This window comes from Magnolia sinica, chromosome 9 (genome assembly GCF_029962835.1).
Source record: "Magnolia sinica isolate HGM2019 chromosome 9, MsV1, whole genome shotgun sequence".
NCBI lineage: Eukaryota > Viridiplantae > Streptophyta > Magnoliopsida > Magnoliales > Magnoliaceae > Magnolia > Magnolia sinica.
The window spans coordinates 70,639,067-70,711,155 of record NC_080581.1 but is presented as its reverse complement, the minus strand read 5'-3'; the positions used below and the strand labels follow the sequence as shown (position 1 = coordinate 70,711,155).

Genomic DNA, 72,089 nt, shown 5'->3' with positions numbered 1-72,089 from the left:
GTAGCGCTCACTAATCTACACGTTTAGAGCCATGCAGATACAATTTAAAGTGATTGATGCGGATTTCACAAGCAATCGAGTAAAGCGCTAATTACCCCAAAACAACTACTTAAGGAAAGATTAGCACAAAAATTCCAAGGTCGTTACAGTCGTGATAGCTGCACGTATACCTATATCGGTTGTCGGAAGGTAGTGTCCCATGCTACCAGCTAATGCTGGGTTACCATCCTTTTTCTAATCATTTTCTAGTTATATAAGCACACTAGGCAAAAAGAATGTTAGAAAAGTAGGTAATACCATCTCAAATATTTTTATACATTTTTAATTAAAAGTTAAAATAGTAAATAAAGAAATCATTGATATTTTTGTAATTCATAAAATTATTATTATATTTAATGTACTAAATACTTGCACTAAATCTATACTAGAATGTATGGTGCATGTATTTTAAAATATATACTTATAATTTAAAAATAATTAATTTTTTAAATAAATAAATGAGTGTGACTGGTGTTAATATCATCATACACTCATAAATACATAAATATTAGCCATAAATAACATCTGGCCAATCTTTTTTTAGAAAAATATTATTTATTTATTTATTATATTTTTAATTAGAAATAATATTTTTTCAAATCCCAAAAATTTTCACACTTTAATTGTGAGTTAAATGTAAAGTCGATTTTTTTTTTTTTTGAATTTTCTCCAAATTTAAAATTTAGAGGTCAAAATTTATGTTCGAATACTCACAGCACGGACAATTGTGGATTACTAATTTCATTTCATTGAAAAATTTAAACAAACAAAAACAATTCAAATTAGCAAGAACTTAATGATTGGGTTTCCGTCTCTTATTTAAATTCCAGCACCCAAATCTCCTTTCCTCTCTAAACAAACCAAAACAAGTGGTTTGCATTTCCTTAAGATTGTAATCATAACAAAAAAATAAAATTGGATCGTTACTCTTGCTCTAATGGTATATTCTCAAGAGTTTCAACACCCGGTCAAGGGTTGAAGTATCCATAGATGGTGAAATCTCACTAAGGTGTGTGTTAAAAAAATTTTTTAGAAAAAAACATTTTTAAATTCTTTTCACAAGTGGTCTAACATGAGTGTAACATTACCAATACATACCACACATAGCAATATTATTACTTATTAGGTAGCTTATAAATGCCATATTTTCAAAATATCACAATATCTCGCTATATGGCCAATAAATGCGATATATCACAATATCACAGGATATATTGTGAAACATGCGGATAAAAATGGTTGGTGGCACAGTTATACATGTGCATATATTTTTAGTTACTCTAGCTGCTTGTTGCAATACAACTTTGCCCAAATCCATACAGCCCCCTTGGATGATGATTTCAGCCGTTCGTATTTGGATTTTTATGCTACTGAGGCCATCCTATGAAAGATTTGTTGAATGGTCCAACTGAGTTTTGGATCTAGCTGAATATTTTTTGGGTATCACATTTGGATGATGGGGTACCTCCAATCCACGGTTTGGATGTTTGACACAGATCATGGTGGCCCCCACACAGCCATTGTAATGTTTCCATGAGATCTTCTCATGACACAAAAAGCAAAAAGCAAAAAGAAAAAGGTGCCCTTATCCATGGGAATGTGATAAGCTTTGACGGTCCACTAGGTGAGAGAGAATCTTTGGTGGTTCTTTTTGGTCCGGTGGTCTTCTAGAATGATAGAGAAAGAACATGAAATGGGGGCTAATAACATAAAATTTTGTAAAGTCTAGCATGTAGGTGCCTCATCATGATGATCCACACCGTTCATCCAGTGTGAACTATGCCTGATGGGGTGCCATTTAAAAATATCATCGATTGGACGGTTAGGTGACCATCGCCATGGCCTGCAAGCGTATAGTTAAAACTTAAAACCAAGCCTGACCGTTCACATCTAATAAAGCAGAAGCCTGTTAATTAGATGGTAAAGATTGTACTGATGAGACGATTTATGACATGATCATCCATGGTGCGGCCTACTAGGTGAACGGTTCGGATCACTGCCCAGGCAGGTGGTCTTTTGTTATTTTCTTACTATGTCCACCAATGTCCTTTTACCAGTCCATATTTTGTTTTCCAGGTCTACGTGACCATATGAACAAGTTAGATGCAGATAAGTATTGTAGTGGGCATTACAAAAGTTTCAACTATCAGCATCATTGTTGCCAGCATTATATGGTGTGGACCACTTGAGCTTTGGATCTGTCTCATTTTTAAGCCCACACTTTGAAATGATCTCACAAAATGAAAGAATAGTATGAATACAGTGCATACATCATGGTGGGGCCATAAAACTTAATGACATCATCATACTACTTAGGTATGTGGACACAATTTTTTTATACTTATATTGAATTTTGAGGGATTTTGGTCCGAGTAACCCTATATTTTGAGGTGGTCGTTGTAGGAGTTTATATAAACTAAAGTAAAGTTTTAAAATTCTAAAATCACTTTTTTTTTTTTTAAGGACGAAAATGTCACTATGATATAACTATTGTGTCTTGTACCGGTGGGCTTGCATTTCGAAATGAGAAATGTCATTTAAAAAAATGGAGTTGACTCATAGTAAAAACTGAAATTCGGCCTATTCCTTGGCTGATTTAATTCATTTATTTTAATGAGACATCCCTAAACTCAATGGAGAGTTTTTCCATTTTTATGTTTGAAGTTGGGCCACAATTAGACTAATGTTGTGTGATAATTGTGAATAATTTTTTTATTGATATAGTCCATGTAACGCCCTGAAAATCGGGGGTCAAGCAAAAGCTTAGCTCCCGAGTTCCAACGCATCACTTATGCAACATAGGTAATGATGATTGAATGTTGTTCATATTAGTGCATTAAACATGAGTGAGATTATACCAAAACAGCATATCATACTCCAAAGACAGTTAACTTTCGCAAGTGGAAGACTGTGATAAATATATAAAATATATAAACTGTTGTAAGTCTTTAGAGTGTGAACATGATTCCAGGTTAAATATATACATATATAGTTAAAAAATGAACAAAATGAAGATACATAGGTGTTCTAAAGGTGCAAAATAACAATGACATCTAATTAGCATCCTTGTAACCCCGTCGATCAGAACATGGTCTACATAAACCGCCCGATAGTTACATATAGGAGAATGCCTCCTCGTCATCATAAAAGCCCGGCTCTACCTTATACGCATCGCCATCATCTGAAACTAAAATAGGGTCTGGTGGGTGTTTAAAACACCGTCCCGTAACGTGGGAATGAATGATCAACTCAGTGAAACAATAAAGCAAAGGTTAACATGTTATCAATTCAGTCAAGCAGTAATGATAACACAATACAACAATCAGTTCCTAAGTATTCTTGTTAATGCAAGAATGATATGAAATAATGATGCATGCCCTCGCCTGCGCTCCCTTAGCGACTTCATCTCACGATCGCGGCATGAAACACTTCCTCAGTGCTTAACCTGCTACGCCAAAGGCACACGTAATGCGATGCATATACTTGATTAGCCAGGTTTCTTACTTAGGTTTATTCATACAGCGGGATTGGGAAGCTAAGGTACCTCCCTTATATCAATTCCCAAACAATGATCCATTCTAGGGTCGTCAGTCCTAACAAATCTCATATGATGTTGCGGTTCTAAGTCACTACAAAGGGCTCGTCACCTGATCAGTGTAGGCCTAGTTTATACTCTAGTTGCTACGGAAAGACTCGTTGCCTCAACGCAGTTTCAGAGTATGCTCGAGGTCACTACAAAGGGCTCGTCACCTGATCAGTGTAGGCTGACAGCTCGAATACAGTATCCCATATTACTGTATTCGACTCACGAGGCGGTGTTGCTTACTGGTCACTACGGGTGGGCTCGTCACTCAGGCGTATGTAGACAGCTCGATCACGGTGTCCCATACCATCATGCCCGGCTCATGAGTCTTAGCGGATCGAGGTACCATAATTTAACGGGTTTTCATTGGTGAGTTTGGTATCTTAGATTCAAGCAGTAGCGTCCATATATAGTGAACATACATTATGTCAATCGGGTTAATTGACGAGCTCGACTGGTACGAGCGCACATCGAGTTGATCGACATGAAGTGCGTAAGCACTCCGTGTGGCCTAACCACTGTCGACAATCGAAGTACAGCTCGGATTCATCGAACACGTCCTGTGTGGCGAAACAACCTCAGCCACTTAGTCAGGACCTATTACCGATTGCCTGGACTATACCATAGTCTCAAACATATTACGATGTAAGAAATATGTACATGTGGTAATCATACGACACTTAACAACCGTTGCAACCATGGATAGCATTTGAAAATACAACAAAACACATATAACATGCCATTTTACATATACCTATTCTACATAAATACACCATATAGATTTATAGCTACTTGAAGGAATTTATGTACATAGCTAAGGTGGTTGAGAATCCTATCTCAACAACCTTATTAACTACAGTTTATCTAGCAACAACTCATTCAGGCATTTTGTCAAACACTTAGACTACACATAACTGACATATATGACGTATGTTGATTTCAACATATAATAGGGCAAATCCTTTCACCAAGGAGTTGTCTAATACACATCAATCATGTTCTTACATTCCATACACATGGCAAGCACAAATCATGAATCCATATTCATTCAGTCATTTCAACAAACACTTAGACTACACACTATAACATACATGACGTATGTTGGCCATAACATGAATTAGGGCAAGTCCTTTCGCCAAGGAGTTGTCGCACATACAACAACCCCATATCCACGACGGATAATCATGTCAAACACGAATCCAAATTCCATACGCATTCAATCATTTCAACTAACACATGGGATACACTATACACGACATAGTTCATATATATCCGTAAAGCGAAGGAATCTTCGCATTTAGCATGTGAAATGGCACCCAAATCAGTTATGAATCATTAACCGACATTGAAAGCCTTGAAAACCATAACTTAAACATTTATAGTCCGCACCTTACGCCGGTAAACGCGTAACGAACTCAGTTTAACCACTAAGTCTTTGTTTACGGCACCACAACAGCCTATATTAGGGAATAGGTTAGCTATTTCATCTATTACACTAGTTGGAAACCTTAAAACAGGTTAGGGTTAGGATTCTTTACCCAAGTACGTTGTCGGAAACGCCGGTATAGCGATACAGATGGGGTGGTTGAGTGCATGGAGTAGTGGGATCGAATCCCAGGAAGAATCGTCAACTCACTCTCTCACTTTCTCTCTCTTTCCTTCTCTTTTCTCTCCTCTCTCTCTTAGGGTTTTCTAAATTTGTATGGAATGAGAGAGAGAGGGTTTAAGACCCTTATATAGGTCCCGGATTGATGGAAATGGCCCTAGGGCCAAGTTATACTTAGGTTGTAGCCAAATAGGGACTGTTTCGATCCAACGGAGCACTTCTGGAGGCCCCTTCTGTGCGTGCGGTCGGACTTAAGCTTCCAGACATTGGATTTAGGTCAAGTTAAGTTTTCGGTCCGATCAGATTTACAGATCAACCGTGGCAGACCAGTTTCAGTTCAACGGTCACCGATACTCAATCAGGGCCACAAGTATATTGACATGTATTGAAAATTTTCCCTGATCCGAGGGTGTAATTAGATCAGATTCTAACAGTCTGAATCCTTAGATTTGGCCTGCAAGTGAACGACTCAATTCACTTAAGTTTCAGTTCGTTTTATAAAGATATTTGAGTTTCTCACCCACTTCGCTCCGGGCTCAAGTTGTACGTTTCTGGTTACTATTAGGACTTGATTTTCGAGATGGTAGTCAAGTCCAATGAGGCGGTCATAACCATATAGTTTCGCGTTAATCGGACTTTTGACGCGTGGTCCAGGTTCGATACGGAGTTTCATGATGCTCCTAAGAGCAACTGGGTTTAGAGATTGATTTTAGGTTTCTAGGTAACGTAGCGTTAGTGGTTCTACTCGTTTTGGGTCTTGTAGTTTATATTTAAAGTGGTTCAAGCTAATTCTATTGAGTATTCAGTTTAGTACTTAACTAAATTATGCCCTAGTTATGACAGAATATGGTCCTAGGGTAGTTTTACGACCCTTTCTGGCACTTTTAATTAGTATACTATTTTAATTATTTTTTTAGTAGTTCATCATCAAGTTTAATTCATATCTACCAAATTTCATTAGATTTTGTATTGTAAAAAAATTCTAAAAATTCTAGAAGCAGCAGCTGTCCAAACTAATGATTTTCAGACAGTTGTCACAATGACCTATATTTAACTATATTAAAATTTTTATTATATTTTTCACTTATTTTTATATGAAATTAGACTTATCAAGCTTCAAGCTAGCTTTTGAATCACCTAAATCGGAGTTATAACGAGGGAGATATGACTTTTTGAAGTCGGACGAAATAAAAGCAAGAAAACGGCAGGAAATGGGCCGCCCGACCTGCTGGACGGCGAGGCCTCGCGGTTGCGGCGAGGCCATCACTGCTCATTGTCCTATCTGGGGTGGTTTCGCCACCTGATATTTAAAATGGGTGTATTTTAGAAACCGAAATGAGTTATTTGACGTGCAATATATGTTTTTGGGGTAGGAGAAGCTTATCTATCCAAATAGCCTACTTATTTCATGAGATTCCAAAAGGTTAATAGTTAAAAACCCATTTTATATATTTAATTACTATTCATAGTAATTTTTAGTTTAAGTATTCTTCTTTATTACCTAAACTTTAAGATTTGCGTCTAATATGAAAGTACTTAGAAAATTTTGAAGAATAAGTGGTGAAAGGTGAGATTTTTGAAGGAAATGGAAGATTTTGAAGGAAATGGGTTGAAAGGGGATTTGAGACTTTGGAATTGAGTTTTTGAGAAGTAATTAAGGTGTTAGGATTGACCCATTGCCTAAGTACGTCTAACTCCAAGTTAGCAAAAAATTCAGGGTGTTATAGTCTATCTGTAATGAGTTTTTTCCTCAAACTTAAATCGATGATATGAAATTAAAACCCCTTATATGTTGACGGGTTGGATTTGCTTTACGACAACCCAGCGGGCCTCACGTAAGATGTGGATAGATTCAAAGTGTAGGGCCCTTCTGCACTAGGGCCATTTGGCCGTTTCATTCTTCCTTGCTCTTTTTTTTTTTTCCCATAGGAAAAGTGTGTGAAATGGAAGATTGTATTTTTGATTCCCTTACTTCTTTATTCTTCCTCCTTTCTTCATTTTTTTCCTTACTTGTTTATTGGTTTCTTCATAATTAATTAAATTTTTTTTTTATTGGATATGAATGGTAGGAGTTTGTAAATAGGAAGAAAGTGTAAAAGAATATTGTAATGGATGATTTTTTTATAATAAAATGATGTTATAATTAATAAATTTCATAATGAGAAAATATTGTAATAAATGAATGTGATGAATGTTAGAATCAATGACTGTTATGATAGATGAATTTTTGTAATGGAAAAATGTTAAGATGTAAATACTTTGTAATGGATGAATATGGTATGGTGGATCATTGATATTTATTATGAATCGCCCATATTCATTGTGGATCGCCGATATATATATTGTAAATCACCGATATTCAGTGTAGATCATGGTGGGCCCCACACAGCCATTGTAATGTCTCTACGGGATCTTCTCATGACACAAAAAGCAAAAACAAAAAGGTGCCCTTATTCATGGGAATGTGATAAGCTTGGACGGTCCACTAGGTGAGAGAGAATCTTTGGTGGTTCATTTAAGTACGGTGGTCTTCTAGAATGATAGAGAAAGAACATGAAATGGGGGCTAATAACATAGAATTTTGTGAAGTCTAGCATGTACGTGCCTCATCATGATGATCCACACCGTTCATCCAGTGTGAACTACATCGGATGGGTTGCCATTTAAAAATATCACTGATTGGACGGTTAGGTGACCATCGCCATGGCCTGCAAGCGTATAGTTAAAACTTAAAACTAAGCCTGACCGTTCACATCTAATAAAGCAGAAGCCTGTTAATTAGATGGTAAAGATTGTACTGATGAGACGATTTATGACATGATCATCCATGGTGCGGCCTACTAGGTGAACGGTTCGGATCACTAAGCAAGCAGGTGGTCTTTTGTTATTTTCTTACTATGTCCACCAATGTCCTTTTACCAGTCCATATTCTGTTTTCCAGGTCTGCGTGACCGTATGAACAGGTTAGATGCAGATAAGTATTGTAGTGGGCATTACAAAAGTTTCAGCTATCGGCATCATTGTTGCCACTGCTTTATATGGTGTGGACCACTTGAGCTTTGGATCTGCCTCATTCTTAAGCCCATACTCTGAAATGATCTCACAAAATGAATGAATAGTATGAATACAATGCATACATCATGGTGGGGCCATAAAACTTAATGACATCATCATACTACTTAGGTAGGTGGACACAATCGGCTTCCCTCATTTTTTTTATACTCATATTGAATTTTGAGGGATTTTGGTCTGGGTAACCTTGTATTTTGAGGTGGTCATTGTAGGAGCTTGTATAAACTAAAGTAAAGTTTTATAATTCTAAAATCACTATGCTATAACTATTGTGTCTTGTAACAGTGGGCTTGCATCTTGAAATGAGAAATGCATTTAAGAAAAAGGAAGGTTACTCCTAGTAAAAACCAAAATTCGGCCTATCCCTTGGTTGATTTAATTCATTTATTTTAATGAGACATCCCTAAACTCAATGGAGAGTTTTTCCATTTTTCTGTTTGAAGTTGGGCCACAATTACACTAATGTTGTGCGATAATTATAAATAATTTCTTTTGATATAGTCCATCTGTAATGAGTTTTGCCCTCAAACTTAAATCGACAATATGAAATTAAAACCCCTTATATGTTGACAAGTTCGATTTGCTTTACAACAACTCAGCGGGCCTCACGTAAGATGTGGATAGATTCAAAGCGTAGGGCCCTTCTGCACTAGGGCGATTTGGCCGTTTCATTCTTTCTTGCTTTTTTTCTTTTTTTCTTTTTCCATAGGAAAAGTGTGTGAAATGGAAGATAGTGTTTTTTTGTTCCCTTCTTCATTCTTCCTCCTTTCTTCATTTTTTCCTTATTCGTTTCTTGGTTTCTTCATAGTTAATTTTTAAAATTTTTTATTGGATATGAATGGTAGGAGTTTGTAAATAGGAAGAAAGTGTGAAAAAATATTGTAATGGATGATTTTTTATAATAAAATGGTGTTATAATTAATAAATTTCATAATGGGAAAATATTGTAATAAATGAATGTGATGAATGTTAGAATGGATGACTGTTATGATAGATGAATTTTTGTAATAGAAGAATGTTAAGATGTAAATATTTTGTAATGGATGAATGTGATATGGTGGGTCATTGATATTTATTATGAATCACCCATATTCATTGTGGATCGCCGATATATATATTGTAAATCGCCGATATTCAGTGTAGATCACTAATATTCACTATGGATCATTGATATTCAGTGTGGATAATCGATATTTATTGAGGATCACCAATATTCACTTTCGATCACCAATATTCAGTGTGGATCGCCATTATTTATTGAGTATTGCTGATATTCACTGTAAATCGCTAATATTTTCACTATGGATCGCTAATATTCATTACGGGATACCGATATGACAAAAATAACCATAACTCTCTTATTACATGTCCAATTTGGGTGATCTTATGTTCGTTGGAAATATAATTTGATAAAATCTCAAATGAAATTGGAATCATCTCATGCGGACACCATTGTATTTCCCAAAAGTGGGCCCAAATTTTATCATTCATTATGGGCCACCGATTTGACGAAAATGACTATAACTCTCTCGTTACATGTTTGATTTGGGTGATCTTATGCTTGTTGGAAAGATAATTTAATAAAATTTCAAATGGATTTGAAATTATTTTATTTGAACATCATTTGATTGCCTCAATGTGGGCCCAAAATTCATCATTCATTGTATATCATTGATATTCATTATTGCTTACTCTTGGGCAATCAAATAATGTTCAAATGAAATGATTCTAAATTTATTTGAAATTTTATTAAATTATATTTCCAACGAGTATAAGATTAACCGAATTAGATATGTATGTAACGAGGGAGTTCTGACAGTTTTTGTTGGATCGGTGGCTTAAAGTGAATAATAAATTTTGGGCCAGCTTTTTGGTAATAAAATGATGTCCAAATGAGATGATTATAAAGTCATTTGAAAGTTAATCAAATTATCTTTCTAACAAGTATAAGATCACTAAAATCAGATATATAAGGAGATATAACCATTTTTGTCGGATTGGTAGCCTATGGTGAATATCAACGATTTATAGTGAAAATATCAGTGTTCCACAGTAAATATTGGTAATCCAAACTAAATATTGGCGATTCACAATAAATATCAATAATTTACATTAAATATCGGCAATGTACAATGTAAATATCAGTAATTTACAATGAATATGGGTGATTCATAGTAAATATCGATGATCCATCATACAACATTCATCCATTACAGCATACTTTTATCTCAAAATTATTCTTTTACAAAAATCATCCATTACAACATTCATCCATTCATCTATTAAAATATTCTTTCAATATGAAATTGATTCATTCAAACATTTATCACATCATTCCATTACAACATTATTCGATTACAAAATTAATCAATTACAATATTCTTTCATTATGAAATTAATTCATTACAACATTCTTCTCTTATAAAAATTCATCAATTAAATTATTCTTTCACATCCTCTCCATTTCACGAACTCTCATCATTCATACTTTAAAAAAAAAAAAAAAAAACAACTATAAAGAAAACCAATAAAGGAAAAATTAAGGATGAAGGGAAAAGGAATGAAACTAAAAAAACACAATCATTCTTTTCACACCCCCAACCCCCTCAAATTAAAAAAAAAAAAAAACTAATGAAGGAAGAATGAAACAACCAAATGACTCCATGAGGTAAATGCCCCACGTTTTGAACCTATCAATATCTTATGTGGGGGCCTACTGGGTTGTCGTGAAGCAAACAAATACATCCATACTTAATGGGTTTTAATTTCATGTTGCTGACCCAAGTTTGTGGGCAAAACTTATCACAAATAAACTACATCGAAAAAAATAATTCAAAATTACCACACAACATTATTATAGTTGTGGGATACAAACATTTTTTTTTTCAAAAAGAAAAAACTAGAAGATTCATTCTGCAATTTCATGACTATCTGATTAAAACGTACGGATCAAATTGGCCAAGGGGTGGAATGAATTTCAGTTTTTAGTGGAACCCACGTCTCTTCCTCAAAAAATCTTTTTACTTCTGAGATGAGAACATGCGACACGAGAAGCAACTGTGTTAGAGAGATATTTTCATCTTCCAAAAAAATTGAAAAAGTAATTTTAAGACTATAAAACCTTAAATTTAGTCCATACAAACTCCTGCTACAACCATGTCCCAGCACATGCTATCTAAACCAAAAACCCTGAATTCAATGGACAACATACTTCTCAATCTATCGCCTCTCGCATGTTATGATCACAATGTCATGATATATCTATATAAGAGTTTTTATGTTTTGCATGTCCTTCATCCAAGGTGTGGCCCATCATACACGTGGTTTGGATCATTCTAAATACCACCAAGAATCCAAATGGCTAAAGTTCGGACATGCGTGTTGACACTCAGTCTCTGAAGAATGAAAACCAACCATATAGCATTTATATGGATAATTCAAGTATTGTGTACGTCATTAGTATGAACTTTTATAAGATCTACCCATAAATATTTATAATAATAAAAAAATATTATTCCTAACTTTACCTTAATTGTTATTTAAATAAAAAGATCAAAATCCACTTTTGGTAAAAGTGATATTTTGATCCGAACCAAAAGAGGATTTTGATCCGAACAAAGATAACATTTCTCTTATGCATGTTCACGGAGTTATAAAAACTCCAGACATCTTGCAGATAGATATAAAGGTATAGGATTCAAGAATCATCGCCGAAAGTATGGTTACCCATCGCACGTGTGAGCCAGGCCATCCACACGCAACCACATTTGGAAATACGCAACACATGTTGAAATATCTGAACATTCTATATTGTTTGCAACAACGGTTAGATCATCTGCCTCGAGCTCGTTTCACTCCTCAGCTTGTACACAATTTACAAATTGACAGTTAAGTACAAAATTTGTAGACTGTCCATTCATTTCGTACCCTAAGATTCAACGTGATATGGCCTGGATTTTAGGAAAGAATATTTTAACATCACGGTCCACCTGATGGAAAGGTCAGATCTCAAATTCGTGTTAGATATTCGCATGCATGAAGCTGCGTGTGTATGGGAAGGGCAGCCGCACGCGTGTGAATAACCAACTTCCAAAAATCCTTCTCCCTCCCGGATGCGTGTCCAACCCCTGCCTGTCTCCAGCTGGGAACGGGCAGGTGCTTTGAGTGGCCACCGTGATGTATGTGTCTTATCCACACCGTCCATCTATTTTTTTGTATCATTTTAGGTATAAGCTCAAGAATGAGGTAGATATAATGCTCAAGTGGACTACAAAAATGGGGATTAAACTCTTATGGTTGAAAACTTCTTGGGGCCATAGAAGTTTTTGAATCTTTGATGGAGCTGATATTTGAGTTTTCCCCTTCATCCGGGTCTATCTAACTTTACGAAACTTTATGAATAGGTTGGATGGAAAATAAACATCGCGGTAGGCCCTAGAAAAGTTTCAACGGTGAGAATCATTATCACCGTACTTCCTGTGGTGTGGTCCACTTGAGAATTGGATCTGCCTTATTATTTGACACACATCATGGTGGGCCCCACACAACCAGGGTAATTTCTCTACGGGATCTTCTCATGATACAAAAAGCAAAAAGAATTAGGTACCCTTATCCATGGGAATGTGATAAGCTTGGACGGTCCACCAGGTGAGAGAGCATCTTTGGTAGTTCATTTCGGTACGATGGTCTTCTTGAATGATAGAGAGAACATGAAATGGGAGCTAATAACATAGAATTTTGTGAAATCTAGCATGTACGTGCCTCATCATGATGATCCACACCGTTCATCCAGTATGAACTAGGTTGGATGGGGTGCCATGGAAAATATCACTGATTGGATGGTTAGGTGACCATCGCCATGGCCTGCAAGTTTACGGTTAAAACTTAAAACTAAGCCTGACCGTTCACATCTAATAAAGCAGAAGCCTGTTAATTAGATGGTAAAGATTGTACTGATGAGATGATTTATGACATGATCATCCATGGTGGGGTCCACTAGGTGAACGGTTCGGATCACCGAGCAGGCAGGTCGTCTTTTGTTATTTTCTTACTACATCTACCAACGTCCTTATACAACTCCATATTCTGTTTTCCAAGTCTGCGAGACCGTATGAACAGATTAGATGCAGATAAGATAAGTACTGTGGTGGGCATTACAAAAGTCTCAGCTATGGGCATCATTGTTGCCACTGCTTTATATGGTGTGGTCCACTTGAGCTTTAGATGTGCTTCATTCTTAAGCCCATGCTCTGAAATGATCTCACAGAATGAATGAATAGTATGAATATAGTGCAAACATCATGGTGGGGCCATAAAAACTTAACGACATCATCATACTACTTAGGTATGTGGACACAATTGGCTTCCCTCATTTTTTTTATACCCATATTAAATTTTAAGGGATTTTGGTCCGGGGTAACCCTGTATTTTGAGGTGGTCATTGTAGGAGCTTATGTAAACTAAAGTAAAGTTTTTTAACTTTTAAATCACTTTTTTTTTTTTTTTAAAAGGATGAAAATGCCACTATGCTATAACTATTGTGTCATGTAATGTTGGGCTCATATCGAAATCAGAAATGTCATTTAAAAAAATTGAGGTGACTCCTAGTAAAAATTGAAATTCGGCCTATTCTTTAGTTGATTTAATTCATTTATTTTAATGACACATTCCAGAACTCATTAGAGAGTTTTTCTAGTTTTCTGTTTGAAGTTCTCTGTGAGCCACAGCTACATTAACGTTGTGCGATAATTCTAAATTATTTCTTTTAATATGGTCCATTTGTAATGAGTTTTGCCCTCAAGCTTAGATCGATGATATGAAATTAAAACCCTTTATATGTTGACGGGTTGGATTTGCTTTACGACAACCCAGCGGGCTTCACATAAGATGTGGATGTGTTCAAAGTGTAGGGCCCTTCTGCACTTGGGCCATTTGACCATTTCATTCTTCCTGTTTTTTGGTTCCCTTACTTCTTCATTCTTCTTCATTTCTTCATTTTTTCCTTATTTGTTTCTTGGTTTCTTCATAGTTAAATTTTGGAATTTTTTATTGGGCATGAATGGTAAGAGTTTGTGAATAAGAAGAAAGTATGAAAGAATATTGTAATCGATAAAATTTTTAATAATAAAATAATATTATAATTAATAAATTTCATAATGAGAGAATATTGTAATGGATAAATGTGATGAATGTTGGAATGGATGACTGTTATGATATATGAATTTTTGTAATGGGATAATGTTAAGATGTAAGTATTTTGTAATGGATGAAAGTTGTATGATGGATCATCGATATTTATTATAAATCGCTCATATTCACTGTGGATTCCCGATATTTATATTGTAGATCGCCAATATTCAGTGTAAATTATTAATATTCATTATGGATTATCAATATTCAGTGCGGATTGTCAATATTTATTGAGGATCACCGATATTCAGTGTCGATCGCCGATATTCAGTGTAGATTGCCATTATTTACTAAGTATTTCCAATATTCACCGTGAATCGCTGATATTTTCACTGTGAATCGCTAATATTCATTATGGGATACCGATATGACAAAAATGACCATAACTCCCTTGTTACATGTCCAATTTGAGTGATCTTATATTTGTTGGAAAGGTAATTTGATGAAATTTTAAATGGAATTGGAATTATCTCATTCGGACATCATTTTATTTTTTAAAAGTGGGCCTAATTTTTATCATTCACTATGGGCTACCGATTTGGCGAAAATGACTATAACTCCCTCATTACATGTTTGATTTTGGTGATCTTATGCTTGTTAAAAAGATAATTTAATGAAATTTCAAATGGATTTGAAATTATTTTATTCAAATATTATTTGATTGCCTCAAAATAGGCCCAAAGTTCATCATTCATAGTATATCATTGATATTTATTGTTGTTTACTTTTGAACAATTAAATGGTGTTCAAATGAGATGATTCTAAATTTATTTGAAATTTCATCAAATTATCTTTCCGACGAGTATAAGATCAACCAAATTGAATATGTAACGTGGGAATTATGGCTATTTTTAATGTACAACATTAGTATAGCTGTGAGATTCAAACATTTCAAAGAAAAAAAAAAACCTAAAAGATTCCTTATGTAAGTTCACGACTATCCGATTAAAATGTACGGATCAGATCGGCTAAGGGATACCCTGATTCATAGCTCAAGTGGTAGACTAAGTGAAAGATACCTCGTTTCAACACTAAGGTCTTGGTATTGATCCCTAGTGGGTGTGGCTAATAGTGAAGTGTCAACTGACAATGGGGTGCACTAACAAGCTAAAAAAGAAAAAAAAGATTGACTAAGGGACCGGCTGAATTTCAATTTTTAGTGGGCCCCACGTCCATTCCTAAAAAAAAACATTTTTGATTTCAAGACGATAACATGTTGTTTATGAGAGGCATTTGTGTTAGAGAGATATTTTCATCTTTCAAAATATGAAAAAAGTAATTTTACCACTATAAAATCTTAAATTTAGTCCATACAAACTCTTACTAAAACCTTGTCCCAGCCCCAGGCTACCTAAACCAAAAATCCTAAATTCAATAGACAACATACTTCTCAACCTACCCCCTCTGACATGTTATGAACAAGAGTCCGGATCCTCTGTTATCAGGTCAACAGAGAATTCTTGATACCCAAATTCTCATTGGTCCACGTCACCACTCACTAAAAAAATGAAAAAAAATAAAATACAGCTTCGGACGCCAAACCATTAGGGTAACAGGAATTCTCTGTTAACCTGATAACAGAAGATCTTGACTCTCTGAACAAACTGTCATGATATAGCTATATAAGAGGTTTTATGTTTTGCATGTCCCTCATCCAAGGTGTGGCCCATCATACAAGTGGTCTGGATCATTCGAAATACCATCAAGAATCAAAATGGCCAAAGTTCAGACATGCATGTCGACACTCAGTCTCTGAAGAACGAGAACCAACTATATAGCATTTACATAGCTAATCCAAGGATTGTGTATGCTATTGGTCTTATCTTTTATAAGATCTACCCATGAATATATATAATAATTTTTTTTTTATTCCTAACTTTCCTTTACCTTAATTGTTATTTAAATAAAAAGATCATAATCCACTTCCGGTAAAAGTGATTTAAAAAAAAAAATCCGAATGAAGATAGCATTTCTCGTCTATGTTCAGATAGTTATAAAAACTCCAGACATCCCGTGTATAAATATATAGGTAGGAATTTGTGGAACGTACGGCACTCCTTCTAGCTGTAAGATTCAAGAATCATCTCGGAAGGTATGGCTACTCATCGCGCGTGTGAGCTACACCATCCATACGCAGTCACATTTGTAAATACGCAACACGTGTTGAAATATCTGAACATTCTACATTGTTTGAAACAACGGTCAGATCATCTGCCTCGAGGTCGTTTCACTCCTCAGCTGGTACACAATGTACAAACTGACGGTTAAATACAAATTTTCTAAGCCGTCCATTCATTTCATACCCTAAGATTCAACGTGATATGGCCTGTATTTTAGGAAAGAATACTTTAACATCATGGTCCACCTGATGGAAAGCTCAGATCTTAAATTCGTGTTAGATATTCGCATGTATGAAGCTGCGTGTGTATGGGAAGGGCAGCCGCACGCCTGTGAATAACCAACCTCCAAAAATTGTCTCAAGCTGGGAACGGGCAGGTGCTTTGAGTGGCCACCGTGATGTATGTGTCTTATCCACACCGTCCATCTATTTTTTTGTATCATTTTATTATTTAAGCTCAAAAATGAGGCAGACATAATGCTGAAGTGGACTACAAAAATGGGGATTAAACTCTTACCGTTGAAAACTTCTTGGGGGCAACGGAAGTTTTTTTGATGGAGCTGATGTTTGTGTTTTCCCTTTCATCCGGGTCTATGTAACTTTATGAATAGGTTGGATGGAAAATAAACATCGTAGTGGGCCCTAGAAAAGTTTCAACGGTGAGAATCATTATCACCGTACGTCTTGTGGTGTGGTCCACTTGAGAATTTTATCTGCCTCAAATGGATGAACGGTGTGGATAAGACCTACACATCACTGTCGCCACTCAAAGCTCCTGCCCATTCCCAGCTGGAGACTGCCGGGGGTAGGACGCAATCCGCGTCCGGGAGGGGAGCTCTCTCTCAGAAATAAAAGCCTCTCTCAGAAATAAAAGCCACAGAATCCCACAAAAGATCAAGATCCAGTACAGAAGCAAAGACCAAAAATCAAAACACTAGAATCTTCCTCTCCTCCACTCTCTCTCTGCTGTAAGAAAATCTGCAAAACCCAACTGAATTTTTCTTATTTATTTCTGTATTTTCTTGCTATAAGCCAATTGAGTTTTTCTTCTTTATTTCTGTAGTTTCTTTCTTGAATTTTTATATCCAAAGAAAGATGACAGAAAATAATAGAAATGGTAGGAATGTTAGTCTTTGCTGTGATTGGTAACTGTGCAGATAGTTTCACAGTTTGCCTTCTCTCCCCTTTCTTTTTCTAATATTCATGAAAAATTTATCTTTGCATTTTTTTGTTGGGTTTTTTTTTTTGGGTGTTTTTTCCCCTTATTTCTGGTTTAGTGGAATTATATATGGTAGTCTGGCATAGTATAGTGGACTGTACTCAGTCACACATCTACTCTGTACATGGCTGTTAGGTATATTACTCCAGACCATCTAAATGGTTGGGCCATTAAAGAGTAAGAAGATGACTCGACGACCCCATTTGGGCCTTGGATCATCTTACCTTTCAATGGTGCATTTGCTGATCCATGATCCAATGGATAGGCTCGTGCCATCCATGTTATTTTCAGGCCGTGCCCAGTCTGTAATGTGGCAGATGATCTGATGATCCTAAGTATTCAATTTTGCCTGTTGGATTTGGACCGACAATTGTTTCTTATCAACTGTTGATTTGGGGTGCACTAGTTGGGTGGCTAGGATCATCTGATTATTCTTTTTCCGGCAATGCCTATCAGTGTGGGTTCACTAATATGTGTTACATACATGGTCGATGTGCGTGATAGCATGATCCACTGAACTCTTGCCATAATTCATCTCTTTCTCTATTGCTTTTGATCAGGTTCTGCTTCTTTACATATGAATTCTGTTGAATCTTTTCATTATTGCTAATTTATGGGTGTGAAATTTTTTTTAGTGTTTGCGATTTTTGTTTTTGGCTTTCACCGCACTTATTAAAAAATGGATATGCAACAACTCTAACAGCTGTTACGTAATGGTAATGGTGGGAACCACTACACGTTAAGGGGCCATAACAGAAAATGGCCCATAACAGCCCCATAATGGCCATAAATTGTTAAAAAAAAAAAGCGGTCGCAATGACCATTACGGCATGTATTGTAGTGGTAATGGCGGTGGCTGTTATAACCACCATTACTGTTATTGAATGCCTTGGTTGTTGGGAACCAGACAAATTAAACCTTAACACATTGGGGAATTTTTTATTATTTTTTATGATTTAAACTTGTAATTTGGATGTTCAATCTGCAAATATTAGTTGGTGAGTTTATATTAGTGGGTTTGCATTAGCATCGAGAAATGCCATTGCAAGATTTGTTTTTGTAGGTAGCTTGATTTTGGGAGGGCTTTGATTATTCGATAATCTTGAGGATCACTTAGTTCATTGCTTAGCTAGAAGATCTCTTGTTTCCATATATAGAAGTCTGGGCACTAACCATATCAGGTGTTACTCATTTTGATGTGAGAAAAATATAATATGATCTACTCGTTGACTACTTGTCGAGTCTACTTTGGCTGAGCTATATGGGGTCTATTTAGTTGTGCAGCTTTTCATTTGTAAAGTTCTTCCCAGTATTTAAGGGGGTGTTTGTATTGTAAGTTACTTTAGATAAGCTATTTATGCCTTAAGTAGCTTATTTTGGGTTATACTTATGTAGTAAATAAGGTTGTTTGATAAACATCATACTGAAAGCTGAAAGGAACTGAAGGTTTTCTGTATTTGAGACAACCCATTGGGGTTGAATATATAGAGATTACAACCATCTATACAAGGAAAACAATAAACTCAGAATCCTCTACCTATGGAAATAAACTATACAAGGTATGTGAGCTGTCTAACATCCCCCCTCAAGCTAATGCTGGTCATCGACAAGTAATAGTTTGCCAACTAGAAAAGAGTGACGTGCAGAAGTGAGGGACTTGGTGAGAATGTCGGCAATCTGATCATGAGATGCAACATGTGGAAGAGAAATGAGCCCAGACTGAAATTTCTCGCGGATAAAGTGACAGTCAACTTCAATATGCTTCGTCCGTTCATGAAAAACCGGGTTAGAGGCAATCTGAATGGCACTGAGATTATCGACATGGAGTGGAGTAGGATTCTGTAGAGGAATGCATGTCTGAAAGAAGTTCACGTAACCAGACAAGCTCACTACACGCAGCGGACATCGCCCGATACTCGGCTTCTGTGCTCGATTTGGAAACAGTGGCTTGCTTCTTACACTTCCAAGAGATGAGAGAAGTGCCGAGAAAGACACAATAGCCAGTGATAGATCTTTGTGTGAGAGCAAAACCGGCCCAATCAGCATCCGAATAAGCATGAAGGTCCAGAGTCGCCGTGGAGGAGAAGGATTGATCTAGAGTTCCACGAAGGTACTGTAGGATGTGTAACACCGCAGTCATATGAAGAGTCTGAGGAGCAGAAATAAATTAACTGACGACTTGGACAACGTAGGCAATATCAGAGCGAGTCATAGTTAAGTAAACCAGACTCCCAACCAAACGGCGGTATAAGTCGGGCTGTGTAAGTAAATCACCATCGTCACGGCCATAGTGAATGTTAAGTTTTAAGGGAGTCTGAACTGTCTTCTGATCCGTCAATGATGCCAATGCGAGAAGATCCTTGGTATATTTACGCTGGCTGACCAGGATCCCACGGTTGGAACGTGAAAATTCAAGTCCAAGAAAGTATGTTAGATGGCCGAGGTCTTTCATCTTGAAGGATGATTGTAGAACTTCCTTTAAAGCCGAAATGCCAGTAGCATCGCTACCAGTCAGGAGGAGGTCGTCAACATAGACCAGAACAATGACAATTCCATGAGCAGTGGTGCGCAAAAATAAGGATGGGTCATGACCACTTTGAGTAAAGCCAGCACCCGTAACAACATCGTGAAAGCGTTGGAACCATGCCCGAGGTGCCTGTTTGAGGCGTACAGGGCGTTCTTTAGGCGACATACTGTCAGGGATTAAAGAGCCAGGAGGAGGTTTCAAACATACGGTTTCTTGGAGGTTTCCATGAAGAAAGACATTTTTCACATCCATCTGAGCGAGTGGCCATGAGCGAACAGAAGATATAGCTATAAGAGTACGAACAGTTTTCATCTTGGCCACGGAAGCGAAAGTCTCATCATAATCAATTCCGTATTCCTATTTGTATCCCTGAGCGACAAGTCGAGCCTTGTATCGATCCAATGATCCATTTGACTTGAGCTTGACAGAATAAATCTCAGCAGGTCGAGTGACAATGTCCCACGTATGATTATCATCCAATGCCGCAAGTTCTTTTGTCATAGCCTTCTTCCAACAATCATGAATGGCTGCCTGAGAGTATGAAGTAGGAAAAGAAACAGTATCCAGAGTAGCATTCATGGCAGACAGAGTATATCAAGCGATCAGGCGCTCGATATTCACGAGTGGAACGACGTATCGAGGTGGGTTCGGGATCTGCAACAAGTACAGTAGGTTCGGGTTGAGTAATAGGTGGTGGATCTGTACGTGGTCGACGTGAGTAAACCTGCAACGGACGAGGGAGAGTACTTGAGGCAAACAGAATTTCTGGAAAGGCAGTTAGACCAGGAGAGTTTGGAGTGTGCGGAGGAGGAAGAGATGAATAAAAGGCAATGTGTTCAAGAAAAACAACATGTCGTGAAACCCGAACACGACGAAAAACCGGATCATAACATCAAAAACCCTTCTGAGTTTCCCCAAATCCCAAGTACATACATTTGACCGATTTTGGAGATAGATTGTTTCGTTCACGTGAAGCTAGGTGAACATAACAGATACAACCAAAAACACGAAATGTGGAATATGCAGGAGGTAAGCCGGTGAGAACAAAGTAAGGAGATTTACTGTTCAGAACTTTGGTTGGCATCCGGTTAATCAAGTAGACGGAATGTAACATTGCTTCTGCCCAAAAAGAACGAGGAACACTCATAGCTGTTATCAGGGTGTAGGCAGTTTCAACAATATGATGATTTTTTCGTTCAGCCATCCCGTTCTGTTGTGGAGTATCAGAACAGGTGGTCTGATGAATAATCCCATGCCCTTGAAGAAATGTACAAAAATCGGTTGAGATATTCCCCCCCTGAGTCAGAGCAGAGAGTTTGAACTGGAACCCGAAATTGAGTCTCCACCATAGAGTGAAATAACTTGAATTTTTCAAAAACCTGTGACTTCAATTGCAGAAAGTAAATTCAAGTTTAACTTATGGAATCATCAATGAATATAACATAGTATCGTAACCTAGAGAGAGACATAATTGGTGAAGGACCCCAGACATCCGTATGCACAAGTTCAAACATAGAAGATGATTTTGTAGTATTTAGAGAAAAGGGAATATACTTACTTTTTGAAAGACAACAGGAAGAACAAGAATAATCCAAATCATTTTTATTGAGAGAAATATTCCTTAACATGCCAGACGAAATTAACTGAAGTAACCGATCGAAATATGGATGACCCAGGTGAAAGTGCCACAGTTTCCACAATTTATTTGCCGAACAAATATCTGATGAAGATGGAGAAAAGAAACAATGAGCCGGAGTGACAGATGGATCAAAATCCAGCACGTACAGACGACCATGCCGCCTACCCCTCTCAAGTACCTTTCCCGTTGCCAGATCCTGCACAAAACAATAGTTGGGAAGAAATATGACTAAGCAGTTATTGGATGTGAGTTAACCAACTGAAATTAAATTGGAGGAGAGGTTAGGGACATGAAACACATCACGAAGGGTGAACTAGCGATGAGCAAAAGGAGAGAAAGTCAATGATCCAACGGACTGAATAGGTAGTCTAGTGCCATCCGTAGTAGAAATAGCCTGATTGCTGGTGTAGGGACGAATGTCACGAAGATGGGATACATCACCGGTCATATGATTGGAAGTACCCAAATCGAAGAACCATGTAGAAGATGGGGATATACCTGACATACTGGCCGCAGAAAGGGCCTGAACGATTTGCTGGAACATCGCAGGAGTCAATGGAGATGAAAGACTTTCAGCAGAAACAGTAGATGTAGAATCACTAAGAGACGGCTCGGAAGAAATAGTGGCAGTAGTAGCAGAAAGGGCACGACCACGACCACGACCACCACGTTCACGGCCGAAAGAAGATGCATAGACACGTGTACGGCAGACCTGAATACCATGACCAGTCCGTCGACAATAAGCGTACCATTCTTTGCATTGAGCGACAACATGACTCACCTTGTTGCAGCCGCGACAAGTCAAAGGAGTGGAACCAGGTGTTGGTGTAGTGGTGGACACAGCAAACACCATATCAGATGATCCCGGAGTTGAGGAAGGAAGAGAGAACTTTCAGTTGCTGTTCCTCAGCCAATAAATCATTAATAACCAAATTCAATGAAGGAGTAGGGCTACGGTTCAAGAGAGCAGCTCGACAATGCTCAAATTCCGGATGCAGATTCATAAGAAATTGTCAAACTTGCGCACTTTCGCCCATAGTTTGGAATATCTTAAAGTCATGAGGAAATGTTGGATCCATCATAGTCATCTTAGTTCAAATTGTGACAATTTTGGAGTAAAATGATTGAATACTGTCGTCACCCTGAGTAAGGTTAATGAGATCCTGTTCCAGGCGGTATAACCGGGCCGCATTACTCTGTTGATAAATTGTCTGGAGATGCTCCCACATTGCCTTAGCAGTGCGATGAGGTGTGAGGCCAACAACAATGGACCGATCAACAGAATCAAGAATCTAGGTAATAATCCGTCCATTGTTCATTTCCCAATCAGCTAATTTGTCGGCATCGGTGGAAGTGGGGATAGTAACAGATCCATCAATTAGTCCCCACAAACCACGACCCTTGAGAAAGTTCTAAAAATGGAAGGCCCATAGAGAATAGTTGGTACCATCAAAACTATAACGTGGGGCCTCTTGACGTGATGTGTTCTTGTCCATTAAGCTAATGTATTATAAAGCACCCAAGGAGTTGCAACAGAAGAAATTTTAGATGTACCGTACAACAACAGCAACAGCAACAGGTTCTGGTTCTAGATCTGAATTGGGATCTGGATCTGAATCAGGTTCGTGATCTGGATCTGGATCTGGAGTGGGATGAACAGAGGGGCGCTGGAGCGGAACGGATCTGGATCTGGATCGGGAAGACGCAAACGCAGACGCAGAGGGTTCGAACAACAACAGGGTTTGGACAAGCAGATCTGGAGCAACAGCAGATCTGGAACAGGGTTCGGACGAGCAGATCTGGAGCAGAGGGGTCGCCGGACGACGCAGCAGGGGCGGTCGGACGAGTAGGGACAGTGGCCGGATGTAGTGGGGATGGTCGGACGATGCAGTGGGGGCGGCCGGACGACGCAGGGGCGATCAGACGAGCAGAGATAGTGGCCGGACGACGCAGCAGGGGCGGTCGGACGAGTAGGGACAGTGGCCGGATGTAACAGGGATGGTCGGACGATGCAGTGGGGGCGGCCGAACGACGCAGGGGCGATCGGACGAGCAGAGATAGTGACCGGATGCAGCAAGGGTGGTGACTGGACGACGCAGGGGTGGTTTCGGATCAGGGAAGCTCTGATACCATGAAAGCCGAGAGGAACTGAAGGTTTTCTGTATTTGAGATAACCCAATGAGGTTGAATATATAGAGATTACAACCATCTATACAAGGAAAATAATAAACTCAAAATCCTCTACCTATAGAAATAAACTATACAAGTTATACTAGTTATACAAGGTATGTGAGTTGTCTAACACATACTCGTCAGCTAAAAAGTAGAAAAGCTTGTTTTGTTTCCAACATCACATAAGTGTTTATCCCTCGGGTTTGTTTGGTCCACCCTCATATTCATTGTCCATCATGTGGGGCCAACCTTTGATGTGGATTGTTCATTGTGTGGGCCTCACCTTTGATGTGGACCGTCCATCATGTAGGGCCCACCTTGGATGTGAGCCATTCATCATAAAGGGCCAACCTTTAATGTGCACCACCCATTAAGTAGGGCCCAACTTTAATATTGGTCATCCATCATGTGGGGTTCACCATCAATGTTATCATCCATCATGTGGGGCCCACCTTTAACATCAACCGCCCATCATGTGGAGCCCCCCTTTGATGTGGACCATCAATCATGTGGGCCCCATCGTTGACGTAGGCCGTCCATCATGCGGGGCCCAACTTCAATGACCACTACCCATCATGCGGAGCCCACCTTTGATGTGGGTTGTCCATCATGTAGGCCCCACCTTTGAAGTGGGCTGTCCATCATGTAGGCCCCACCTTTAGTCCGCTTTGGATGTGCGCTATTTATCATTAGGGGCCGACCTTTAATGGTCCCCATCCATATGTGGGTCCACATTAATATGGGATCACCCATCGTGTGGGGCCCACCTTTGATGTGGTCTGTTCATCGTGTGGGCCTCACCTTTGATAGGGATAATCCATCACGTGGGCCTCCTTTGATAAGGATTATGAGAGAGAGGCTCCTTTGACATGGACCATAATTGAGAGAGAAGTAGAAAAGTAACAAGTCAAGAAGCTAAAAAAGAAACTTATTGAAATAAGTAGCTTTTAGCATTAAGTTACTTCTATGATGATGCTTACCAAACTAACTTTAGTGTAAAAAGTAACTTAGGGGGTGTTTGGATTTTAAGTTACCTTTTTTTTTTTTTTTTCATTAGCTTGTTAGTACACCCCACTGTTAGTTCACACTTCACTGTTAGCTGTTCACAACCCCAAGTGCAGGGCTGCGATGTAATAATAATTTCAGTGAGACCGAGGTCGAATCCACGGGGATTAATCTCGTGTGTTTTCTGAAAGCGACTAGAACTAGAATTAGAAGAAGATGAAAACCTAAATCTGGAATATGTGAGAGACTAATTGTGAACAACTTAATGAAAAACTTGTGAAATTCAAAAGTGGGAAACTAGGGTTTCCAAGGATCCAATTATAGAGATCAGGGAGATCTATGCTTGATTCATGAACACAACTGGAATCAGAGTCCCATCTTCATCCAATTGGAAGATATCTCATTAAAAATCAAATTTGAACTTCCTTTGATCTAGTTCTCAGAGGATGAGAGGTATGAGAACCAGAAGTGATTCCATCACAAAACCATGCCCATGAGACAAAGCAAACAACAGAATTTACCAATCCACAACCAATCTGAGAGAATTGTGAGAGTTAGGGAGGATTCCATCATCTAAACATGCCCAGGGGACGATGGTGAACAACAGGATTTCCTAAAATCACAATCTCAATAACAAGAACATACTCAAAGCTATCGCAGATCCATTGTAATTTAAGTCACGACAAATCATTAGAAACTAAATGTATTTCTTATAATCAAACTAAAATCAAAGAGAGTTCAACAACAGGAATCAAACCAATAGAAAATAACCCATCACGCTACAAGCTTCACCCCTTAGCCCTAGCTAAGAGGTTTAGTCAATCATAAACATGATTGAACTAGAATCTCTTAAGAACAAAACTAACTAAGAAAAGGGGAGAAAAACTCCTGATGATGGCCTCTCCACGCTTCTACTCCTTCCTGGTGTGTCCGGCTAAGAACGGCCGGCTGTCTTTCTCTCTCTCTCTCTCTCCCTTGCTCACCTTAGATGACTCTCTTTTATAGTAGCAGAGAGGGCTTTCTAGATATGTCCTGCGCAAGGGGTTTACGCACACAATAGAGATTCGGACGGACGTTTTGCGCGTCCTGCTTCTGCGCATGGCTGATTGGAGACCGCGTGCAACCCATTGTTTTCCTTTTGATCACTTCTGCCATCATGGAGGTGGTCGAACCTCACGTTCCTAGCATCTGGATGGTCCGGATCATGGCCACGATCTGGACCTTGATCATCCAACGGCCTGCGGTTTTCCGGGCTTCGTCCGCAATTTCTGTTCGCATGCTCTACGCAATTTCTTGGCTCTGTGATGGTTGGTGGGCCCATGATCGGTTCAGGCGGGGAAATCCACTCCGTTCATTGAATTCCTCTCTCGGCTAGGATGACGTGGTATAGTTCGGATTTGGTGTGGCCCACGGAATTCTTCTTGGCACCATCCATCTTGCGTTTAATTCTCCATGTACATGTAATATCTGAGGAAATCGAGCAGCAGATCAGGGTACAGTCGGTTTGACCACCTGGTTGCAATGAACGGCTTGGATCATCAAATCTGATGATGATGGTGGGCCGGAGACCATCTCAGCGGATGTTCGTCCGGTGCTGGCGGGAGAAGGATTTTGAAAATCCTTTCTTTCTGCAAAATCATTGGGTCAAATTGTGTTTGACCCGACTTCAGATTTGGTGCGTCACCAGTGCACGTGTATTGTGCACACGCTCCTGCAAGTGGGGCCCACTTTTGGTGATTCTTGGAGAATCTACACCGCCCATTCGTTTCTCCACCTAATTTAAGGAGTTGAGTCCAAAATTGAGGCATATCCAGAGATCAGGTGGCCCCAAACTATCAGTGGTTGATCTGTCCACTGACTTTGATGATTCTTGAGCGTTAAATCTATGCTTTTAGCATCCTTTTCAATCCAAGCTCTTGAATTCACCTTGCAACACAAACATGATTAGAAGAGAACATTAAGCATTATCATGTGCATAAAACTAAGTGATAAATGGGGTCCAATATGCAATATTTGACCCTCAACATTAGCCACCCCCACTAGGGATCGATACCAAAGCCTTGGTGTTGAAACGAGGTATTTAAGTTACTCAAGATAAGCTACTTATGCCTCAAGTAACTTATCTTGGTTTCTATTTATTAAGCTGAAGTGATTAAGTAACTTTAAGTAAAAAAATTACTTATAATTGATCATAAACCAAACATGCTTATCTCAAATAAATTAGTTACCTACTGTCGTAAGTAGAAAAAGTAATTTATTTGGTGGTATCCAAACAGGCCTAAATATCTCATTCCAAGTACAAAACTTTTAGACTCTTTGTTTTCCTTTTTTTTTTTTTGTGTTGTTGTTTTGAAATAATCAGCTATTTGATGATCTATTTAGCCAATCTTTTATCCACTCAATTTGGCTGATCTTTGATGTGTTATGTTATAACAAACTCTGTGAGTTTATTGGTCTGTGGAAACTGATGAAGACATGATTTATATTTTTAAAGCCCTTATTTTAGCTTTTTGAAAATTTATTTAGGTTGAGGGAATGGATTTACTAGTTTGAAACTCTTTTACCTGTGCAAATGACAGCAGTTTTTCTTCACTCTGGAATATTTGAGAATACGTTTTCCCAATTTTTTTTTTTTTCTTCCATTAGAGATCTCTTTTCGGCAATCTTCGCTTCTTAAACAAGTCATCTCATTTCACCTCTATTTGTTCATCCTCAATACCTCTCTCTCTTTTCCTCTTCCAAACCCTAGATTTCTTTGATCTCTTCTTCCAACCCATCATTTCTATCACTTTTCTTGTCCCATATAAAACATCATTTTTTCTTCAGTTCTCTTTTGGTATTCGTAATTTTTGTTCTTCTCTATTTCCATTCAGCCATTCAAGTCCTTACACAGGTCACCTGTGACTGGCGGTTATTTACAAGACAATGTTGAGATTTTCAGCATATCCCTTTTCATGAATCTAATCACCAGCAGACCCTTGGAAATTGATTCCCATGTTGTTGTGACTTTCGGAAATAATTATCCAAAAAAAGGAAGACTTGGAAAACGATTCCCATTTTGTTGTAACTTGGAAAGTGAGTTGTAACTGTAAGAACCTACTATCCTTGGTATTACTTTTGCTCTTTCCTAGGCATTTAAAATGCTTTTTCTCCACACCCGAATCAACTCTTGCTTTCCTCATGCTCATGCGAGTAAACTGAAAATTTATGCACGCATCTATACATTCTTGGGCATTACATGCATGCTAGAGATCACTGTCTTCTTCCCTACAATAATATTTGACTCCATAAGGAGAGAAATCTCTAAAATGAGATTACAAATACCATTATTGAATGAAGTGTGTCGTACAACCTATCTGAATTCTGATGTGCTTATATAATAAAGAGGCCCTAAATTCCAAATCTCAGTCAACCTAGGCAACTTTCCTGAAACAGTAAAGGTTCCAAAATAGTGAACTTACTAAAAATGGTAAAAGATGTCTAATCCTACCCAAACTTGTACAAAACTCTTAGATGACCAAAACAAAGGCTTTGGACTAGGAACATACTCTTAAAACCCTAAAAATAACAAAAAAAGTACTTACTAAAAATACTAAGCTTTGAACTAAAACATGATTTTGACCCAACAAATGGCCTTTTTTTCTCTGTCCCTTTGGGCCAACTGATTCCACCAGTTTCCACGTTGTAGGGTTTGTCAATAGCCTTTCAACGACATATTATACGCGTGAATCCAATAACTGGTCATGAATTTATGGGCGTTGGAAGCTGAAGTGTGTTTAGGCCCTTTTTGCTAGATCATGGCCATTCATGCCCGAATTTGTGCGATTGTGGCACTCCATTTAGTCATCCATGATCCATCCTACATTACTTATTTGTGTATAGCTGTCTGTATGGACATGTGAACTGGGTAGCGAACATTGCTTTAATCAAGAGGAAATGAGTGAATGACAAAAAGTCACAGATGTTTCGTACTATTCATAATGATGAAGTGGGCATCAAATTATGGTTAAATTCCTTTCAAGTGCAACTTGAAAAGTGTCAGGGAGAGGAGTATTTCAATGTTATGTTACTTGTTTGGTTTGTTGCTCCCTTGGGACACCATACCTTGTGTTATTCTTCTCCAACTAATAAATTAGGTTAGGGAGGTCATTAGATCCCTGACACACAAATTTCTTAAACTCTTCTCTCTTCGCAACAAAAAGCAATGTAACTGCAATTTGTAGCCAAGACTCTAAATGTGAGCACTATGGAAATCACAATCTGGTCTTTTCCATGTCGTCAGACTAATAGGGGCGTTTCAATTGGGTAGTGCATCCAATTGCGATGTATATGTGCAGATGCATGGTTTTTTCAATGCTTCCAAATTAGCTTTCTCACAGCTTCTAAATTAGCTTTCTCACAACAATTTTATAAATTCACAGGCATGTTTTCCAGGCATGAGCTGCATTCTTGTAATGATCCTGAGGTCTCTAGTGCACTCTAACTATTTGATAGATTTCCTTATCCTATGATGCTTTAAGAAGTTCCAGCTTTTGTAGGTTTAAGGCAACTGCTACTTGTTGGCAATGCTTCTAACTAGTCATGGGTGCATGTTTCTTTTTATTTGAAAGCAAGAAACACAACAAAAGATGCTCACGAAAGTGAGCTAGGGGACAAGATGGCAATGATCAACAACTCCATTGCTACGAGAGTCCCTCTCCCCCAAATCCTTCTATTTGATCTTGGCTATAGGCCACAAAGGCTTTTGAACCTGCTGCCCAATTAACCACTCTCGCTTTGGCCTTACGGAAGGTCACAAAACATAATTCTGACAGGCTGCAAAAAGTCCTACAGTTATGCTCCTCCCAAATCAGTCCCCGTTCCAGCCCAAATCATGACTCAATCATTGTTTCATTATGGAGTATTGATTAAAAGAAGTCTTTGGTACTTTCTAGGAATTTCAAAGATATCCTTTTGTCTCCTATGGGCAATAAAATGTATAATATGAGAGTTGATAATCATTAATTTTTTATTGATTCCGTAAGGGGCACATCACTCAAACTTTTGATGTTGGGAGTGAGGACCTTGATTGGAATCCCTGCCTAAATTGGTTGTTGCCCATCCATGCATCATAATGTCAATGCCTTGCAGTTCGTGGTGGGCTCCGTGGCGTTAGGTAAACCTAAGCTCTCACAAACAAAATTTACAAAGAATGCGGATGCACTTTTAGGGGTTTGAATGGCCTCAACAGCTCAATGTGCCTACAGTGGAAAGGGTGATTGTGATGCAATCAGGTTATCCAACCAATGGGATTTTGACACCTAAATTGATAGGATGGACAAAGACACACCACGCAGGAGTCCTTGAATATAAAGCCTTAAATAGCTAATCAATATCAAAGTCTTACAATCCATCCAAAAAAAGAAAAAAAAAGAAAAGAAAAAGAAAAAGTAAAAAAGAATCAAATTCTTGCACTAGATACAACTTGAATAAAAACTCCAAAGAGAAGTGTAATACGTTCCTGATGCAAGACAATTAACCACTTGCTCTGAAAACTCGAACTATAGAACATGGCGAATTAATCCCTTTATCTCATAGCCCAGGCCCCACATCTCATGGGTTAGGATATCGGCTGAACCTCCCTCGTGGGCCCCACATCGCTTGTGTACCACCTCACACGAGCCACCCGCCCCACACGGGTGGGGCTCGACTCATACGGGCCGCCCGCCCCGGGTGTGTCCCCGTATCCCACAGGCTACCCCATTCGAGCCTGATGTGAAAATGCCCCTGCATTAATCACCCCCGATGAGGAATATCGAACACGAGACCTCCCGCTTTGATACCAATTTGATGCAGGACAATTAACCACTTGCTCTAAAAGCTTGAACTGATAGAGCATGACGAATTAATCTCTTTATCTCATAGCCCAGGCCCCACATCTTATGGGTTAGGACCTTGGCTGAACCCCCCTCGTGGGCCCCACGTTACATGGGTACCGCCTCACACGAGCTACCTGCCTCACACGAGCCACCCGCCTCACACGGGCCGCTCACCCCGAGTGTGTCCCTGCATCCCACAGGCTACCCCACTCGAGCCTTGTGTGAAAATGCCCCTGCATTACTTCCGCCTCGTAGAACATCCCTTTTATCGGTCTTAAAAGTCACACCCCAAAATCCTTATGAATCTTTAATCGGGAATTTTTACACTCTTAGATTGAATACAAATCAATCTAATAAGATACTAAAATATTAACAACTCTATTTGCAAAGTTTTGGCCATGTCATAATGGCCTAAACACAGTAAAGTAAATCCATCAAATTATCCCCTATCTTCAGAGAATATTCAAAATCAGCAACCATAACCATTAAAATTAGGAACTGCAGTCTTCCAGAAATAGTAAAATTAGTACCTGAAATTTAGCCACCAAAACTAGCAGCACATGTTGGGTCTTGGGCGTGCATCAAATTCATCATCTTGAGCACGCGATGGCAATGTTTTATGCAAATCTTGTGCAGGTGAGATGATGGTTTGAGTGCGCAGATGGTATTTTGGAAGAAACAAATGCTTCCTTCTGGGTTAGCAGACCCCTTGATTTCTGTAGCTGATGTATAGGCTCATTGAACAAAATATGCATTCCATGTGACCAACTGACCATACATCCATCCATATAGACCATTTCAGATAAATCCCTTCGACTTCTTACTCTTGGACATTCTTTGCAACTCTTATCTCCTGCATCTTGGGGCATATGATTCAGGTTCTGCATTCTTTATATTGATAGTGTTCATCCTCAAGCCAAATCAAAAAGAGCAGATTAGTGGGTTCTGGATGGGTCTGGGCAGTACAATCCAAGTCCAAGAATGAGTTTGGACATGGTTGGGATGGCAACAGGTGATCTATGGCTGAAATCAGAAACGGACCGATGATCCTCTCTGATACCGTGTTAAATTAGGGTCTAGATTGTGGAAACTGTGTTGTGTATGTTACCCACTGAAAATGACAAGAATATATACAAGAGGTGGAAAATCTTGACAGATACACATGTACTCATCCATATCCACCCATATAACAATCAATAGTATATACAGCTCTACATATACAAATGTTGAACATATTCTATACTCTAATAACAAACTGCAGGGTGGCACTGGGAGGAGAGACCAAAGCCACAGGTAAAATCAGGATGGAATCGTCCAATATTGATCTACATCTCATGGGTAATGGCAGGGTCTATTGACAGGCTGTTTAGGGCCTGGCAAGGAGCTGATGGTGGAGCTTTTAGCCCCCGGAAATGGAAGCTTGTGCTGCTTGCACTGTTGTGGTCTATTTAGTTTGAAAGAAATAATCTGGCCTTTAGGGATATCCAGAGTGCAACGACGGTTGTTTTGCTCCTTTCTGAGTGGTTGCCTTGCTTTATATTGAGTTGGGTCTTGGGGTGGGGTTTATATTTTTCTTTTCCCTTTCCTTTCCTTTTGGTTTGTTGTCCTTTTTTCTCTTTTTTTTGGCCTCTGGCCGTAATAATATTCATCTTTCAAAAAAAATATTGATCTACATATGGATTGAACTCTCATATGCGTTTATCTATTATTTGTTAGAAAATGGTTTTGTGGCTTTTAAGAATGAAAGGAAATTGGAAAAGGAAAGCAATGAAAGAGGAGAGGTTGAAAACATTATCAGAAGTTGCATCAAGAACTGGGTAGAATTGGGGAAGAGGTTTACAACTGGAGCATCGACAGGAGAGATCGAAAACACCTAAATCTATTCATCGGTTTGGTCCACAAACAATACATAACAACAGTTTATTAGTATCAAAGGCATTTCTATAAGGGAGCTATGATATCTTAATTAGGAATTGCTGCTGGGGGATGTGTCGCAAAGGCCATCATTCTAACCCACAAATATAGTTAGGAGTTAGGACCCAGTATGACTTCTTATAAGCACATTTCAATCATTCATTTATGGATCATGCATTCATCTAGGAGTAATTATATGATCCCCGACCTTGGGATGCTATAGTAACTTTGTTCAGTGATCCAGATCATTGATCTGATGGTTCTCATTGGATGGACCATGTTCCAAGAGCTTGTTGATGGAATGGAACAACTTAACCCATTGAATGGTGGCCTGCAAATAGACAGGCAGGAAAATAAATCCAGCAACTGTCTACATTCGGCTGAAAGAGGAAAAAAATGGATGTATGGGATCTTCCAATCTGGGAGATCCAAGTTGCTGAACCATAGGCCTCACTTGTGCATATCAGCAAGTCGAGGATCATATAAACCCTATTATCTCTGAGGTTTTAGTGCTTTACATGTTCTTCCTGCAGTTGTACTTGATTTTTATTTAGTTAGATTTATATCTCTTCAGATGCTCACCTATTTCTTGCTGTTCACCTCATGACAGACCGAATATATAACATCTTTTCAATGGCCCAAGATAATTCCGCGTTGGAGTCACCCCGACGAAGGCCGGGTCTCTTAAGAGATCAGGTCCAATTGGTAAAAAGAAAGGACTCTGATCGGTATGAAATCGTTCCGATCCAAGAGTCACTGTCATTTGAGAAAGGATTCTTTATAGTGATCCGTACATGCCAGCTGTTGTCCCAGAAGAATGATGGGATAGTACTGGTAGGGGTTGCGGGCCCGTCTGGTGCTGGGAAGACTGCATTTACTGAGAAAGTGCTGAATTTTATGCCCAGCATTGCTGTTATATCAATGGACAACTACAACGATTCTAGTCGTATCATCGATGGCAACTTTGATGGTAATTTCTGCTTTTGACAAGGAGTTTATCTTGAGCAATACCAGAGTCATTGATTGTGGGGTTTTCACAGGCGAGGGATTATAGGGTTACAAGCGGCACATGATTCCAAAAAATGTGGGGCCCATGTGTAGGAGATCCAGACAATTGACCTGATGGACTCAACCTTACAAAGGGATGCACCAAAAATCTTTGAGGTCGGAAGAAGATTCAACTCGATCTTTGGACTATTTTCTGCTGAATGTGGGCTGTTGCTATTTTCTTCTTGACCCTCTAAATCGAAGGGAAAGATTGTGGCTCCAATCTTGGAGTTCTTCTTTTCAGCATCCCTTATCCATGGTGAGGCCAATAAGACTGAAAGTTGATATGGAGTCTAGATAACCAAGCCATGGCCCCCACATGTACAGAATCTTGCTCCTCTCAGCACCCATAGTTCTTTATATGCATCTTTTGCAATTGTGGGGTTCCTCTATGTTTGTATCTTATGAAGCTTCTAGATTCCTATTGACGACAAATTTTTATTTATTTTTGAATTAGTAGAAATGTTAATGATATTTGCTGTAAATCACTTCTCTAGTAGTTAAATCTTTTTTCCCTTTCTGAAATCAATTTGACTTCAAATGAGTCATTTGGCAGTTATTCCATTGCCTTGTAGTCGGAAATATGCCATATTTCTATCTGAAGAAACTTCTGTGGTGAAAATGAGTGATTGAGACTCATCAACTGCAGCCATGATGTGGCTTAACAAATATAACTAAGGTTCTTTTCTCTATAAATAGCAATAACCGAACTGATTCTTGGGTAATGGAGAAAAAAACGGAAGTTGTTTCCACCGTGTTTATTTCTTTTCGGTCACAACAACATTGCTTGAGAGAAAATTAGTCAATTGCCCTTAACATGCTCATATAACACACGCACATGTATAAACTCTCTAAGATCAGCTGATATATGTCTGCAATATGATTGCTTAACAAAAGTCTGCATTTTATGTTCTTGGCTAGGTGTCCCATATCGGTTACGTATCGGTAACGATGGTAACCATTATGCGATTCGGGGCTGTATCAGCCGTTCCCCTTTTTTGTACCCGTATCGGCCGATACGGGCCTGTTACGGGCGTAACGGCCGTTACTGACCCGTAACGGCTGTTATGGGCAAAAAAAAAAAAAAAGAGGAAAAAAAATACATACCTTTTCTTCTTCTTCCTCTTCTTCTTCTTCTCGGACAACTGTGGTTGCGGCCGCAGCTTCTTCTTCTTCTTCATCTTCTTCTTCTTCTTCTTCTCTCTCTCTCTCTCTCACTCTCTCTCCTTTCCCTCTTTTCTTTTCGATTTCCCTCTCTCTTCTTTTTCATTTCCGGCATCGAAAACGGAATGGACCGCGTGGCTGTGAGCTGCGGCTTCGGCCGCAGCTTCTTTCTTCTTCTTCTTCTTCTCTCTCTCTCTCTCTCTCTCTCTCTCTCTTTTTTCTTTTCGGTTTCCCTCTCTCTTCTTTTTTCATTTTGGCATCGAAAACGGAATGGACTGCGTGGCTGTTTCACAACCATGAACAGCCACGCACTTTAAATTTGTTTTTTAACGTGCTCTGCCCTGTTAATTAGGTTACACTGACGTGGATGAAGGGAAAACACACATGTCAGCTTGATCTAAAACTTTTGTAGCCCCCAATAAATTTTTAATGGCGGACGTTTAATTATTATTGTTTCTTATGCTGCAGTCCACCTGAGCTTTGGATCTGCCTCATTTTTGGGCTCATGCCCCAAAATTATTTGGCAAAATGGATGGACGGTGTGGATATAACACATTCATCACGGTGGGGCCTAAAAAACTTTGACACTCATGTGCTACACTTCACAATCCGAGTCCCGCCTAATTCGGGCCCTTAAAAAACTGTATACAAGACATGTATTAACTTAAAATTTACTAATTAAATTATGAACTATAGATGCTAACTCACAATGCCAAAATCAAATTGTTTGAATAGTTATAATTGTTAATTTGTGGACGCTTATTTTTTAAAATAGGGCCTTTTGATTTTTTTCATGATTCACTATCCAATAAATGTCCACCAATTTATAAGTGGGATAATGATGAGGACATCGTGCACACGCACGCCCGCACACCACCACCCCTACGCACGTACGTACGCAGGAGGACCCCACCATTGATCTGGCTCGATGACGACGTCCAGGGAGGGCCTCCTAGCTAGAAGACAGGTTTTGGTTCAGAAAAGTGGCCCGATAGTCAAGAAAAGCCCACCATGGGATCTCATGATCGTGGCCCACTCATCGGATTGGTTTTATATTTTAGGTTTTGCTTATTGTTATTATTTAGAACATCGTGAACGCTTTAGATTTCCTTGTTTGGTTTTTCTTTTAGTTTACTTCATCGCCAAGTAATAGGTGTCGCACATGGTGCGAGTTTTTAGGTATAGAGTTCTCCTTATAAATAGGCACCCCTTGTAGTTCTTTTCATTCATTGAAGTTAATAAAAAATTCCTGCTTTATTTTTCTGCTCTCTTTGTGAGTTGTGGAAGAATTCAAAAGTGGGTGCGAAGCCCTCCCTTTTCAAAGGGCTAACTACCGTGGTGCGAAGCCACATCGATCCTAATTCACCCCCATCTTCCATCATTTTTTTTTTCCATCTTCCCCCACCATCCGTACTTCGAATTTGTCCTTTTGTTGCATCAGATTTCTTCATTGAAGCAGGTTTCCAGATTTCGGCCCGTAGGCGAGCTGAAACTTCGGCGGAGCACCACGCACAAACCATACATCGGATCGAGCTGAGATTTGGAGGTTTTGGAGTCCATCCCTGGTCGATCAGGGCCAAGGTGGCCTTTTTCTGAATAGTGGGCCCTACACACGTGCGGCCGGGATCACACGCACGTCCGTCTGGGCCATTGTTGCTGTCCACACGCGGGATCATCTTTTGGCTCAGGTTTTTATCCTCTTTTATTCTATCATAGTCATTTTTTCATGAATCCTAACCCTATATTACATGATCCCTAATTGATTTGCCCCTTTTTATCACCTTAGGGTTCCTTGAATTGAAATTAGAGAATCCCTTGGATTAGGGACTGATTTTTATGCATGAGTAATTGATTTTATTTCCCTTTGACATTGTTTGGCTTATAATTTTATTGGTCCAGTCCTAGCCTGTGTCGGCTTGGACCCGCATAGATTCCCCTTTAATTGAATGTTTGGATTTTCATGTGGGATGTGGAATTTGTGTGATTGTTTCTGAATTGGTGTGATCTAAGCCTGCAATCTTGCATGTCATATTTAAATTCACGTCCTGAGTCAAATTTGGTATCAAAGCCTAGGGTTCTTATAGGGGAATTCACCAAATGTTTAGGGTTTAGTTTGTTTGAGTCCTTCATGCATGCAGTCCATCATATATACTTGAATTTTAGTAACAGTGTGTAGTCTCCTTCATATAGAGTCTCGTAGGGTCATTTAGTTTTTAGACGCATATAGTTGTCATAGCAGGTCCTTAGGTTGAGTAAGTCAGTGTATACCCACACGTACGGGTCGCGGTTTTGGTTTGCACCCCACACTAAACATGGAACAACTACAAGAAGCAGTGGCCAAGTTAGCCCAGCAAGTTGAGTCCTTGAATAAGCATTTGGAACAACACAGATAAATGCTTCGAAGAAATAGAGGCCTCCTTCAGGGCAAACCCCACCACTGGGGAGGATGCCCAATCTCAGGCAGTTGGTCAGGAGGTTAGACCAAGGAATGGAGGCGGCCAAGGAGCTGGTCATGGGCGCGTACCTGTGCACCCACCCCGTGAGGGACATCATGATCAATATGACCTAGATGCACAACTCCTTAAGGGAGTTAGGGTAGATGCCCCTACTTTTGATGGCCACTTGGACCCTAAAGCTTTTTTAGATTGTTTGGCGGATATGGACCACTATTTTGAGTGGTATGATATGTCGGATGCTCGACGAGTCCGATTCGCCAAGATGAAGCTTGTGGGTCAAGCAAAGAGGTTTTGGGCGACGGTTGAGCGAAAAAAAGAAAGAGCGAGGGAATTTTCAATAGTCCATTGGAGAGAAATGAAAGAAACATGGAAAGAGAAGTACCTCCCTTTCTCTTATCGCATGCGGTTGATTGAGGAGTGGCAGTCTCTTCGACAGGGTTCCATGAGTGTTGCTGAATATATTGAGAAATTCAAAGAGTACTCGACCCGCTGTGAGGTTGATGAGGACCCCGTACTCATCCTTGCTCGTTTTAAAATGGGCTTCCGTCCTGACATTAGGAGAGAATTGCTCGCCAAAGACATAGACACTATCGAACAGTTGTACCAAGTAGTGTTAGATGTCGAACAATACCTTAAAGCATCTGTGGGAAGGCGGTTTGACTTTCGCGAATCCGGTACTAAGGCCAACCCCTCTGGGGCTAGACCTAACACGAGATTCCAAAACAAACCTTCCCCTAATGTTCAGCCCAGACCTAAGGATGATAAGGGTAAAGAGATTGTCGGGTCTAGTTCACGTGGAAGTGGGGCCACTAGGTGTTTTAGGTGTCAGGGGTTTGGTCACTTTGCTCACCAGTGCGGCACGAGAGAGGGCACCAAAGTACTCCTTATTGATGGGCAAGTAGAAGTAGTGCCCCCAGAGAGTGATAGTGAGGAGGAGGAATATGAGCCAGTCGGAACCCCAAGTGATGAGGAAGAGGGAGCACAAGAGTCTTTGACCTTCGCAATTGTCCGTTGCTCCCTAGCTCAAGCCAAGAACACTGATGAATGGCGCCGCAACACGATCTTCTACACTTATGCAAAATGTGGGGAAAAGAGCTGTAAGATGATTGTGGATAGTGGTAGTTGTGCCAACGTGGCATCGACTAGCACTATGAGTCGTTTGGGCTTGAAGCTGGAAGCCCATCCTCAGCCCTATAGAGTCTCCTGGGTTGATGAAACATCCATTCCAGTCTTGCACCGCTGTCTTGTCCCTATTCAGTTCGGATCTTATAAAGACATAATTTGGTGTGATGTTGTTCCTATGGATGTGGGCCATGTCATTCTGGGTAGGCCGTGGCTCTATGACAGGGATGTTACCATATTTGGTCGTTCAAATGTGTGTACATTCTGGTTTGAGGGCATGAAGGTCAAGCTAAATCCTCTACCACCCAAGAATACAACTGGAAAAGAGTTCACCACACAGAGTGATGTGAGCGGCCCAAAAGAAGTGGAGTCAAAGTCCAAGTCCAAACTGCTCCATATTTTGAATGCCAAAGACTTTGAGCGAGAGACGGAGGCGGACTCGATGATATACGCCCTTGTGGCTAGGGAGAGTGTACTAGATACTAGCGTAGAGTTACCCACTGAGGCCATTCAGGTAGTACATGAGTTTCGTGATGTTTTTCCTGATGATTTACCAAATGAGCTTCCCCCTATGAGGGATTTACAACATGCCGTTGATTTAATTCCTGGGGCAACTCTACCAAACCTCCCACATTACAGAATGAATCCGAAGGAGTACGCTGAGTTGAAGAGGCAAATTGATGAACTCCTAGAGAAGGGTTTCATTCGAGAGAGCATGAGTCCGTGTGCCGTGCCCGCCCTTCTTACACCTAAGAAGGATGGCACATGGAGGATGTGTGTTGATAGTAGGGCCATCAACAAAATCACAATCAAGTATCGATTTCCCATACCACGTCTTGATGACATGCTAGATATGATGGCTAATGCTACTATCTTCTCAAAAATCGACCTCAAAAGTGGGTATCACCAAATCCGTATACGCCCTGGTGATGAGTGGAAGACGGCCTTCAAGACGAAGGATGGGCTATATGAGTGGCTAGTTATGCCTTTTGGGTTAACTAATGCCCCAAGCACTTTCATGCGTGTGATGACCCAAGTGTTGAGACCCTTCATGGGGAAGTTCCTGGTCGTATACTTTGATGATATCTTGATTTATAAAATGACTAAGGAGCAACACCTCAACCATTTGAGGCAGGTTTGTGGGATCCTTAGGGCCGAGAAGTTGTACGCCAACCTAAAGAAGTGCGCATTCTTGTCTAGTATTGTGATCTTTTTAGGTTATATTGTGTCAGCTGAGGGCGTATCGGCGGATCCCGAGAAAGTCAAGGCCATCGTTAATTGGCCTAAACCCTATAATATTCATGAGGTGTGCAGCTTTCATGGCTTAGCCACTTTTTATAGGCGGTTCATTCGAGGCTTCAGTTCCATTGTGGCTCACATCATGGACTGCATAAAAAAAGGAGAGTTTCAATGGACAAAGGCCGCCTCGAAGGCCTTCAAGGAGATAAAGGTCAAGATGACGAAAGCTCCAATCATGCAACTTCCAAATTTTTCAAAAGCTTTTGAAGTCGCATGTGACGCGTCAGGAGTTAGCATAGGAGGAGTACTTAGCCAGGAAGGGCACCCTATCACCTTTTTTAGTGAGAAACTGAATGAGGCAAAGCGAAGATATTTCACCTATGATAAGGAATTCTACACGGTAGTGCAATCACTACGCCATTAGCGACATTACCTGTTACCGCAAGAATTCGTCTTGTTCTCAGATCACAAGGCCTTAAGATACTTGAACTCTCAAAAGAAATTAAGCCCCAGGCACGCTAAGTGGGTTCAATTCCTTCAAGAGTACACTTTTGTGCTTAAGCACAAGGCCGATGTAGAGAATAAGCCTGCCGATGCGTTGAGTCGTCGAGTCGCATTACTCAACTCCATGAACATTAAAGTTACGGGCCTTGAGCGCATCAAAGAAGAGTATTCTGAGTGTCCAGATTTTGGAGTTGTGTATATGTCTTTATTAGAGAGTCCGTCAGGAGCTAACAGTGAGTATTTGATTTTGGACGGATATTTGTTTAGGAGTGACCGCTTGTGCATACCACGCACCTCCCTTCGCGATTTTCTTGTCTGGGAGTTACATTCAGGGGGGGTTGCAGGTCATTTCGGTCGTGACAAGACCATTGCCCTAGTGGAAGATAGATTTCATTGGCCAAGCCTCAAGCGGGACGTGACCAAAATTATAGGGCAATGCCGTACTTGTCAACTGGCAAAGCAAAGGAAACAGAATATAGGATTATATACACCTTTGCCAGTCCCATTCATCCCTTGGCAGGACATCAGTATGGACTTCATGCTTGGACTTCCCAAGACTATTCGAAAGCATGACTCCATATTCGTTGTCGTGGACCGTTTCTCTAAAATGGCCCACTTCATTCCTTATTCTAAGACCTCCGACGCCTCTCATGTTGCCAAGCTATTCTTTAGTGAGGTTGTCAAACTGCATGGGTTACCAAAAACCATAGTGTCTGACCGTGACGTGAGATTCATGAGTTACTTTTGGAAGACACTATGGCACATGATGAATACTAGGCTCCAGTTTTCTTCTGCCTACCACCCTCAGACCGATGGCCAGACTGAGGTGGTTAATAGGAGCCTAGGGAGTTTACTTCGATGTTTAGTGGGGGAGCATACCAGGACATGGGACGCCGTACTACCCATAGCCGAGTTTGCATACAATAGTTTTGTTAATAGGTCCACAGGTCTAAGTCCTTTTGAACTCATTACTGGTTATAAGCCTAGGAAACCTATTGATCTTATCCCCATGTCATTGTCCCATAGGCCATCAGAGTTTGCAGAGTCTTTTGCGCATCACATACATTCATTGCATTAAGAAATTAGGCGAAAGATCACTACTAGTAATGAGCATTATAAATTTTCTGCAGACCTACATAGACGTTTCAAAGAGTTCAATATTGGGGACTCTGTGATGGTCCGTATCAGGCCCGAGCGGTACCCTCCAGGGGCCGTTCGTAAGTTACACGCGCGTAGCGCTGGGCCCTTCAAAATTATAAAGCGAAACGGTCTCAATGCGTATGAGGTAGATCTTCCACCTTCCATGGGAATTTGTTCCACATTCAACGTGGTGGATCTAGTTGCTTTTCAGGCACCCACTGATACTTTGTCCAGCCCTTCGCTGACGCAGGACGTGAATTTAAATATGATATGTAAGATTTCAGGCTTAGATCACACCAATTCAGAAACAATCACACAAATTCCACATCCACATGAAAATCCAAACATTCAATTAAAGGGGAATCTATGCGGGTCCAAGCCAACACAGGCTAGGACTGGACCAATAAAATTATAAGCCAAATGATGTCAAAGTGAAATAAAATCAACTACTCATGCTTAAAAATCAGTCCCTAATCCAAGAGATTCCCTAATTTCAATTCAAGGAATCCTAAGGTGATAAAAAAGGGCAAATCAATTAGGGATCATGTAATATAGGGTTAGGATTCATGAAAAACGGCTATGAGAGGATAAAAGAGGATAAAAACCTGAGCCAAAAGATGATCCTGCGTGTGGATAGCAACAATGGCCCAGACGGACGTGCGTGTGATCCCGGCCGCACGTGTGTGGGGCCCACTATTCAGAAAAAGGCCACCTTGGCCCTGGTCGGCCAGGGATGTACTCCAAAACCCCCAAATCTCAGCTCGATCTGATGTACAGTTTGTGCGTGGTGCTCCACCGAAGTTTCAGCTCGCCTGCGGGCCGAAATCTGGAAACCTGCTGCAATGAAGAAATCTAATGCAACAAAAGGGCAAATTCGAAGTACGGATGGTGGGGGAAGATGGAAAAAAAAGATGATGGAAGATGGAGGTGAATTGGGATCGATGTGGCTTCGCACCACGGTAGTTAGCCCTTCGAAAAGGGAGGGCTTCGCACCCACTTTTGAATTATTCCACAACTCATGAAGAGAGCAGAAAAATAAAGCAGGAATTTTTTTATTAACTTCAATGAATCAAAAGAACTACAAGGGGTGTCTATTTATAGGAAGAACCCTATACCCAAAAATTCGCACCATGTGCGATACCTATTACTTGGCGATGAAGTAAACTAAAATAAAAACCAAATAAGAAAATCTAAAGCGTTCACAATGTTCTAAATAATAACAATAAGTAAAACCTAAAATATAAAACCAATCCGACAAGTCGGCCACGATCATGAGATCCCATGGTGAACTTTTCTTGACTATCGGGCCACTTTTCTGAACCAAAACTTAACTTCTAGCTAGGAGGCCTTCCCTGGACGTCGTCATCGAGCCAGATCGATGGTGGGGTCCTCCTTCTATGTACGTACGTGCGTAGGGGGGCAACGTGAGTGCGCGTGTGCGCGTGATATCCCCATCAATTCTCCCCGGCTGCAAAGATTTCGCCACTAGCAAAATAAAACTCCTGAACCGCTCCAGGATGTCAGGATCAAGGCTCTGAAGCTCCTCCTCAGTGAGTCACGTGCTGTTTGAAGCTGGGCGTGACTTCTATTTAACCACATACTTCTGAAACCTGCCATCCGACGTTGAAACTATCTGATGGTCCAGGATATCCTCTATTTCCTTTTTGGGTGTGTGAAGGTTATGTATGAGAGATAGAGGCTAGGAAAATGAGTCGGGAAGGATAGGTATGGGAGGTAGAGGCTGGGAAGATGGGTCGGGACGGGTAGGTATGGGAGGTAGAGGCTGGGAACATGGGTCGGGATGGGTAGGTATGGGACGTAGAGGCTGGAAAAATGGGTTGGAAATGGTAGATATGGGAGGTAGAGGCTGAGAAAATAGGTCGGGACGGATAGGTATGGGACATAGAGGCTGAGAAAATGGGTTGGGAAGGGTACGTATGGGAGGTAGAGGCTGGGAAGAAATGTTAGGAAAAATAGATATGGGAGGTAAAGGCTGGGAAGAAATGTTAGGAAAAATAGATATGGGAGGTAGAGGCTGGGAAAATGGGTTGGGAAGGGGCCATGGTTCAAGAGATAAATATGGGGAATCAAGATGGGTGGGCGAAGGGCCAGACAAAGTATCAGTGGTCCCCTGAAAAGTAACTAAATCTTCCACATCGGATGTGAAACTAATTCCCATGGAAGGTGGAAGATCTACCTCATACACATTGAGACCGTTTTGTTTTATAATTTTGACGGGTCCAGCGCTACACGCGTGTAACTTACGAACGGTCCTCGAAGGATACCGCTTGGGCCTGATGTAGATCATCACAGAGTCCCCAATATTGAATCCTTTGAAACATTTATACTGGTCTGTAGAAAATGTGCAATGTTCATTATTAGTCATGATCTTTTGCTGATTTCTTGATGGCATGAATGAATGTAATGCGCAAAAGACTCTGCAGACTCTGACGGCCTATGGGACAGTAACATAGGGACAAGATCAATAAGTTTCCTAGGTTTATAATTAGTAACGACTTCACGAGGACTGAGACCTGTGGACCTATCGACAAAATTATTCAATACAAACTTGGTTGTAGGTATTACGATGTCCCATGTTCTTGTGTGCTCTATATCCCTCCTAGGGGACTCATCCGGTAGATCATCAGGACAAACATCACGAAACTCATCCACTACCGGAATGACCTCAGTGGGTAACTCTACACTAACATTTGATGCACTCTCTCCAGTCACAAGACTGCACATGTTATACCCCTCAAAATAGTGGTCTTGATATCCCTCATGGGGTGGGTACACAAGTGCACGCCCATAACTGATTCCTTGGCCAACTCCATTCATTGGTCTATCCTTCAGGCCACCTGCCTGAGATTGAACATATACCCCAATGGTGGGGTTTGTCTTGGCGATGGTCTTTAGTCGGGTAATGCGTTCATCAAGTTGCTCAAAGCATTGGTCCATTTCCAAACGCTTAATCATAAACTCCAACTTCTGGGACAACTTGTTTAGTGACTCTTGCAATTGTTCCATGTTTAATACAGGGTGTCAACCAAAATTCAGCAATATAGTTGTCAAAATATAAGAGTTTTTTTTTTTTTTTTAAAGAATCGACCTAGTTTCTAAAAAACGAAAAGGAAAGTTTCTAAAGAAACAAATTAGGAAAGCTTCTAAAATAATTAAAAAAAAAACAAATTAGAAAAGTTTTTTAAAAAAACAACCTAGTTTCTAAAGAAAAAGAAAAAAGGAAAGTTGCTAAAAATAGAAAGTAAGTTTCTAAAAAAGAAAAAGGAAAGTAAATTAGTTTCTAAAAAGAAAAAGGAAAGGAAATTAGTTTCTAAAAATAGATTAAGAAAGTTTCTAAAAAATTAATTTATAAAAAACAGAAAAGGAAAGTTTCTAAACCTAGAAATAGAAAACTAAGTTAATTTCTAAAATAATTCAAATAAGGGGATAACAGAAAATTTCAGCAGCTTATTTTAGGGTTTATGGACTTCTAAACAGCCATATATGATGAGAATTGATGCCTAATGGACATAAACAACCAAACCCTAAACATGTAATGAATTCCCCTACAAGAACCCTAGGCTCTGATACCAAATTTGACGCAGGACATGAATTTAAATATGATATACAAGATTTTAGGCTTAGATCACACCAATTCAGAAACAATCACACAAATTCCGCATCCCACATGAAAATCTAAACATTCAATTAAAGGGGAATCTATGCGGGTTCAAGCCGACACAGGCTAGGACTGGACCAATAAAATTATAAGCCAACCATGTCAAAGGGAAATAAAATCAACTACTCATGCATAAAAATCAGTCCCTAATCCAAGAGATTCCCTAATTTCAATTCAAGGAACCCTAAGGTGATAAAAAAGGGCAAATCAATTAGGGATCATGTAATATAGGATTAGGATTCATGAAAGACGGCTATGAGAGGATAAAAGAGGATAAAAGCCTGAGCCAAAAGATGATCCTGCGTGTGGACAGCAATAATGGCCCAGACGGACGTGCGTGTGATCCCGGCCGCACGTGTGTGGGGCCCACTATTCAGAAAAAGGCCACCTTGGCCCTGGTCGGCCAGGGATGTACTCCAGAACCCCCAAATCTCAGCTCGATCTGATGTACGGTTTGTGCGTGGTGCTCCGCCGAAGTTTCAGCTCGCCTGCGGGCCGAAATCTGGAAACCTGCTGCAATGAAGAAATTTAATGCAACAAAAGGGCAAATTCGAAGTACGGATGGTAGGGGAAGATGGAAAAAAACGATGATGGAAGATGGGGGTGAATTGGGATCGATGTGGCTTCGCACCACAGTAGTTAGCCCTTCGAAAAGGGAGGGCTTCGCACCCACTTTTGAATTCTTCCACAACTCACGAAGAGAACAGAAAAATAAAGTAGGAATTTTTTTATTAACTTCAATGAATCAAAAGAACTTCAAGGGATGTCTATTTATAGGAAGAACCGTATACCCAAAAACTCGCACCATGTGCGACACCTATTACTTGACAATGAAGTAAACTAAAATAAAAACCAAACAGGAAAATCTAAAGCGTTCACAATGTTCTAAATAATAACAATAAGTAAAACCTAAAATATAAAACCAATCTGACAGTGGGCCACGATCATGAGATCCCATGGTGGGCTTTTCTTGACTATCGGGCCACTTTTCTGAACCAAAACTTGACTTCTAGCTAGGAGGCCCTCCTTGGACGTCGTCATCGAGCCAGATCGATGGTGGGGTCCTCCTTCTATATACGTACGTGCGTAGGGGGGCGGCGTGAGTGCGCATGTGCGCGTGATGTCCCCATCATTCGCCCACCCATCCTGATGTCCCAATCTTACCCTTTGATCCATGGCTTCTTCCCGACCTTTCATCCCAGCCTCTGCCTCCCATACCTAGCCTTTACACACCCAGAGAGGAAATAGAGGATATCTTGGACCATGAGATAATTTCCACGTCGGATGGCGAGTTTCAGAAATACCTAGTTAAATGGAAGTCACGCCCAACTTCGGACAGCGCGTTGCTCACTGAGGAGGAGCTTCAGAGACTTGATCAAGACATCCTAGAACGGTTCAGGAGTTTTATTTCGCCAGTGGCGAAATCTTCGCAGCCGGAGAGAGTTGATGAGGACATCGTGCACACGCACGCCCGCACACCACCACCCCTACGCACGTACGTACGCAGAAGGACCCCACCATCGATCTGGCTCGATGACGACGTCCAGGGAGGGCCTCCTAGCTAGAAACAAGTTTTGGTTCAGAAAAGTGGTCCGATAGTCAAGTAAAGCCCACCATGGGATCTCATGATCGTGGCCCACTCGTCGGATTGGTTTTATATTTTAGGTTTTGCTTATTGTTATTATTTAGAACATCGTGAACGCTTTAGATTTCCTTGTTTGATTTTTATTTTAGTTTACTTCATCGCCAAGTAATAGGTGTCGCACATGGTTCGAGTTTTTGGGTATAGGGTTCTCCCTATAAATAGGCACCCCTTGTAATTCTTTTCATTCATTGAAGTTAATAAAAAATTTCTGCTTTATTTTTCTGCTCTCTTCGTGAGTTGTGGAAGAATTCAAAAGTGGGTGCGAAGCTCTCCCTTTTCAAAGGGCTAACTACCGTGGTGCGAAGCCACATCGATCCCAATTCACCCTCATCTTCCATCATTTTTTTTCCATCTTCCCCCACCATCCGTACTTCGAATTTGTCCTTTTGTTGCATCAGATTTCTTCATTGAAGCAGGTTTCCAGATTTCGGCCCGCAGGCGAGCTGAAACTTTGGCGGAGCACCACGCACAAACCATACATTGGATCGAGCTGAGATTTGGAGGTTTTGGAGTCCATCCCTGGCCAACCAGGGCCAAGGTGGCCTTTTTCTGAATAGTGGGCCCCACACTTGCGGCCGGGATCACACGCACGTCCGTCTGGGCCATTGTTGCTGTCCACATGCGGGATCATCTTTTGGCTTAGGTTTTTATCCTCTTTTATCCTCTCATAGCCGTTTTTTCATGAATCCTAACCCTATATTACATGATCCCTAATTGATTTGCCCCTTTTTATCACCTTAGGGTTCCTTGAATTGAAATTAGAGAATCCCTTGGATTAGGGACTGATTTTTATGCATGAGTAGTTGATTTTATTTCCCTTTGACATTGTTTGGCTTATAATTTTATTGGTCCAGTCTTAGCTTGTGTCGGCTTGGACCCGCATAGATTCCCCTTTAATTGAATGTTTAGATTTTCATGTGGGATGTGGAATTTGTGTGATTGTTTCTGAATTGGTGTGATCTAAGCCTGCAATCTTGCATATCATATTTAAATTCACGTCCTGTGTCAGATAATGCCAATAAATTGCATGAATTTGAGGCTGATTTGGGGCATGGATTAGTCCTCCAAGTTGGCCCCAAATTGGCAATGCCATCTACCTAAATTTAATTTCATTTTTTTAAAAAAACTATTGGGAGAAACGATATCAAATTGTTAAGTATATAAATTATATATTTAGAAAATTAAATATATGAATTTTGTAGTCAAATTCAGGTTATCTGGTTCATAAATTCATCAGACAGTCCGATACAACTTCTCACCAAAGAGTGGACCGTTACACCACCATAAACATGTTCCAATTTATAAATGAATGCATATTTGGAATGCTTAGAATATTCCGGATTTAATCCATATTTTTTCATATTTTTTTGCGCCGTTACGAGCTGTTACGCCCCCGTATCCGTATTGGTTTCGGAGGGTACCGTTACGCCAACCGATACCGATATGGGACACCTTGGTTCTTGGTAGGCTAAGATTACTATTTACTTTTACCACCAGTTCATAAATAGTTGTGATACAATCACCTTCAGCGTGTATGTTTGTTTGTCAATCCATACCTTGCAAATTGTGGGCCTCACTGTTGAATGGATGGTATCCTGAAAATGACACCTATAGGGTGATCTAACCATCTAAGTCCAATCAAGAACAGTTAAAAAGAAAATGGTCAGTTGTAAAAATTCAGTATTTGGAATCAGATGGTTTAGATTGTCCATCGGTGTGATTTTAAGTCCCTACTCCATTCTCAATGGGGCCCATGATTTAGGTAGTCTGGATTGACAAATATATGGTGGTCGAATCATATTAGGAATGAGGTTACCTCTAATTTTATTGTCAGATTACGAATCATGTATGTAGTTATCCATGGGCATCCAGGGTTTTCAAAGGAACTTATGTTTTTGCCATCTTTTGTTTGATTATCTAGTCATTGGTGACTCATTGCAGTTAGGAGGTAGCTTGAACCAGTTGTAGGTTTCCCTGTAAAAAGAAGCCTGAGTGTATACCAATCATATCACTGACTTGATATTTCCCTTATTCTCAATCATCTATTGCATATTTGCATTTCATTTAAGCTATTACTCTGATAGTTTATGGTTGTTTTGCTGTTTTATTGGAGAAAGAGTCACTTATTAAAGCCAGAGTGATAAAAAAGCATATGTAAAATGCACGGTGGCACTCTAATGATTGTAGTGTTGAAACAGACCCACGCTTGACAGACTATGACACTTTGCTTGAAAATATACATCATCTAAAAGAAGGAAAGCCTGCTCAGGTGCCAATATATGATTTCAAGTCGAGTTGTCGCTCAGGATACAGGTTGGATATCTGCTACCTGATCCGACCAGATTAGTTTTGTATTTTAACAGATTTGATTTAACAATCATGTCCATTTCATAGTCCACTTGCGCCACATGTGCCAATGTGGGATACGTGTATGAGATCCAAGCCATTCACCAGGTGGGTAGATGCCCTCGCCAACAACCAGTCTTCTGTTTCATTTGGTAGCTACACCTGTTTGTTGGATGTGGATTGCAGCTGCCTGTTTCTTTTGCTCATGTCTCCCACCTGATGCGTGTTCAGCTTGATCTTCGGCTACTTGATCTAATTGGTGAGTCCTACCTGATGTGTATGCCATGTTGGAACTTGTGGTCAACAAATGCACTGATTGGTGTAGATGTGCAAATTTGTTAGGAGTTGTGTTACCTGGACATGTTGTGCGGTGCCAAGTGTCAGTGTCCTAAATCTGGCACAACAAACTCCAAAAATCTTGGCACGAGGATACTTTTATACATAAATAAATAATATTTTAATTAAATAGATAAAGTTAACATATAAAATTAAAAATAAAATAAATCTATGAAAAAATAGGGCTGTCCATGGGTTGGGTTTGATCCTGTCGGGTTTGGATTTGGGGCAATGTTTTCCGTATCGTTGTTGCATAGTGTATCGCACCCTTGGGAGATGTATCCTCCCTTGGGATACAGATACATATCGGTTATCGCATGGGATACATCGGTTGTATCGTGTAACTTATCATTGTTGTTGGGAAACATGGGAAAACATTGGGAAGTTGGTAGAATTTTTCAATGAAACTTTAGGAATTGTTAAAAAAGACACCAATACACACTTAGAAATAATAATAAAAAATCACAAAAAATAAGTGTACATAATAGGTTTCCTTTGTATAGGGTTGTAAATTGTAATAAATGCACCGTATGACTGAACTGATTCAACTATATTCAAAGTCAATTAATAAAATTTATAAATTTCAGAAGATGTATGGAAATACAAGCATTACGTTCAAAAGCAAGAGAGGAAGTAGAAAACTAGAAATATACCTTTGTATTTCAAAATATTTATTTTTAACATTTTTAATTAATAAATTATTTTTTTCCAAAAAATCTCCAAATTTCAAAAAATATGTAGATTAGGCTATATACATGCTTGATTTCGTGTTCAGACACTAAGATTGCAACCGATTTGGAAACAATTGAAAAAAAATGATTTTCCCCCAATTTTCCGCTGCTTGGCCCATCTTCCCCAAATATCAAAATCGAAACTCCAAATCCAAAATTTTTCATGTAAAATGTGAAGAATCATGGATTTCTTACCATTTGACACTATTTACAACATATGGAAAAAAGTAAATCAAAATTAAAAAATACGCACCTTTTAGAACTAGGCCCAAGAAGCTTCTGATTGCAATTTCAAAGAAATTTCAAAGATTTTCTTCCAACAAACTAGAGTGGATTGGTCGAAGTCACTTTACAATGTACTACGAAAAAGTTTTTTCTTTTTTTTTTTGAAAAAGAAAAATTGATTTTTGTGATTTTTTTGAGGATTTTCCTTACAAAACAGCGCTAGTTTCCTTTTATCCCTTTTGATATCACACTCGGTATTGATATATCACATGATACATAAAGAATTTATAAAGGGGGAATGTGGATATATCGCATGATATTGTGATATACATGATATATCACAATATCGTGCGATATATTGCACGAGACAATTAAAAATGGATATTAACGCTAGGTTTTGTATCGCTCTACTGGGATTACTGATATATCATGGGATATATTGGTGATATTCCAAGAATCATGGGATAAATTGGTGATATTGCAAGATACTGAAAACACTGGTCTGGGGTACCATATTTAGGTCCCGGACTCACATCCAAGTAGGTTCAGGTACCTGTTGGGCATCCTTTGTGTCTTTAGATGTTGGCTTCGGGTCGGGTGTGGGTTGGACAAGGGCATGTACATAGTCTGACCCACCTAAGGTCAGTACTCAGAACTCACACGTGTGCAACATTGCACATGCAGGGTGTAGACTGGCTCTTGTACACGTGTGGGCTTAGCAAACCTCCTTCAATTAAGGGAGGGAGGGAGTCCTTATCAGTAGTTTCTTCAAGAACAATAGAGTGGAGGCAAGTCTGAGGGCTAAGGGTGAGAGATTTTTGACTTGTAAAAGTAACTTCACATGATTTTAAAAAAAAGAGCAATTGAGAAATACAAAAGTGTCCAGGTAACACTGGTTAGGGCTCATTATCCTTTTCTGCAGCCATTACTCACTACATTTGATATTTTGCATATTGTAATTTTCATGATTCTGACTCTGATCTGCCACTTTTGCTTGTATTATAGGACACTTGAAGTCCCCAGTTCTCGCATTGTAATCATTGAAGGCATCTATGCTTTGAGTGAAAAGTTACGACCCTTACTAGACCTTCGAGTATCCGTGACAGGAGGCGTTCACTTCGACCTTGTGAAAAGGGTCATGCGAGACATACAACGTGCTGGTCAAGAACCAGAAGAAATAATTCATCAAATCTCTGAAACGGTTCATTCACTTTCCCCATATTAGATTTTATTCTTAACATGCTAGCAATTAGTGTCTGAAAATGAAGTAGTCCAAGGTGGCCATGGGCTAACCCATCCATTTGAAAGCCCAATCTTGTAGTTCCTCTCTCTACTCCAAAACACCATCAGAAAATTATATGTAACTTGCACTGGTACTCAATTAGGACTTACAGCTTCTGTGTTCTGAGGGAAACATAGCATTGAAACTCAGTCTACTCGAAACTTGGCTGATCAACTCAACTCCATCAATTTTGATTTCAATCCATTGTAACTTTGTCTAACTAAGACTTGCCAGCACTTGGTCAGCTGAGCTCACCAAGACTCCACCCATCAACTGAGTCTTGTTACTGCCTTTTTAAAAACCAATTAAGATGTTAGAAAAGAATTGGCTCAATGTCCTACTATCATTTATATTTGAATGAAAGACAAAGCTATATTTTGAAGAGCTTTACTAAGTGCAAACACATGGCCAATAAAGCATTAAAGCTACATGCCAACTCTAATCCATCCATTAGGTTGGTCCAACTTTGTGCATGTTTTCTCAAAAATAAAACTGGTCCGATCGGCATGTGGGCCCCAATATTGGAAACAAGTGGATGGGTTAGAAAACTTCAGCTACGATTTTTTAGAGCCAAACGTTTGTTTGGCATACTGTGGCATACCTGACCAGTGAATCTACCTGATTCTTGGGATAGGGCATTAATATAGTGGTCCTGTTCTGCTGGATGGATTGGATCTCGGACATCATGCCATGCTGGCACATGTGTGTCATGTACATGAACTTTATTGCACACCAATGCGGGCTTAGCAAAGCTCTATCTCGAAATATTAATAAATAAGGTCTTATGAAGACTCCACTGCGTCTTCGAGTTGGGCAACTTGGGTGGACATCTGTGTGGGGTTGGGTTTCAGGAGCTTGAACAATGGAAAAGAAACCTAAAATGAATCCATCTCGTCAATTAATTTCTAGTTCCTGTCACTAACACTTCTTGACTGTTGTTATACACAGGTATACCCAATGTACAAGGCATTTATTGAGCCTGACCTACAAACTGCACATATAAAAATCATCAACAAGTTCAACCCATTCACTGGATTCCAGAATCCTACATATGTTTTAAAGGTTAATCTCCTATCCATTTTTTTGAAGTTTATACGGTTTATCTGAATGTGCCTTTAGTGATGGGTTTTGTAATTGACCACATCTAGCACTGAGTGCTCTCTATTATTGTAGTCGCGAAAGACTCTGACAGTGGATCAAATCAAGGCTGTTATTTCCCAAGAACATACTGAAACTATGGAGGAGACTTACGATATATATCTCCTGCCACCAGGTGAAGATCCAGAAGCTTGCCAATCATATCTGAGGATGAGGAACAGGGATGGGAAATACAATCTTATGTTTGAGGTTGGTTGTTTGGGAACTTTGCTGTGTAACCCTTATTTGTCAATACAACTTTATGTATTCAGACGTGCAGAATCTTTATGTAGCTTGAATGCTTGTCTGATTAGCAAGCATTAAGTTGTGAATGTGTTTGGTTGCTAAACTGAATCAAGCTGCAATAATTCAATTCAATGTGTTGGAAATGACCTAATTGGAGCTAGCCTCTCTCCATTCACAATGAGGGAGAAAGCCCCATATTGCAATCTGGATCGTTCAGTCCAATTTGAAATGCATGGAATTGAAATTAGGGGTATATCACCATCACAAAATAAAATGTTCCGACCTCTACCTTGGTTGTTTGCTATTATTGGAATTCACACGTACTGACATTGTAACACACCCTTCTGAATTGACACTGGCTTTGATGGGTTCACTTCTGAATGTTGGACTTTTTTGTTTTTGTTTTTGTTTTTGGAATCAATGTTGGACTCCCTTGACCTTTACATGCTGCTAAATGTGCTGGAGAGAATTCAAGCAAGCTGTAAAATTTTAGGTGATGTTAGAGAGTCATGTAGAAGGTGCGACATTCTATCATTGTGAGTGTAGACATTCTATGAATTGTAAATTTTTTTCTAGTACACAAAAAGGAGGAGGAGGATCATTAAAAAAAAAAACAAAGAAAAAAGGTAGAAGGAGAAGAAATGTTCCTTTGTGGAGGAAACAACTAGGATCAAGCTCTCTTAGGCTGGTTTGGAAATAGCCCAGAAAAGGTGCAAATTTATTCAAGGAAACCAACTCTTGCACATATTTTGTCAAAGATCTCCCCATGTTTACTGCTCTCTCTTTGGAAGACGCCGGCATGTTATTTTGTCCTGCCTGCCCTTTTGCAAATGTGCATGCATGCCACACAAATTAGTCAAATGCACCTTTCTTTTAATTCAATTTGTGAAAGCTACAAAGCTCCCAAGTATGCTTGACCTTGCAACTAGCCCAAAATGAATGTTACTTCTTATTAGCAATTGAATTACATCTGCAAGAACTTTGTTGAGCACACGCGTATTTGCAATAAAGCTTGTGTACGCGCAACACAGTATCAACAGGGCATTTATGTGCGAGATCTAGTCCATCCATTAGGTTGGTCCAACCTTGTACATGTTTTCACAAAGATAAAGTCAGGTCCAATCAGCATGTGGGCCTCAATAATGTAAACAAGGGAATGTGTTAGAAAACTTCAGCCAAGTTTTTCAAAGCCATACATTTGTTTTTCAAACTGTGGGCCCACTTGAACAGTGGATCAACCTGATTTGTGGACTAGGTCATCAATATAGTGGTGCCATTTTGATGGATGGATTGGATCTATGTTTTCAGTATCGATGATATTTGTTGATATATCCCACGATATATCTTGTATCCCACCTATCCGATACGAAATACACAGGTAGTGTTGATATATCTCACATGTTCGATTTGGTGAGCATTTCCGATTTTCGATCCATTTTTTCTTGTAAATCATGTTAAATTAATGTCAAATGGTTACAAATCCATGATTCTTCATGTTTTGCATGAAAAATCATGGATTTGGAGCTTCGAGTTTGAGATTTGGGGGAGTTGGGCCGAGTTACGAAAAATTGAAGTTTCCCAATTTCGTGCAAATCGGTTGCAATCTTTTTGTCTAGACATAAAATCAAACATGTATGTAATCTGATCCAATGATTCTTGGTAATTTGGGGAATTTTTGGAAAAATTTATATATTTTTTAATTTAAAATTAATTAAAAATGTTACTTTTTTTTTTTCCTTTCAAAATTCCACTTCGATCAGCGGTCAATTGGCCCCCATTTGAGAGTATTTAGGAGTGTTTGATGAAATCATCATCACATATACTTTAATTTTGAAATTTGGAGGAAGATGAGCTAATTTGCAGAAAATTTGAAAATTTCCCAAAATTTCTCAAATCGGAGAGGATGGGTACCAATGCTAGGTTAGAGAGTATCTTTACTGACATCATTCTAGTATGACATGGGCATAATATTATTGGTTTGTGGAGCAACAATACCATGCCCAACCCTGTCGAGATAGATATGATGATTTTAAGCCACCATGCAGATTTATGTGGGTTTGAGATAGCCACACACTTTATTCACAAGTATATTTCTAGCTTTCTACTTCTTTTGCTTTTGAATGTATTGCTTTTGTTTCAATATGTCTTCTTACATTTATAAATTATATGAATAGACTTTGAATATACTTTAAGACCCCATACAAAGGAAACCTATAATGTGAACTTGGTTTTTGTGATATTTTGATATCTAAGTATGTATTGATGCCTTTTTTTAACAAACCTTGAAATTTCATTGAAAAATTCGACCGATTTCCCAATATTTCCCGATAATGATATCTAAGTGTGATAGCGGTTATTTATTTGTATCCCAAGCGCGCGATCAGTGTTTTAATTATCGACGATATTGGCCGATATATCCTACGATATATCTTGTATCCCACCTGTACGATACAAAACCCACAAGTAGTGGGATATAACCCACATGTTCGATCCGGTGAGCATTTTTGATTTTCGATCCTTCTTTTTTCTTCCTGTAAATCATGTTAAATTAGTGTCAAATTGTAAAAATCATGGATTGGGAGCTTCGTTTTTGAGATTTGGAGGAGATGGGCCGAGTTGCGGAAAATTGAAAAGAAATAAATTTTTTCCAATTTCTCGCAAATCAATTGCATTCTGTGTCAAAACATAAAATCAAACATTTATGTAACCTGATCTAGTGATTCTTCTTTTGCTTTTGAATGTATTGCTTGTGTTTCCACGCGTCTTCTTTCATTTATAAATTATATGAATAGACTTTGAATATACTTGCATCAATTTAGTTAGACAGTGCATAGATTAGGACCCCATACAAAGAAAACCTATTATGTGCACTTGTTTTTTGTAATGTTTTGATTTATAAGTGTATATTGATGTCTTTTTTAACAATTAATAAAGTTTCATTGAAAAATTCGACCAATTTCCCAATGTTTCCCCATGTTTCCAACAACACATTACGTGATACAACCGATATATCCCATGTGATAATCGATACGTATCCATATCCCAAGGGTGTGATACGTAACGTGATACTGATATTTTGAACACTGGGTGCGATACATTACCCAATAATGATATGAAAAACATTGGATTGGAATTGGATCTTTGAGTTATTGCACCATGCTGGCATGTGTGGTGCGCACATGAGCTTTATTGCACACGTGTGTGGCTTAGCAAAAGCTCACCTTCTTAAACCTGTGGCTAAGGTATAACTTGTCAATTTTCATCTATAAAAATTTCTTCTTGGTGCCTCTCTATGTAGTTTATGTGATCATTGTTTTTGTATTTTCAATAATCATCAAGCATTTCTCACGTGCACTCCATCGTCTAATATACATTTTGCTTTCTTTGTTGATTTCAGGAATGGGTTACGGACAGTCCCTTCATTATATCTCCAAGAATCACATTCGAAGTCAGTGTGCGGCTTCTTGGTGGGCTGATGGCATTGGGATATACAATTGCATCCATTTTGAAAAGAAGCAGCCATGTTTTTTCTGATGATCGTGTGTGTGTGAAGATTGATTGGTTAGAACAGCTGAATCGCCATTATGTTCAGGTATGCCATCTGCATATACCACTTATATATTCATATATATTGTTATTGTCATGCATACGAAATTCCTCTCTTACATTTAGATCAACAGTTCAGGAAAAGTGTTTATAGATCAAATGGTTATAATCTGATCACTACCATGTTTTACACTGTCCCATTGTGAGGGCGTATCAGTTGGTCAGGCAGATTGAGAGGTGGCTTCAGAGATTGTGTCAATTAAAGGGTTGATTCCATTAACTAGACGGTAGTGAAGTGGACTTACAGTAGTCCACCACTAAATACATGTAACCCACATTTATGGTTCGAGAAACATAAGCTCCTTGATAAACATGTCTAAAGTTCCTGGGACCTACCTTTGCAGAACAGTGCCAAGGTTAATCCTACCTTTTAGTGGACACATAAGCTACAATGAATTTGTGAATCTGTACTAAGGGCCCGTTTGGACCCACCTTCAAAGAGCCGTTTGAGGCGTAAACTCTCTTATGAACAGAACTGGGGTTTTTGCTGTGCGTCGGATGCACTTTGCAAACCCCCGTTTCACCATCCCACTCGACAAAATAGAAATTAAAATGCCAACTATGAAAATATGTTCTAAAATGCCGACTGGTTTTCATCAAGTCGACCAAACAAGCAGGCTTGAAACCCCCTTCTCCAGAAACCTCCTTTTACCCAATTGCACCCAAATGGGCCCTAAAAGCATCCTCTGAATGAACTATTGTTGCGGCCTGCCGTCTAGAATTTTCTTCCCTCTAGAAAAGAATTTTCCTGTTAATCACTATTTATGCATCAAAACAATGACACGGGGGATATAGACAATCGGAATTCTTTTCCTTACCTTCTAAAACTATTTATATCTTGAGAAAATTGTTACCTACGAAAACAGTTTTTATTCATTCCATTTTTTTTGTTGTTTTTACATTCCAAAAAAAATATTTTCTTTTTCTTTTTGTTGATCCGTGTAAACAATGGAAATTATTAGACTGACAATTCTAACAATGCTCATCACTTAGTCAAAGAAGCATCTTTTTCATGAAAATAAATCTTTTGTACAGTTGCAGTATATGTTTGTATCTTTGGCACTGTATAGAAATTTAGTATGTAAATTTTATTGCTAGATCGTCGTTACAAAGTTCTATAACTTAAAATTTGCTGATTTGGTGAAAGGTGCAAGGAAGAGACCGTCTAGTTGTAAAATTCATTGCAGAGGAATTGGGTCTGGAGGGCTCTTATGTTCCCCGTACTTATATTGAACAGATTCAGCTTGAGAAGCTTGTAAATGATGTTATGGTAGGTTGTCTTTTGAAAGCATCTTAAGCTAAATATTTAGTTTCCCGCTTCAATTTACTATCGTAAATTGATCTTGATACAATAGAATCTCTGCACAGGCACTACCAGATGATTTGAAGACAAAGCTCAGCATTGACGATGATATAGCATCGAGTCCCAAAGAAGCACTTTCGCGGGCCTCTGCAGGCATGATTGCCTTACGAAATAAGAATCTTAAGAGGTACTGTTTCTAATCCCTTTCCTCCATATTTCCAGACATAGGTTGGATAGAAGAGTTGACTGAGCAAGTTGGGGACCAGTCAGCTGTGTCGTGGGATTTACATTTATGTTTCGACTGTTAGTCAAGTTCTCTAGCTCAATAATTTATATTGCCTCTCTCTCTCTCTCTCTCTCTCTCTCTCTCTCTCTCTCTCTCTCTCTCTGTTGCCAAGCAAATTGTTGTGGATGTAGTGCCATGTTTGGCATGTATTGGGGATCATTTCACATGTTAGACTTAGTTGCAGGATCCTTCTAACTGGGTGTTATTCCCACTTCGAATCCCTGCTTCAGACTCTAGCTCTTGCTCCTGCTCCTGCTCCTGCTGCCTACCTATTTATGCTTGTTTGCATTTTTAAAGAGATTCTTCCCTGGTCCCACAGCCAAATTTGTTGCTGCTTTGCTTCACACTTTGTGTAGAGGCTATACAACACGTGGATACTTTTGTTTTTTTTTTTTTTTTGTGGGGGGGGTTTGGAGATTCGATTCATCTTTGTATTGCATAGTGGGGGTGATGATTTACTTGACATTATAGCTAATACAACCATAGCTTAACTGTTTTTTAATACCACAGTAATGGTACTTAGGACACTGTGTTGTCACCTACCCAGTCCAAAACGGATGTCCTGTCTCTTTTATCCAGCAACAAGTAACAGTTTTGTTGTTGACTTCCCTAATGTTTGGCAGCTTTATTAATTATTTTGATTAATCTAGTAATCTTGAACTTGTACATAATTTCATTCAACCTTTTGAACTACTTACAAATCATACACATCATCACTTATTTTCAGCACTTATCACTGAAATTTGATATTTTCAGTGATCTTCACTGATTCAGATTGTTTGGCAAATCCAACTTATTAAGTGCTTAAATTAATTTTCACGGAAAATATGGGTCCTTTTTTTTTTTCCAGCTCCCCTCCCTTCACTTAATGCTGTAGGCTGAATGCTGAAAGTTGTGGTGCGTTAAAATTTCTTTTCACTTTTGACTAAAATATCCCTAAAATTATTTCAAAAACACAATTCAACACTTTAATTAATTTCAGAGCTTAATTTTCAGCTTATCAAGTGGCACCTAAGTCTACTTTCCCTCATCTTAGTACCTATTGGTGCTTCTGAGTTCCCTCAAATGCATTCATTTCTAATTCTTACCTTCCTTGTCTTACCATTCATCCATCTCTACATACTCATTTCAGCTACATTCACCATAAGAACATGCTGTTCCCTAACTGTTCAACATTCCAATCCATAAAGCATGGCTATAAATTATAAAAATTACATAAATGAACTTACATGTACTCACACACTCGTACTCGGAGTCGTATCTGGGAAATCTTTCAATCTTGATAAGTTCTATTTGAAACTCAGATAAAATGCCAATGGGTTTTACTGATGCTGTTTGCAATTGTAAAAAAATAAATAAATCAAGGACTGCTGTTCTGTCTGTCAATAAAACTATACTTTCATCCATTTGGTGTAGATATTCAAATTTTCTAAAAATTGATTCTCTCATCAACCTTAGCCAGCCAGATTTACCTATTATTCATGCTAGTTTTGCGTTTAGCCTGTGGAACTCCAGGATTGGTGGCATGGTAATGTGTATAACAAAGGGTTGATTAAATTGGTTTTATCCGGGCCCACCAACATTGGTGACTCTAATATACAAGAAATCATAGCGTGGTGAAAAATGGATGTAAGCCATTTTAAAGAGTCTTTTGAGGGCTATCTAATCTTTGGATGCAACTCTAGTTGCACTACAGATTGGGGTGCGGAGAAGTGTTCTAATCCTCAGTAATTCTTATTAATTTTTATTCATTGAACTAAATTAGGGCCAACCTTACAGGTTGCCTGAAGGCATGTTTATGGGAGCCAATGTCCTACTGGATTCCTTAGTTGAGGCTACCTATACTTTTGACTGGCCATTACCTTGTGGATAGTTTCCTTTTTTTTTTTCCTTCCATCAATGAATTTAGTTGCATTTCCAATGAAATGGTCTTCGCATTATTAGTTCAACTTAGAAGTTAGAAGTAAGATGTTGCATCATGTTTCCTTTTTTTAAGGAAAAACCATTGTTGTAACTTTAGAACTTGTTTGTATTTTAAGCAGTGGTTTATCCCATTCTTATTCAACACAAAGGGAGAAGAATATAGCCAAGCTAAGCAAGCTCACTGTTACAAACAGAAGGTTTGATGGAAGAGCTCTAGAATCACCCTCAACGCTCACAAACCAGGTAAGTTCATGCAAAATGAAACATGTTTTTTTTTTTTTTTTTTTTGTCTATTCCAAATTTAATCAATTTGGCTAACCTACGTGGTTTCGAATATGTTTATTGTATTGGATGATACATGCATATTGTATTTGTATAATTGTATCAGTTGATGCTGATACCCGAAAAAGTCTTAACTATAGTCTTGAATATTGTATCTGTATCGGTAGATACGGCTGTATTGTATCCATATTGGCCTGTTATGAAACACGATACATGGCCGAATCAGCCCACCTTAAGAAAAGGGCTGTATCGACACCAATATGGGGTATGATATGGCCAATATAAAGGTCCATTTTTTTAATTTATTATTATTATTTCAAAATTTCAATCATTTTCCCTCCTTTTTTTTTTTTTCATTTAAACTACGGAGGGAGGAAGCTTAGAAATCATTTAGACTAGATCTAGACCTATCTTAGGGATTAAAACAAAAGATTTGAATGGGATTTGGCGGTTCAAAGCAAAATGGACTATTTTAGGAAAACTTGGAAAGAAGGGTAAACCTCCACTTTTGTTTTCATGTTTTCATCTTTTTCTTGTTATATTTCAATGTAATGGGCCATCATTCACCAACGTGTGCTTGATTTGTGTTAAATTAGGGCCCATTTGGTTGACTTTCAGTGGGTCAAACCGACAGATAGCATTCTTATCAAAGAATGGTCTGACACACCATTATATACTTATTCCAAAATACAAAAAAAAAAGAAAGACGGATTCTTCAATGTCTTATCTTTCCACCCCACCCCCCAAACTTTTTTTTTTTTTTTTTTTTGTGATATTTTCTTCAATTCTTTGGCTTAAAAAAAGGCTAGTACACACCGATATTAATACACAATGCTTGCATCATTTCATTTTGGCCTAGGCTGATACGCCCGCTGACATTGATATTCAGAACCATGGTTGGTGTAAGACGGCCTAATCCAACCCTAAATGAATGCAGAATTTAAAAGGGGCAGATTTATACAAGCATTAAAAATAAAAATTCAGCATTATACATCATAAAACAAGATGGAACTAAGGAAAATTTAGTAATGATCATAGCTGTCCATCACAAACACGTTGTATTGAACTTTAAATTTTGAATTTAGTCGGATTCATTGAAAGGTAAGACTTTCGTCTTGCAACTGGTCCGTCTGATGATCCAAGTGAATTTTCTAATCCAAGAAATATGAATTTTCTGGATTGGGAAATATGGAAAATTTTGAAAAATAGATGGTTCTTTGATTATAGTTCAAATCTAGGGCCTTGGGTGATGGGATTTGAAGAAGATCAAAATATGTATGCGTGGATCAAAATATGTATGTGTGGATCAAGATAATGATTTGGATTGAAAAGAAAAGGGATTGGCTTCTAGATTTAGGGAATTTAGAAGAAAATGAAGAAAAGATGTTTAAAGAAGAGAATACCTTGAGAAAAGAAAGAAGGAGAAAAAATGAAAGAAGGGAAATCACTTCCTTGGGCCTCATGCCCTCTTCCAATCACTGGAAGTCGAGGATGGAATTATCCGACCTTAAAGAAGCAAAAGCTCTATTTTTCATAAACATAAAATAGTATTACCTTTGAGGTTTAGGAAAAAACACCCTTATAAATTCGAAATTACATTAAATGACCAAAATAATCCTCTACTAAAAAAGTTTTAAAAAAAGAAATTCGCACAAAAAATTGTGTGCGCACTGTCTTAAAACTCAAATAAACAAAATATGCATAAAATAAACTCAAATCCAAGATGCTTGTAGGCCCCTATGATGGCGCAATGAAGGTGGGCTGCGGTGATCTAATGGTCTGATCACACCATCATCGCAATCCAACGGTCCAAATATCTCCTCCAAGCAACTTACACATGTCATGTAAGGTCTTCAACCTCTAGAGCAAGGTGTTCTGTATCCGTTACGATACACCCGTAAAAGCTGATACATATAGGTAATGGCCATGACTGTTACACGATATGGGGGTGAAGCGGGGCGGTTGGTTTTTTAGGATTGTATCGGCCGTTATAGTGGCCGTAAAGGCCGTTACGGTGTATAACGACCGTTACACCCATAATAGTCGAAAAACCACCACTTTTTTTTTTTTTTTTCTATTTAAATTCATTTCTCCTCATTTTTTCACTTTTCTCATTCCAAAAACTCTCATAGATCATTTTACAACAGATTTCGACCACTCTTACTATAGTTTTTAAGATTAAAACCGTAGATTAAAGTAATTTGAGTGAATAGAAGCTCCGAGGGATTTTTTTTTTTCAAAAAATTGAAAAAGTAGCATTTATACCTTTTTAATGATTTCTAGTTCTAATGCTTGATTGTGATGTGTAAACATTAGAGACATAATCATGTTCACAAATTCACTAAACAACTCGATACGACCAAGGTATTCTAAAACGGTAATGGTGGCCGTAACGGCCACCACTGTTACCGTTATGATACGGGTCATAACGGCCGTTACGACCGTTTTTTATTTTTTGAAAAAACTGTTACTAGACCGTTACGGGGCCATTATGAACCGTTTTTCTGTAACGTCCGTTTCGACCCGATAACGCGTAACGGTTATGATCGTTACCGTTACGTAACGGCCGCTACGTAACCGATTTTGAATACCTTGGATACCACACTCTTACCAAAGAGTGGACCGTTACACTACCATAAGTATGTTCAAAACAAAAAAATGTATACATATTTGGAATATTTACATTATTCTGGATTTTCTAGATAATTTTTCAGAATTTTTTGAGCAAAAAAAAAATTCAACCGTTACAGGGGCAGGTCGTTATGCCTCTGTATTGGTTGTTATGCCCCCGTATCGTCCGTTACCCCCGGCTGTTACGGCCGATTCACATATTGATAATGGTGGTGACCGTTATGGCCACCACAACCGATACGAAATACTTTACTCTAGAGACCCGACCCGTACCCATCATCTAACCACATTGACACGGGTAACGCAAGCCTTCTACGTTGATATACTTTGAATGGTCTGATGTCCACATCAATGGTCTTAACCTAAAAGTTGGTGGTAGTATCAGCCTATATCGGTATCGATATGCTCACCCTGTATTGGTTAGTGCCGATACACATATGAAAGCCCTTTCTTTTATCTTCTCTCATTTTTTCTTCATTCAACCTTAGATGGAGCTTAGAAACCCATTTTCAACTAGATCTAGGCCTATTTTGGAGGTAAAACATGAATTTTGAGTGAGATTTGATGAATTGGAGCCGAGTGGATTGCTGTGGGAAAAATCAGAGAAAAGGCAAACCATTTTTTTTTTTTTTTTTGGTTTCTTCTTTTTGTTGTGTTTTAGCATCGTGGGCCCTAATGCACCTAATCATACTTAGTGTTTTAAATATCGATGATATTGGCCAATATATCCCATGATATTTCTTGTATCCCACCTGCGCGATATGAAACACACAAGTGCTGGGATATATATCCCACATGTTCGATCTGGTGAGTATTTTTTATTTTCGATCTTTATTTATTTATTTATTTATTTTTTCTGTAAATCATGTTAAATCAATGTCAAATTGTTACAAATCCATGTTTTTTCATGTTTTGTATGAAAAAGCATGGATTGGGAGCTTCAATTTTGAGATTTAGAGGAGAAGGACCGAGTTGCGGAAAATTGAAAATACATTAAAATTTTTCCAATTTCTCGTCAATCGGTTGCATTCTTCGTGTCCAACCATAAAATCAAACATGTATGCAAACTGATTTAGTGATTCTTCTTTTGCTTTTGAATGTATTGCTTCTGTTTCCACACGTCTTCTTACATTTATAAATTATATGAATAAACTTTGAATATACTTGCATCAATTCAATTAGACAACGCATAGATTAGGACCCCATACAAAGAAAACCTATTATGTGCACTAGTTTTTTGTAATGTTTTGATTTATAAGTGTGTATTGATGTCTTTTTTAACAATCACTGAAATTTCATTGAAAAATTCGACCAATTTCCTATGTTTCCCCTTGTTTCCAGCAACAACGATACATGACGCGATACAACCGATATATCCCATGCGATAATCGATACGTATACGTATCCGTATTCCAAGGGTGCATTACGTAATGCGATACCGCTATTTCAAACACTGATCATACTTGATCTGCGTTTGATTAGGCCCTATTTGGTCGATTTTCTCAATTTTCATGTTTTTGGTAGTTTTAGCTGATTTTTTTACCAATTATAAAACATATAAATTAATCACCTATTTGTGCATATTAAACAAATAAATTGTGTTTTTTTTTTTAAATACTAAAACATCATATATTACGAAGGATAAAATCTTTGTGCTCTATTGGAATTGGCTTGTCAGGACAACTTGTACCGTGGTGCTGCCATTAGTAGTTTTAGCTGATTTTTGACCAATTAGAAAATAGATAAACTAATCACCTATTTTTGCATATTAAACAAATAAATTGTGTTTTTTTACAACATATTACTAAGGGAAAAAAAAATCGTGCTCTATTGAAGTTGGCTTGTCGAGGCAACTTGTACTGTAGTGCTGCCTTCCTAAATGCCATTGTCTTGCTTGTCATTTTATTTTGTCTTTTGTTCTGTTTCAGGGAGTTATCACTCAACTCTCAGAACAGATAACCACACTCAACGAGAGGATGGATGAGTTCACATCTCGCATTGAAGAGATGAATTCCAAGTTCACTGCCGGGAAATCTTCTACTAGCCAACAAAACCTGGCGCTGCAAGCTGATGCCTGCAATGGTTCTGCACCCATGGCTCTAATCATGCCCAGCTTGGGCAATGGCACCTTGACTGGATCCTTGCTACCAAATTCATCTTCTTCTTCCCAGTTGGCCAAAGAATTTCAATTAATAGAAGAGGTATGCTGAGAATTTCACCTTTTCTTTCCTCTCTTGCATTTGTTATTGGTTTAATGCCTATTGTGGATATATTCTATGTAATGTGTATACAATCAACAATAGTACATTCCATATCAGCGAGTCACTGATAGGCTGCACATATTATCAATCTTAATACTTCAACAATGAGGTTTTCTAGCGTTTTTTGCCCCTTGTGCCTCAGCCCAGTGGTGATCTAGACCGTTCATCTAGTAGGTCCCACTTTGGGCTGTCAACAGGTTGGGTTCGGTTCAGTTCAGGTCCTTTAGTACTCGACCCAGGATAACCGGGTTCAGGTGATTTCGGTTCCATGTCAATCCAATCAGGCTCAAGGACCTGTCCGGTACAGATTGGGTCTTTGAATCTAGGTTTTGAGTTGGCTTTGGGACAAATAAGAGCATTTTTATATGGTTGGGCCCACCCAATGGATGGGTTAGAATGCACACATGTGCCACTTTAACACATGCATAGTATGTAAACTGGTTCTCTTTACGTGTGTGTGGCTTAGGAAACTTCTTTGTTTGTTTTTTTTTTTTTTTTTTGTTTTTCTAGAAATATTAAAACTGGATCCAACCTGGACCAACCTGACCTGACTTTAATTGTGTCGATCACATGGACCTGACCTGACCCCAGCTGGACCTGAGTTTTAACCGGATCTAACAGGTGAGACCTGAACCCAACTTGGTTTCTTAACGTGTTAATGGGTCCTGGACTCCATTAAAAATGGGTGAGGTCCATCTGGTACCTGTGGGTCTGGGTATCCATTGACAGCCATTTTCCCACTTTCCCAAGTCATTGGTCTGATAGGGTGGCATAAACAGGTAACAGTCATCGCACGAGGTCAACGTCAAATCATGCATCAATTGGACAACCTTAGCAATCTTCTCCACGAGCACTTGGGAGAGCTGGCTCGCCAAGGAAGAACAGATGACAACCGCAGAATGACGGATGTTGATTTTTTCAGAAGCCCTCTTATTCTCACGCTGGCAATTGGCGGTATGAGCATATTTCTGCTCAGGTCTCTGTACCGAAGCTGAGTCCTTCCGACATCAAAACGCCAAATATCAGATGGTTTACCTCTCATGGGAGATGCATGACTGGAGGTTAATCATGGGCCCTTCCCTTTTACTTGGACAAGGTAACTGATCAATCCCGATCACCATTTAAATTCGAATTTGACACTGTTGTAACAAAGATCTAGGATGTAAAGATACAGCCCTTGTTTGTTTTTTTTTTTTTTATAGTTGGACTTCGAAATTCTCAAAATTAAAAATAAGAGGAGGTTTATGTTGCTTCAAACATAGTCCTTCCTCTCTTATGCCTTATTTTGTATTTTCGGGCCTGTTTGGGAGCCAGGGAAATAAAATCAGAGAAAGTGAATTGTTTGGAAAGTTTCAAAGAATAAAAGTTGGAAAGTAAAATACTCTCACTTGTTTGGGAGTTTACAAAATTTTCTTCCCAACTCATTTTCTTTTCTCCCCCTTTTTATTGTTTGGAAGTTATTTTCATGGAATCTACATTGTGAAGTGAGCTAGGAACCATGTTATACTATTCATCGGCGAGCCTATGGATTGGAGGGCTAGGATGGTATCTATCACCCATCTTCCTAACACATGGGCCATACTATGTAGTACACTTAGAAAATGGATGATCCACACTGATTATAGTAGAAAGGTCCAATCTTTGATAAGGACTGGCCATCATACAAGGCTACCCTTTGATGACCAATCCTTGTCAAAAAATTAGTTTGATTGGATGATGCCAACTGTTTGATTAGTGGCTTGCGAGCATGTATGACCAATATTGTTTATACTATAGAAAATGTTTGATCATTGATATGGATCATCCATCGTATGTGTCCCACCTTTGATCCAGTGCTCCAAATTTCGATGATATTATTGATAATATCACCGATATTGTCGGTATTGATGGTCAATGATACTGAAATTGTGAAAGTAAAAATTTTTCTAATATTGCTGATATTTTTTATTTATAATATTGGGGATATTAGGTGATATTTTCAGTATAAGAAATTACTTTAAGAGGAGTTCCTTATAAAAGGTCCCGGTATCGGTTGATAATATCTCTGATATTAGGGAATATATGTAAATAGGCGAAAATTCATTCCTTTTTTTTTTTTTTTTGGGAAATTTGTTGTTTTTTTGGAAATTCGTTTATTAGATGATTTCAATCACTCTTGGTTTTTATAGAATAAAAGTTTAGATTTTGGGAGAAATCTTGACTCAAAATAAAGATGGGCCAGAACCCAAAGGGGATGACAAATCCGTATTTTTTTTTTTCAAATGTTAGCACAGATCCATAGCTCAGCTGGCAGACTGAGTGGAGATACCTCGTTTCAACACTTGAGGTCTTGGTATCGAACCCTAGCGGGGGTGGCTAACATGGAGTGTGTGTACTGACATGGGTGTGTACTAACAAGCTAACTCCCAAATATATATATATATATTATACAATGGAAACACATGTCGATGCATGATTATCATGCATGGACATGGATTTGTGGTTAAAAATTAATATTTAAGTGAAAAGTGGGAGAAGTTGGAAAAATCCATTTTATGTAGGAAAACTTGTTGTTAACTGTTAATTAATGTGAATATATATATATATATATATATATATATATATATATATATATATATATATATATATATATATATATATATATATATGTTAGCTAATCTATTGATATGTTAAAAATTTTATCTTAATTTTTTTGGCAATACTTGGTTAAGCCCCAGTAAAATGGAAATTTATTATATGTAAGTTGTATTATTATTATTATTATTTAAATACAATATTTTGATTTCTACGTGTCTAGACATGTCTTTTGACATCTCCTGAAGTTTCACAAAAAAATTTCACTTTTTTTCGAATGTTTCCCTCGAACATCGATATTTTTCCAAGTAGCTGCGATCGTCAATCCCTCTAAAAATTAATAACGTTTGATCTCTGCAAAAAATAATAATCGTTGATTTGGGGAATGAACTATCCATGTTGATTATGGTTCATACCTTTCAAAAAACACTTTTGACTGGATGATCCTAAGCATATGATAAAGGGTCAATGAATGGACGATTTGTAATGATTATACTATAAAGGGCCCAATCATTCTTTTCAATAGTCCTTCGTGTACAGCCCACCTTTGGTGGCCCATTAATGCAGGGCCATTTTCACACCGGGCTTGAGTGGGGTAGCCTGTGGGATGCAAGGACGCACTCGGGGTGAGCGGCCTGTGTGAGGTGGGTGGCTCGTGTGAGGCGGTACCCATGTGATTTGGATCTCATGAGAGGGGTTCGACTGAAGTCCTAACCCATGCGCTGTGGGGTGTGGGCTATGAGATAAAGGGATTAATTCGCCATGCTTTAATAATTTGAGCGTTTAGAGAAGTGGTTAATTGACCTGCATCAAATTAGTATTAGAGTGGGAGGTTTCAAGTTCGAGACTCCTCACTAGGGGTGATTAATGCAGGGGCATTTTCATATCGGGCTCGTGTGAGGTGATACCTATGTGATTTGGGGCCCACGAGGAGGGTTCGACCGAGGTCCTAACCCATGCGATGTGGGGCCTGGGCTATGAGATAAATTCGCCATGCTCTAACAGTATGCTAAAAGAGATTTGATTATTGATTTAGATTGCTTGGTATTTGTGGCTTCCTTGTGATGGCCAATCCTTATGAAAGAGCACTTTGATTGGATGATCCTAATAGTTTGGTTTGGGAAATAGATAGTCTGTATTAATATACCTAAAAAAGGTATGATCAATTATCGAGACTGTTTGTGTAACCCACCGTTCATGGCCCATTTTTATTACACTTTGATCAGATGATCTTAACTGTTAGTCAATGACTTGTAGAATGAATGGTTCATATTGATTAAAACTAAAAAAAAAATGTGATCACTAATATGTACCACACATCATGTCTGGCCCACTATTTATTTTCCGTTGTTGTAAAAAAATCACTTCGATTTGGATGATCCTAACCATCAGATCAATGATTTGAATATTATATGGTCCATATTGATTGTATCATAAAATGACTGGTCATTGATTTAGACCATCAAAATTGTGTTACCCACCTTTGATGGTCCATCCCTATCAAAAATCACTTTTATTGGATGGTCCTGACCATACCATCAATGGCTAGAAGAATGAATGGTCCATATTGATTATCCTAATTGATATAACTATCCATCAGGTGCATCCCACATTTTGATAGCCCATCATCTGAATCTTTGGTAGATTGTGAGAAAATTTTGGAAGAGATTTTCTAAGAAACCATTTTCTTTAATTTTAGTTTCCATGAGAGAGTGAATTCACAAATAAATGAAATTGTCGTTTTCTCAGAATATATTTCCATCTGAATTAATAAACCATCTGAGATTTTTTAAGGAAGCAGATGTTGGTAAACACAAGTTTGCTAATTCAATGCTACTGAATTTGTGCAAGATCTAAGCTGTTCATTAGGTGGGCCCCACTCAGGCCTGCGTGAAGAATAATGTGAAAGTCTGTGTGGAAGAGTGGGCCCTCAAGATCTGACGGTCTACATGATATGGGACACCCACTAGTGATTGCCCCACAAGTGGGCCCCACGGGCCTATATCCAACATCATGGTCACCAAGAATCTGAAGTGTCTATTTGTTTTGTAAGCTGCGGTGTATCTGAGAGTGGACTGGCCTGATGCTTTTGAGTGGGCGACAGCGCCGATCCAGTGAATGGTTCGGATTTTCCACTCAAAGGCCATCTTAGATATTCACTCGGAAAGTATCCCAAGCCTTGAGTTTGTAGTTTAGATTATCAGAGCCCATGGATTGGCGATCTAGACCATTGGCTCTGATTAGGTGTGGCGATGGGCTAAGTGGCCCACTCGGCCCGGCCTGACTGCATATAGACGCTGTTCCATCCTACAAACACGTCGTTCTAATCCTCTGTTAAGCAACACATGCGTCTCTGAATCATCTGCCAATTCATGGTTTTCTTGATTTGAATTTGAATGAGAAAAAAATAAAAAAGATTAGAAATTTACTAAATCACAAATCACAGAATTTCTAAATCCAAAACACAATCTATCACATTCTCCTTTCTTTTTTAATGAAACAATCAGGATCCATATTACATTATTCATACAAAAGCCTATGAGGCTATATGATTCACTGCCCAAATTCCATATCCTATTCAACAAAGCTTCTTTCACTCACTGAACAAACAATGCATGAAACACCCTCACTCTAATCTAAGGTCAGTCTTCTCAAATCACCTTTGTACAGTCGCAAACCGGCTTCATCGCTGATATTCTATACAAACTCTCGAAACCGGAACTTGGGTTCTTTTGGACACATCGAAATGTTAGAGTTCCAATGAATTTGTGGCCTTTTCTTTCATTTTTTTTTTTTGCCCTCTCTGGTTCCTTTGTTTTGTGAAGTCACCTCGGGCCAGAGAGTTCCATTGCTTGGGCGAGCAATGAAGAGTCATCGGTGAGATCAGAGTACCGCTCAGAAGAGGAGAATTCATGGGCTTTGCACTTGTGTGATTCAGCTCTCTGGGAAGCTTCCCATCTCTCCGCAAGTCCGTCACCTTCTAGCATTCGCACTACTTCGGACATCTTGGGCCTGTGGCCTGGGAGGTATTGGGTGCATAGGAGAGCAACTTGGACCATTTCTTCGAGCTCGATCCGGTCATAGTTGTTTTTCAAGTCCTTGTCGACGAGCACATCAAGCTTCTTTTCCTGATGGATTTTCTTCACCTGCGATGCGACATGATTCGGTTAGACCAAGAAAAGAACAAGTGCTAGAAACAGTTTTTTTTTTTTTTTTTTTTTTTTTAAATGAATGTTTGAAGAGAGAAGAATGTATATCCTTTTAGGCTTTAAGCATGAAATTAAATGACGATGATGATTCATGAAAATTCCGATTTATGATATTTCTGTCAAGGGTCTTCTCCAAACACAACACAAAAGGCAAATTTCCACAAATTTCTTAAAATTTGAAGGTAAGCAAAGAAGATAATACATGTACAGATTCACATATAACAGCCTGTACATTTACATATTTATGTACCAAAGTAGAGTATTCGTGGTTTTGAACTCAATCGACTCAACTTAATTTCAGCGGTCAGTGTCACTTATACAGGATGGACATGCAACAAGCAACTCGTATCGATCTGATATTACACGGCAGATATATATTCATAGTGTTTGAGTTATTCTTAACAATTTAGTAGTCCAAAGCAAATCCAAATCGCCGAATCACAGCCAACTCAACCGTTAGGACGAGAATGCATAACCCATTCGGTACTTCAACAAATCGACAGTGTTTCGGGTCAATTTGGTAAGTATTTCAACATAAATGGCATATAACCTCTCTCTCTTATTTTTCTTTATATCTCTTTTCTTTCCTTTTCTTTTTTTTCAATTTTCCAAGAAAAGAACTCTACCTGACTGGCTGAGTCATATCCGACTCAGCGACTTGAACTCAGTTTTGATCATGGCTAAATCGAACATCGACATCAAGTTGCATTAAAACCAGGAAACTACAATGTGGAAGGAATCAAGTTCAGTAAGAAACTAGAGTTGTTCTTATT

The 72,089-nt window shown here is 39.0% G+C and overlaps 2 protein-coding genes across 3 annotated transcripts in view; one reads left to right on the top strand and one right to left on the bottom strand.

Annotated features, from left to right (window-relative positions):
* The first annotated feature begins 17,445 nt into the window (after positions 1-17,445).
* On the top strand, positions 17,446-66,882 carry LOC131255626 (inorganic pyrophosphatase TTM2-like). 2 transcript variants are annotated; one of them, XM_058256385.1, is made up of 12 exons: positions 17,446-17,576; positions 33,553-33,912; positions 49,137-49,251; positions 51,582-51,777; positions 52,807-52,920; positions 53,032-53,205; positions 56,639-56,833; positions 57,995-58,117; positions 58,216-58,337; positions 60,479-60,602; positions 65,201-65,473; positions 66,313-66,882. In XM_058256385.1, the coding sequence occupies exons 2-12, from the start codon at positions 33,576-33,578 to the stop codon at positions 66,526-66,528; spliced, it is 1,989 nt and encodes a 662-aa protein (XP_058112368.1). In that variant the 5' UTR covers positions 17,446-17,576; positions 33,553-33,575; the 3' UTR covers positions 66,529-66,882. The 2 variants fall into 2 exon arrangements, with proteins under 2 accessions (XP_058112368.1, XP_058112367.1); XM_058256384.1 differs by lacking the exon at positions 17,446-17,576 and having other exon boundaries at positions 33,539-33,912.
* Positions 66,883-70,907: 4,025 nt separating this feature from the next.
* The window catches only part of LOC131255625 (protein NSP-INTERACTING KINASE 1-like), a 6,938-nt gene continuing 5,756 nt past the window's right edge, over positions 70,908-72,089 (bottom strand). The window contains exon 11 of the mRNA XM_058256383.1: positions 70,908-71,253. Within this exon, the coding sequence (XP_058112366.1) occupies positions 70,933-71,253 (321 nt within the window). The 3' untranslated portion in view covers positions 70,908-70,932. The remainder of the gene's footprint in view (positions 71,254-72,089) is intronic.

What these genes read in the sequence shown, in the direction of transcription:
- LOC131255626 (XM_058256384.1), top strand. Translation starts at nt 33,546, where the DNA reads ATGACAGACCGAATATATAACATCTTTTCAATGGCCCAAGATAATTCC. An exon ending in AGCTTGTAAATGATGTTATG is followed by an intron (nt 58,118 to 58,215) that starts GTAGGTTGTCTT and finishes ATCTCTGCACAG; the next exon opens with GCACTACCAGATGATTTGAA. An exon ending in AATTTCAATTAATAGAAGAG is followed by an intron (nt 65,474 to 66,312) that starts GTATGCTGAGAA and finishes TGGCATAAACAG; the next exon opens with GTAACAGTCATCGCACGAGG.